The sequence below is a fragment of the Carcharodon carcharias genome, chromosome 1, assembly GCF_017639515.1.
Source record: "Carcharodon carcharias isolate sCarCar2 chromosome 1, sCarCar2.pri, whole genome shotgun sequence".
Taxonomy (NCBI): Eukaryota; Metazoa; Chordata; class Chondrichthyes; order Lamniformes; family Lamnidae; genus Carcharodon; species Carcharodon carcharias.
This window is the reverse complement of record NC_054467.1, coordinates 215,027,376-215,099,464: the sequence shown is the minus strand read 5'-3', so window position 1 is coordinate 215,099,464 and position 72,089 is coordinate 215,027,376.

Genomic DNA, 72,089 nt, shown 5'->3' with positions numbered 1-72,089 from the left:
ACTTGAGGTTTAATATAACTGCAGGCAATGGTGCTAAGTGGGCTACATCAAATTAATTGCCCATTATACAGCAGCACTGACCTTCCTCTCCATTGTCTAACTTGTCCGCCCTATACCATCGCCTAAAGTTACAATTACCCAAATGACATTCTGTTAGCGTTGCTGCCAGTAGGGCAGATATTTTGCTCACAGCAATATCCCATAAACAATCTTAAGATGAATGACCTGATAATTCTTTTTTTGGTGATATTGGTTGAGGAAAGGTTATTCGTTCAGAACAGTGGAGCTCCCTACAGTGCTTCAAATCATGCCATAGGATCTTTAGCATCTATCTGAATGGTCCAGTGTTTGTGATAATTCACCAATACTCTGGCATAGGGCTCCAATCTACAATCTCATAACTTTACGAGTTCAGTCAAGACCAGTAACTTTAAAAAAAAAAGAAATCTGAAATCCCAGTTACTTACTGAAAGAATGAAGCCACAAGATCCCACAGTTTAAAACTGAAGAATTTTTATTATATAAAAGTCAACCAAAGCAAACACTAAATACTATCTTGGGTAACTACCTATACTCTGAAACACAGAATTAACAAAAGTTAAACATGAATTAGCTGGCACATTGTGGTCAATTGTAAGTTATGAATTACACATTAAATGGCAAATGCAACTAAGACAGATGTTACGAATTGGCTCAACAGTCCATTTAGCATATGGGTCATCAATCTCAATCACAAAGTCCTTCAAAACTCTGTCTTCCTCATGAAGAATTTTAGCTCCTCTCCTTCTAGGATCTAGTCTGGTCCTCAGCCAACAACAGCACTTAACTAACCCGAGTTCCACGGGCGTGGCCTTCACCAAAAAATGCACACATAAGCAGAACCTGCTTAACTCAGTCTGATGGCGTAGATCCACCAATGTTATCTTAAAGTAACAGAAACAGCTGCAACAATTGTATTTTTTTATTTTTAGCTTCTGGCTCTAGCCTGTCTTTTTCAGGCTGCCTGTGCTGCACCAACGGACTCATCGACCTCCACTGAGCTCTGAGGGCTCTCTGTGCCCTTTTATATGGTTTAAACCAGGTTCAGTCTCCCCGGAGGTTTTGGAAACAGGGAGGGTCAGTTTCCTTTCCCAGTTTCCCTTTTTGTTTCCGTTTTTAATTAGGGTCTGTCTCAAAAAATACAAACTTTTGTATTCTTTTCTGTATTCCATTACAAGAGGCAAAAGTGCTGCTAACTGTGTCAGCTGATCTTACCTGAGGCAATAGTAGAGGCTTGACAATTAGACTCAGCATCAGTGGTCCTACAAAGGGTCAGGTTCCCAGCTCTTGATTGATACCCAAATAAGCCTGCAGCAAAATGCATGCAGGGCAAAGAAAGGATTAGACTTGAATGTGATGGCTGCTACAGTTAAATAGTCCATGAAGATAATCTGCTAAATTTCACAGATGAAAAATGGCTACTTGGACAAGGCAATAGAGGAAGGCTCGGCCATAGAGAAACCCATCAACAAGTCTTCTTAATACTATCAGGAGAGAAAATTGAGAGCAGGAAAATGAAGGAAAAGCAGATAGCTGTATCTGACTAAAATCTATCAGCGTGCAGATATTCATCTGAACTCCCTGCCAAAAAATCCATACTTTTCAAATTTTAACTTAAAAGTAGACCGTTATTAGATGGAATAACAAGAGGAGGTTGGGGGGTGTTGTGGGGGGGGGGCATGGGGGGGGTGGGGCATGGGGGGGGGTGGGGGCATAGGGTGAGGGGCAGGGATGTGCTAGCATGCATTTGTGTAATGGTTACAACAAAGAACTGCCAAAAGCAACAATGGGCAGTTTTCTATCTCCCATTTGAATAATATTTTCACTTGCAGCATGTGGCTGCAGGAGGTTTCCTATTGGGGATTAAACTTGTACTGAAGTAATTAGGGATGTCAGTCAAAACATCTGAAAACCTTATTCTAGAGAAAAGACTGGAAGGGGAAAAACTTCCATTATATTCCAGTCCCTCAAGACCCAGAAGTAGCCACTATTTCCCCCTAAATATGATGACCACAGCCCAACAAACTGCCAGTGGCTGTCCTTTACAGGGACCACAGATTTGAGGAAGGAAATTGCTCTCAATCCTCTCTTCATTTCATTTTTAACTAACAGTCTACAAAATTAATTAATAGTTGTGGCACCAGATATAACAAACAATGACTTTCTTTAGGGTTATTTAAGTGAAATATATGAGGAAATTTAGTGTTCATTATTATTGGGTTTGAATCAGATTATTTAGGTTTGAATCTAGTTTTGATTCGGATTATTTTAACATGTAGTATTTCTTCACCCTTTTCCCCCTGATATTTTTTCCACTTCACTCCAGAATATCTGGTAAATCACAGACTGTACCAGTAGCACCAGGAGGAGGACAGGGTGTGTTCAGCTGTAGAAAATCTGCAGCAGATTACTGTATAGAATGTGCTGTGAAATGATCATGTATAACCCCAGCATTTAGCTTTTCTTACTAACGAGAATTGTTTTGTGACTCTGTGCACAATTCTCATCTGGCTGATGTTTATTTCTATTGTATTAAGCGTGTTATTTTAACAAAAGGTTATGCTACACAGGGCTTTTATCTTACAGCTAGGAACTAAATTAAAAAGCAGAACCACAAAGGTAATAACCTCTGGATTACTACCTGAGCCATGAGCAAATTGGCATAGGGTATATAAGATCAGAGTGTTGAAAGCGATGGTTTGGGAGAAATGGGTTTTGATTCACAGGGCACCAGCACTAATACTGTGGAAAGAGGGAGCTGCTCCATTGGGATGTGTTTCGCTACAGCTGCGCTGGGACCACTGCCCTGGTGAATCAAATAACCAGGGCTGTAGAGAAGGCTGTAAATTAAATAATAGGGGTCGGGGGGTGGAGGGGGTGTGGTGTGGTGGGGTGGGAGACCTCAGGTGAGGGTGTTATGACATGGCAGATGATGTGTGCCAGGTGGATCAAATCCACAAGGGAAACTTGATCATGCTATCTTAATTTTGCAATTTGTATTTATTTCGAGCTGCATGCACTGAATTCAGAAGTAATAAGTCTACCAAGGCTTTTAGATATTTTTTAAAAAACTAAATTAAAATATTTATTAACGAAAGAAAATATTTCATGCACATACATAGGACTACAAATTACTACCATAATAACTCCAAAAATTCCTAATTAACCTCACTCCCAGTTACACCCCCTTTAAGGCAACAGTCCAAAAATAGATTTTAGATTTTAAACAGATCCAGCAAATTAACACAACACCCTGGATGGTGGAATTCAAAATGGCTTTCTCTAGCCTCAGTTTCTGTAGGCAACATGTTTATGCACAACTGCTAGAGATTTTGTTAAGGCTATGTCACACATTTTGTTAGATCTCACAATGCCTTCTCCTGACACACAGCCTCATTCTCTTTTATATATGTTTATTTCTTCTTAATATGCAAATTCTATTGTTTTATAAGTCTTTGAAACTATCTCCCTCATAACATAAAACTTTCATGTTGTCACTATATATTGTCAGTAACTCTTGGGAAAAATAAGGACATTCCTTAGCTTGCTTGTCTGGCTATTTGTAAACAGACTGAGATCTCTTTGAAATCCAAATCCCCCTTCATATATCTAAAAATGCAAATTACCATCACACTTTACATGCTAAGGTAGCAACCATGTTTACTCATTAGCATGTCAAGCATCTAGCTTCTTTTGATGAGTCAAAGCCTGCAGTCTATTTGACTCCAAATGTAATTAAAACATACAAAAGGGTAATGCTGCTGATGTGGTGTAGATGGACTTTTGTAAGGCATTTGACACAGTGCTGCACAACAGACTTATGAGAAAAGTTATTGTTCATGGAATAAAAGGGACAGTAGCAATGTAGATACAAAACTGGCTGAAAAATAGGAAGCAGAAAGTAATGGTCAATGGATATTTTTTGGGCTGGAGGAAGATTTGTAGTGGAGTTCCCCAGGGGTCAGTATTTGGACCCTTGCTTTCATTGTTTATATTAATCATCTAGATCTTGGTGTGCAGGGGATAAGTTCAAAGTTTACGGATGATGCAAAGCTTGGGATGCTCTTGGCTCGGATGATTAAGATGTATAATCAATTTGGGTAGCAATAAGAAATAGCAAGAGAGAGAAATGACTGATGGGATTAGTCTTTGGGGGCCACTAATAGTAGCTTTACTGTAGGACACTGTATGAATCAAAAAAAAGTGGGGGCTTATAAGGAATCTACAGCAACAAAAGTGGGCAACTTTAATCTTCAGAAGGATTGGACATATCAAATTGGCAAAAGTAGCCTTGAGGACAAATTCATAGTGTATTTGAAACTGTCTCCATGATCAATGCATTTGGAACCAAACAGAAAACAGATTAATTTAGACCTAGTAATGTGCAACGAGACAGAATTAATTAATGATCTCATAGTAAAGGATCCTTTTGGTAAGAATGATCATAATATGATAAAGTTTCACATTCAGTTTGAGGGTGAAAAACCTGAGTATAAAACTAGTGTCTTAAACTTAAATAAAGGAAATCACAAAGGTATGAAGACAGAGTTGGCTGAAGTGGACTGGGAAAATAGATTAAACTGTAAGAAGATGGATAAACAGTAGCAGATATTTAACAAAATATTTCATAATTCTCAACAATGTTGTATTTCATTGGGAAAGAAGGACTCCATGAGAGAGATGAACCATCAATGACTAAGGAATTTAAGAATAGAATCACATTGAAAGAAAAGGTGTACAATGTGGCAAAGATTAGTGGTAGGGCAGAATATTGGGAACATTTTAGAAACCAACAAAGGATGACTAAATAAAAAAGAGGGAGAAAATAGATTATGAGAGAAAAATAGCAAGAAATATAAAACAGACAGTAAGAGGTTTTACACGTATGCATAAAGGAAGGGAGTAGCTAAAGTAAATGTGAGTCCCTTAGAGGATTAGGCTGGGAAATTAAAAATGGGAAACAAGGAAATAGCAGAGACTTCAAGCAAATATTTTGCATCTGTCTTCATAATAGAAGACACTAAAAGTATTCCAGTAACAGTCAATAATCAATGGGCAAAAGAGAGGAAGGAACTTAAAACAATTACTATCATAGAGTCATAAATGGCACAGAAGGAGGTCATTTGGCCCATCGAGTCCATGCCAGCTCCATGCGGAGCAATCCAATCAGCCTCTCTCGTCCTCATAGGACCATTTTTAAAAATCATGTTAGCCAATTCATTTGAGAAGTAAGAGTCAAGGGCAGAGGGCAGGTTTATAAGCGTGAAAGGGAGTTGCTAGGCACATAACAGATAAGTTGCATCCAGGATTGTTACCTGTGGCACAGCAAAATGATTTATTTCATGTAAAGGAGAACATTACGCGAAACAAAGACTGAGCTGTCAATTTAGATCCAACTCATAAAACTCCAGTGGAAACATTGCATTTACACAGATACAAAATACCAGGCAAAATGTTGAGATTAAAGGCTGACAAGTCCGTGGACCTTATGGCCTGCATCCTTAAAAGAGTGTGTTGCCCCACCACACCCCCTCACTTCCAACCCTGAAATGGAAGACTAGTACATCAATCACTGAATTCCAGGCGAGCAAACTACCAGACGCTCACCAAATTCCACAAAGTACGATTAAGCACACCCTCACAGGATTACTGCGCACTTCCTGGCACTCCAACCCCTGCTTCTTGTGGGTCAAAAAATTTTAACTCCCCCAAACATTTCCACTTGTGGGGACACCAAAACTAAGATATTATCATTAGATCAAACAGGGAACTCAGGAGAAACATCTTTCTGTTGGCATCGTTGTGGGCCTTAGATGAGGTTGCCCTTGCTCAGGATTGATAGTGACTGCCGGAGGCAAGGCTGTTGGTAAACTTTACCTTTTATTGAACATTCTACTAACAGTGTACAGTACAGGGCTTAGCACAAAGTTTTCATAGAACTATCGCCACCAGCTCACCACTGCTGTCCAGGAGACATGGCCAGCAAAGGCAAAAAAGGCTGCAGCCCCCCCCTCCGCTTCAATGACAGGTCCCTCGAGTGACTGCTGGCTGCCATGGAGGCCCAATGGGATTTGCTCTACCCCCACTCTGGCCGCAGGATGGGTAGCATTGTCACCAAACTGGCTTGGGAGGTGGTGGCAGCGGTGGTCAGCGCGAAAGCCCTGCAGAGGAGGACAGCCACCCAGTGCTGCAAAAGGATGAATGATCTTCTCCGTTCCGCCAGGGTAAGTCACTCTTTTCATCATCACTCCCAATTCTCACACTCACAAACCCATCACATATCCACAGGGCCCTCACTCACAGCCAGTGCAAGGAACATCACACTCACCGTCATTGTCCTCATCCCATCCATGGGACCACTCACCACCCACACAGGCCAGGCATACTTATCATCTGGTATGGCAGGAGTACACTCTCCCCATCTCTATCCATGCAGGACAAACTGGCTCACAACAGGAGGGAAAGGTCGCAGGCAGGTGGAGGGATGCTGGAAATCAAAGTTCTCACAAAATTTGAAAACTGAGCCATCCAGCTGGCCGGCAATGACTGGGACCGGTTCTGTGCTGATGGTGAGGTCGGCGCTGCTCTACCAAGGGAGGATCCAGCAGTACACCATCCATCAGACAACCGTGCCATGAGTGATGTGTCCTCTTTCACAGGCCACTGCCATGCACTAATTATCTCCCCTTGTTTCTGCAGGCACATCTGCCAAACAGTCCATGACCCAGGGCCTTCAATCAAGCTCCGAAGAAACTTCAGAAGAGTAACCTGGAGGCATCCTCCTTGAAGTCCCATCACAGTGCGAACACACACCCTCCACCAGCACAGAGACACACACCTCGGTGGGACCTAGCTTTAGAGTAGCTTCGAGATCACAATCTGGTGAGCACATCACACTTTCTGATCCACAGCTGGCAGAGGCAGTGACTTTCTGGGTCACTGGCACTCAGAGGATTGCTGGAGGCTAGAACGTTGCTGAATCTGAGTCAGATGGTGAGCCTCTGGACTTGGTCATGTCACAGTTGCAAAGGCAAGCTAGGAAACAACAGGAAAGAATGTCTGCTGCACTCCTCAGATTGTAAGGCATGATGGAGGAGTCCATCTATCTTCAGGCTGAGGTGATAGTGCTGGCATTGCAATGCACTAAAGTCAACACAGGCAGGATGGTGGTCGCCATGGAGACCTTGGTCCAGGACTTTGCTCCTGCACTGCTGTGCTGGCTTAACTCCATCGCTGATACCATAGTTGGCCTGCAACAGTCTGTATGTAGGAGAGGTGCTGGGCATCTCGATCTCACTCCAGCTACCTCTTCCGCTCATGGAGATAGCCAGTGGCCCTTGGGCACCCATTGGGAGGAGGATCAGCAGGTGCACACTCAGGGGTCATCCACCCAGGTGATTCTGGGTGACCTGAGTGGATGGTGACTGACCAGCTCACCTCCGCAGCTGCACTTTCACAGGCTGAGGAGGGTGCCACTGCCAAACAGCAGGATCCCGAAAGAAGGCTGGGGCCCTCCAAGTCTCAGCCTTCCAGAGGACATCCACCAAAGTCATCACAGACAGGGTGTCACAGTCAGCAGGCTGCCTCCACCTCTGCTGTAGATGTCCGGGGAGCACCAAGACGTAGCAGCAGGGTTAGGAAAATTACGGAGAATTAGCTGCACAGCCTGGGCATGGGTGTTAACTGCTTGTACATACTGTTCAGCATTGTCAATAAACTCCTAAGAATGTTTCCCTGCCTGTGGCTCCTTGTTCTGATGAGCAGTGTTCTTGTCACTCAGATGTGAAACTTTTCTGCTCAAGATACAAGGCAGGTGTCTCAGTCCAGGGCCTTTTCCTCGTGCTCTGTGCAACCTTCAGACCAAAGTGATGGTCCAGTCTCACACTCTCTGGAAACATTACTGATGCCTGCACCTCAGTGGGGCTTGTCCTTGCTGCCAGAAAGTAGTGGGCAGATGCCACAGAGTTCTCTCATACTCTCTGTGTGCTCTCAGCACCTTTAGGGTGGGGCTGGCCCCCATCACACCAGCATCTGCGACCAGTAATGCTGCGCACTAGATCCTAAAGGGCTGAGGTGCTGAAGGCGGACACAGCATCAGATGTGTCTAAAGTTTCATGGCTGCGTCTCTGAGATGGCCACAATCAGGGAGTGTAAGCGAGCTGCCATCGGCCAAACAGGAGTCAGACATTCTCAGAGGCTATGTGAAGATCTATGGAGTGCCTTCACTGCATGTCATCATTATCCTCCATCGATCGAGCAACTATTAGGGCTTCCACTGCATCTCCATGATAGGAGCATTCTCACAGAGGATATTCGCACTGCCATAAACCAGATTGAAGTCAAACTTTCACAGCTGCGATGTGAGGATCTATGGGGTCACCACACTGCATGCCGTCATCATCCTCCACAAATCTAGCAGTTACGAGGGCCTCCCGAATGCACCTGCCTCATCTAGCCAGTGTGAGGGCCTCAACCTCATCATCGTCACCACCAAGGACCTCCTCACCTTCATCCCCATCGGTGTCTTCCTCATCGGAGGAGATATGCAGCTCTTCCATCTCCTTCCCAGCCAGGTCTTCTCCCTGTTGCAGCGCCAGGTTGTAAAGGGGGCAACAAGCGACAACGATGCTTGACACCCTCTTTGGACTGAATTGCAGGGCTCCACCAGACCGGTCCAGGCACTGGAACCGCATCTTCCGCATCCCGATGGTCCGCTCCACCAAGTTGCAAGCTGCTGCATGATACTCATCATAGCGTCGCTCTGCTGCAGTCTGAGGCCGCCACAAGAGCATCATCAGCCACAGCCTCTGTGGGTAGTCCTTGTCCCCAAGGAGCCAACCCTGCAGCCTCTCTGGACCCTGGAAGACTGCAGGGATCTGCGAGCAGCTCAGGATGTAGGTATCATGCACACTCCCTGGAAACCGTGTGCATACCTGCAGGTTGCTTTTCTAGTGGTCACATACCAGCTGCACGTTCAGTGAGTGGAAGCCCTTGTGGTTGATGAAGCCCACTGGGTGTAGTGACAGAAGCTTGAGCGCCACATGGGTGCTGTCAATCGCACCCTGCACCTGTGGGAATCCTGAGATCAGATCGAATCCAATGGCTCTTGCATCCTGGCTGTCCCGGTCCCGAATGAAATGCACAAAGTTGTGTGCCATGGAGAAGATGGCATCGGTGATCTCATGGATGTATTTGTGGGTGGCGGATTGTGAAATCCCACAGAGGTCATTTGTGGAGCCCTGAAAGGAGCCACATAGAAATTGGCATGGAAATTGAGCACCGCATTCCCTTTCACAGCCACTGGCAGTGGATGCCCTTCATGTCCCCTTGATGCCAAGTCTTGCAGTAAGTGGCAGATGTGAGCCACCAGGTCCCTAGTCATGCGTAGTCATCGGCGACACTGGTTCTCAGTCATCTGCGGGAATGGCAGGCAGCATCTATAGACCCTGGGTGTTGCTAGGCGCCAATCAGCCACGGCTCGTTGCTCCTGAATAGTGTGTGCGGGAGCCTCTACTGCCCCTTCTTCATGCGGTTGCTGCTCCTGCCTTTGTGTGGTCAGGAGCCTCAGTCACTCTCTCCTCAGTCTTCGACGGTCTCTGTAGGCCATCAGGCATACAGCTAGGTCACCAGGATCCATGTTCCTGACATGGTCCTCCTGCGGCATGAAAGAGTGAGAGAAACGTGGTTACCATGGCTGCACTTAGCACTTTTCCTGATCCTGTGTGACCACCCCTTAATGCTTCCCGGAGAGTGCTGGTCATCCCTTGGATGGCCAGGGATGAGCGCGCTGCATGGCTGCCCTGTCAACCTGCGACATGGGGCACACTGGTCCAAACCAGGATGCTGAGATTTCAAGCGGCTATGAGGGCCTCCAGCAGTGACTGCTACATGGTCAGAGTTAGCGAGGAGATTGTACACCTTGTGCAGTCCAACTGCTCCACAGTCAAAAAAGGTGGTGCTGGGGGGGTTGAGGTACATCAGAGGGGATGGAAATAAGGTGGGTGGAGGGGTGAGGTATGGAGTGCTTTGTGGCCCTTTGGTGCCTCTGCGTTGCATGCACGGGTGGGCAGGTTAGGAGCCTGACTCCAATCGTATCACTGTGGCTGCGCCTGATGTCACAGTTGCAGAGGCATGGTCAGTTTGTACAGGTGGCCCTAATGTGTGGCCACTTCCCTTGTTTACCCTGCCCCCCACCCCGATTGCCTGTGCGCAGGATGCAGTACCAGGGAAGCACTTGACTCCCCCCCGCCCGCCGACCCCAGCTCCCTTCAGCAGTCCCTTTCAAGGCTGGCCAGCACTTGCCCCTGGACACACGCCCCCCACCCCCACTCAGCAGTCACCTCTGACACGGACCAGCAATTGCCCATGGACACCTTCCCCCCTGCCTCCACTCAGCAGTCGCCTCCAGGGCCAGCCATCAGTTGCCCCAGCCCCCCAGCACCCCTGGGGCCTGTAAACAATAGGCAAGCTGTGGAGAACGCTGCTGCTCACTCACCTCATATCCCCTAAAGTGAAGGCCGCCAAGTGCACATAGTCTATGTGCTGCTGTGAAACATTGTGGCGTGCTTTCCCACCGACATGGACAGAAGATACTGCGGGGTTCCAAGAGCCTGGACGGATGGTCTGTTAATTATATGCTAATGTATTATAATTAGCTCCCTGCCGATCAACGGCGGGAAAGGCGGCCCGCTGTCAGTGCGCTGAGCGGACGATTGCGATCCTGCCTTCACGCCATTGTGAAGCAGGTCCCGCCATATTTTTTGCGCATGACACCTATCACGCCCACCACCAGTGGGCTCAGAAAATTCCGCCCTCTGACTCTGTTCGATATATTATTTACATTATCCTACATCTCCCCCGAAGTCTCTGCCTTCATCTTTCGGTTCATAGAGGTAACCATTGTGGTGGCTTCACCAGTCTCCCTGACCTTTTTTCTTGGCTCTCTGAGGATGTATAGGATTTAAGGTCTCCATGTTCTCTCTTGAACTCTATATGTGAATCATCAGAGACTACCGGCTCTCAGTTCCGGAAGTCTTCCTGGCGGTCTGGCTACTTGATCCAATCCATTGATGGTCTTCTTCTTGTAGATATAAATGTGCCACCGTTTCTTCTCACTATTCGACAAGATAAGATCACAGGTGTAGTATAATTTCCAAAATTTGGCTTTCACGATTCTGATCATGAACCTATACAGATTCATCTGGCTGGAGTTCTGATAAATCGGGCACTCTATAGCATTGATTTTAGTCTCAGGTTTGATTTGCACAATACTTATCTTTCTTCTCCCTCATTTTTTCTATATCTGCCACTTTGAGACATGGCATAAGTGTGTGTGGAAAAAGAGGAAGTTGAGTACACAGTCGTCTTCCCATTAGAAGTTCTGACGGAGTCCATCCATTCTGAAGTGGTTGGAATGGTAGCTCAACATTGCTAGTTTGAGATAAAAACAAAAAACTGCGGATGCTGGAAATCCAAAACAAAAACAGAATTACCTGGAAAAACTCAGCAGGTCTGGCAGCATCGGCGGAGAAGAAAAGAGTTGATGTTTCGAGTCCTCATGACCCTTCAACAGAACTGAGTGAATATTAGGAGAGGGGTGAAATATAAGCTAGTTTAAGGTGGGTGGCAGGGGAGGGGGGGGTGGAGGTGGGGGCGCGGTGGTGTGGTTGTAGGGAGACAGTAACTGAGAAAGGAGATATGGCTGTGAAAGCGGGTTTTAGTAAACACCTTGTCAAACACCAGGAGAGAAATGGAAAGCAATGAAGGTGAACAAGGCAAAAGAGAGATACAGAAATCTTGTCACAGAGAGGAGCAAAACTTCTTAAAGGTAGGCATTTCTTGAAGAGGAGTGGCAGTCAATTAAACACAGAGATAAAAACAAAACATTGCGGATGCTGGAAATCCAAAACAAAAACAGAATTACCTGGAAAAACTCAGCAGGTCTGGCAGCATCCCCCCTCGCACCCCCCCAACCACCACCCCCCCCCCCCCCCCCCCACCCCCCACCTTAAACCAGCTTATTTTTCACCCCTCTCCTAGTATTCACTCAGTTCTGTTGAAGGGTCATGAGGACTCGAAACGTCAACTCTTTTCTTCTCCGCCGATGCTGCCAGACCTGCTGAGTTGTTCCAGTTAATTCTGTTTTTGTATTGCTAAGTTGATATTGTCATTTTTCTTCAACAAAGTCTTTATCATGCTTCATCGTCTTTCGGCCTCTTCATTAGCTTGTGGGTGTCTGGCTGAACTAGTCATGTGGACAAATCCATAGGCTGCTGTGAACTGCTTGAAACATTCATATACAAACTGTGGGCATAAGATTGTCTGAAATTACTATATCTGGAATGCCATGCATGGCAAAAATTTACTTTCGTAATTAATGAAGGCTTCTGAGGTGGTACCATGAAAATGTTTAACCTCAATCTATCTGCAGTAATAGTCAACAACTATGAGGAATATCTTCACTTTGAGCTCAAGAAATCCATTCTGAGAAGTTCCCACAATCTGAATGGAAATGAGGATACCATCAGTGTTCTCTTTGCTCCTGATGATGGATCTCACAGGTGATGCACTTTGAAATAATTTCCTCTAATGGTTTTGAAATCCTTGACAACCACGAGACTAGCACGAGACTCTGTAATGCCCAGGTGTCTCTGATGTATTCTCTGAAAGATCTCAAGTCTGAGGACTCTAGGTATGACCAATCTCTCATCATAAATCAAAAGTCATCCACAATACTGAGATGTCTTCATTGCTCAAAGTATTGTTTCGGGATGCGATTATTTGGAACATATTCTGGCCGTCCTTTTATGCAGTATTCCCGAATTATAGGACATTCATCTGTTTTTTGTGCCTTTTGAAGTTCATTTAGCCTCTGTACTGTTGCTGGTAGAAATGTTATAGTCAATGAAATATAGGACTCCACATTTTTGACTAAAATTATGTCCTCTTGTTCACATATTGCAAGAGGAATGTGTGACAATGTGCCTGCTGTCATTTGTTGGTTTCCTTGCACATATCCAGTTGTGGCATTGAATCATATGAGTCTTAATCGAAATCTCTGGAGTTTTGGGCTGCATCTTTGCAAATTCTTTAGCATTTAATAATGCAACCAATGGCTTGTGGTCTGTCTCAATGGTAAAGTTTGGGCCTAAGGCATTGTCTTGTGGCTGCCAACACCTCTTTTTCAATTACAGCGTATCTTTATTCTGTTTCAGTCAATGATTGAGATGTATAGTATACTGGTTTGTGTTTGTCGTCTCTTTGAATTTAAAAGAGTACTGCTCCTAGTCCAATGGATGATTCATCTGCTGCAACTATCTTGAGCAGTTTTGGATCATAGTGAGCCAATATATCTGGTGAAATGAGTATCTTTTATCTTTTGGAGTGAAATTTGTTGATGTTCTTCCCAACACCATGCTTGGTCTTGCCTAAGCAATTGTCGCAGTGGTTCATTTGCATGTGCCAGATTAGGTAAGAAGTTTCCTACTTGATTGACCATTTCCATGAAGCTCTGTAATGTTGCGAGGTGGTGGAAGATCTTTGATTGCTTTGGTCTTTTGGGGGTCAGCCGTACTGCCTGATGCATGAATGATGTCTCCCAGAAATTTAATGGTTGGTTGTGAGAACACACATTTATTATTAAGAGTTAGTACTGTTTCTTGCAAGCGTTGCAACACTGCTCTCACTCTTGCATCAAGCTCCGATCAAGCAGCAGACATGTGGATCAGGATGTCATCCATGTGGCAGATGACCCCTTCTAATCCTACTAAAATACCTGTCATCATACTTTGAAAAATCTCTGGTACAATCCAGAACTAATTTGTTTTTCAGGGCTCCATATTTGCTAGTCGATATAAACCACTAATGAAGAAATCTAGGCTCTCTCCTGGTCTTTGAGTACGTCTCTCGAAATTCAGCCTTCCTATGATGGGGTTTCTTCTAAGGCTGAAATATGTACCAAAGACTTTTATAATCTCTTTATATATCACCATCTCTTTGTTTACTTTTTTCTATCTGACCATAATGTTGTCTGCACTGCTGCCTATGGCATAGAGAAGGGTATTGACCTGTTCCTTGCTAGGCTTCTCTGCTGGTCCTGTACCTGGTAAACTTACAACACCAGTTCTGCCACTTCTTGGCTTGATCTGGGCCTTCCACATGATCAAAGCACTCTGGTGAGGGTAAGATTTTCTCCATAGTTTTTTTTCACTCTACCCTTTCTTTGAGTTCTGTTGGTGTTTTCCTGCACTGTCCTTATCCTGCTGTCATTTCTCTTGCTGCTTTTTCCAGTCACTGGGCTCTTTACTTCGTGCTTTTTCCACCCTGTTTTCCACTGTCACCATCTATCATCATCGTTGTGGGTTTTAGATGAGGTTGTCCTTGCTCAGGATTGATAGAAACTGCAGGAGGCAAGGCTTTTGGTAAACTTTACCTTTTAATTAACATTCTACTAACTATGTACAGTACAGGGCTTAGCACAAGGTTTTCATAGAGCTATCCCTCAGCAGGATCTGTCGTCATGTCATCTTACATCAGTGTAGACTGTCTATTTACAAATTTAACATTAACTCTTTACACTACAACCTTTACTTAGAGTGGTTAGAAGATGGAAATTGTTATCACAAGGAATATTTGAGGCAACTATCATAGATATATTTAAGGAGAAGCTAGATAAACACATGTGGGGGAAAGGAATAAATGGATATGTTGATGGGGTTAGATGAAGTAAGGTAGGAGGTGGAGCATAAATATTGTTGTGGACTTGAGCTGAATGGCTTGTCTCTGTGTTATAAATACTTTGTAATGATATAATATGTAAAATGAATACATTGCCAGTTTGCATGCAATGTCTGGATAGAAACAAGTTAGTGGAAAACAGAAATTGGCATGCTGGGGACTGCTAAAAAGAGACCAAGAGGGAGTGATATTTTAGAGACCTAAAATGGACTCACTCGGGACTATTTTAATTTTTATGTGGGGTATATAGGTCGGCTATCAATTCCAGCGGTGAAGAATCTCCCTGTAATTTTAAGGCCCTGACCTCGTTTAATTTTGGCAGGTGAGTAGTTGGATACCAAATAGACGTTCTGAGCATCTCACCAGATTGAAGCCTCAAAACTGGACTGGAGTGGCTGCTAACAAGGTAAAATTGCTGGAGGGTGGAGATTACAATCACAGAGAATGGGGCTCTCAGAACAACAGTTGCCTGAATTATTTTTGCGCCCCATGAAGGAGTATTCCTGCTCCTTCATGGCACAGGCTTAATTAAACAATTACCTAAAGTGGATCTCTTTCACCCATAATCCATGAAACTGGCTTGAAACTGCACTGTGCAGGGCTGATCAATTCCAACCAAAAATAACAATTGGGGTCACATTTTCTCTTTTATGGGATGTGGGTGTCACTGGAAAGGCCAGCATTTGTTGCCCATCCCTAAATGCCCTTGAACTGAGTGGCTTGCTAGGCCATTTCAAGGGGCAGTTAAGAGCCAACCACATTGCTGTAAGCCTGGAGTAACATGTAGGCCAGACCAGGTAAGGATGGCAGATTCCCCTCCCCAAGGGACATTAGTGAAGCTGGTGGGTTTTTACAGTGTAATTGTTGCTAGTTGTCATGGTCACCATTACTGAGGCTACCTTTCAATTCCAGATTTTATTAATTGAATTGACTTTAACCCATGGTCCCAGAGGATTAGCCTGGGCCTCTGGATTACTAGTCCAGTGATAGTACCACTACACCATTCTAGTGGTGTAATCAGAGCACCAGTTAGAACACTGATTTCCATAATTAAAAAGTGCCTATCGCTTGAAACAGGTAAGTGGCTTGGATACTTGACAGAGGCCCGGATTCAAAATGGAGTATGTCGCATTGTTGGTTTTAACACAGACTAAGTCTACCCTTGCCATTACTGCCCCCTTATCAAAAGACAAAGATGGCTAAAATTAATGCAACTTCCATAAATTCTCGGGCGGGATATTAAAACCCCCTCTGCAAGAAACAGAGAAGTTAAACAAAAATGCACAATAAACTAATTGGCGGTAAATCTGTTATCACATAACCATATCAGATAAATCATACCATAAAGGCACTAAATCCGTCTACCATTAAAGATTGCAGTATAATCAGTGTATATATATTTCTCTTTAAATGGTACAGGCCACAATGCATTAAGCTCTATATTGCTCTTTGAGAATTTCTTTAAATTTAATCTATGTTCTAATCGGTGTCATACATTTCCATTGAAGTATTTTTTCTCTTTTGGTTCCCCTTAAAGCTGTGCAGGAATAAAAGATATTCCTTTGAGCCCACACACTGTTCTGGCATTTTAGAGAGCATCAAAGAACAGATAAATATTAACAGTGGGAGAGCAGCACAATGATGACTTTTTCCTGCAGAAATGGAATTAGATGTCACTTCTTTTGATGATAATTAATTACCGTTCTTTTTTTTCTTTTTGACTTAGACTCCTGAGTGCCTATCAAGCTGATGATACCCCGGGGAGTCTTTGTTCTGAATGGGCACAACCTAACATGGGGAAAGAAGAAAAAGAGAAAGAGGATTCCGGTCCAATCAATTCATCCTAACAACTCTATTGATTAGCAGCAGAAACATTTTTCATTTATTAATTATGAGGAAATTTTTCACAGTTTCCCCTCCCCCCTCACCTTGAAACCTCAGCTGCAGTCAACCTTTGTGTGACAGTATGTACGTGAGTCTACGTACGTTTGTGAATGAATCATGCAATGATGCAAGGCATATTAGGATTGAGGACTGCATTTATTTCAACAGTTTATCAATATACAAATATACATTTTTAAATTATTCCAGTCAAAGGGAAAGGGTTCTCACATTGGATAATCCCCAGAAAAGAAAATAATTTGCAAGGCTAAGGAAAAAAGGGCAGGGGATTGGGACTAGCTGAGTTGGTCTTGCAGAGACAGCATGGACACGGTGCCTCCTTCAGTGCTATGGCCTTTCTGTGACTCTATGGGCAGGATTTTTCAGTCGGCATGCAAGGATGGGCCTGACACGCCGGCGTGTAAAATGACGTGCGATGACATTGGTCATGTGTCCCGATGTCATCGCATCTCGCAATGTTTCCTTTGGTGGACGCGCTCCGGAATCAGCTGCGCACCCGCTGTTAATTGAAAGGCCTACTAAGGCCATTAACTTGGTAATTAGTTTCAAGTTTACACTGCTCATCCAACCTTACGGTTGGTGGGCAGGTGAAAAGGCCAAGCAGCCTTTACATTTTTTAGGAAACCTCATCCACAAGAGGGATGAGGTTTCCTAAAGCTTTTACGAAAGAAATAAAAAGTTTTTCAGGAAAAATAAAAACATGTCCCATCTCATGTGAGGTTATTTGGGGTTATTTTCCTTTGAACAAAGAGGGCTGAGAGGTGACTTGATTAAGGTGTACAAAATTATAAGGGGAATAGATAGAGTGGACAGGATAAAATTGTTTCCCTTGGTGGAGAATTTTAGAACCAGGGGACCTAGATTCAAGATAAGTGGCAGAAGGTGTAGGGGGGACATGTTTCAATAAATTTTTATTACATTTATTTATGTTTTTAAAATGCGCTTAAACCTCCCTGAGGGAGCTCCCTGCCGCAGGAAGATTGAAGCAATCTTTTGCGCACATGTGCAAAAGAGCACTGGCCCCGAATCACCCTCCTCCCCCCCGCCCACACTCGCTTCTTACACTGGGTGGGCCTTAATTGGCCCGCCCGTGTAAAATGGTGGCACGGAGCTGATCACGGCCCCCACCCACTCCCGCGGATCCCGACCGACGCAGGAAAAATTCTGGCTAATGAGCCCTTGGATTTGGGGTAGAGTGGCGTACATCATTAGATTAGTAATCCAGAGGTTTGAACTAATAATCCAAAGGATATGAGTTAAAATCTTACATGGATGTTGAGGATTTTAACTCAGTTTTTCTTTAAATCTGGAAATAAAAATCTGATATCAGTAATAGTGACGACAAAGTGGCTGATTGACATTAAAACTTAACTGGCTCATTATTGACCTTTAGGGAAGCAAGCCTGCCATCTGTACCCCCAGACTGGTCATAAGTGACTCCAGTCCCATAGATAGAACCATAGAAAGGTTACAGCACAGAAGGAAGCCATTCAGCCCATCTTGTCCATGACAGCCCGAGGACACCCTTACGGTTGGTGGGCAGGTGAAAAGGCCAAGCAGCCTTTACATTTTTTAGGAAACCTAATCCCACCTTCCTGCACCTGGCCCATAGCCCTGCAGTTTACAGCACTTAAGGTGCAGATCCATGTACTTTTTAAAAGTGTTTAGAGTTTCTGCCTCTACCACCAACTTGGGCAGCGAATTCCAGACACCCACTACCCTCTTCCTCATGTCCCCCCTATACCTTCTGCCACTTATATTGAATCAATGTCCCCGGTTCTAGAATTCTCCACCAAGGTAAACAATTTTATCCTGTCCACTCTATTCCCCTCATAATTTTGTACACCTCAATCAAGTCACCTCTCAGCCCTCTTTGTTCTAAGGAAAATAACCCCAACCTATCCAATCTCTCCTCGTAGCTACCCTTTTCTAACCCTGGCAACATTCTTGTAAGCCTCCTCTGCACTGTCTCCAGAGCTATTACATCCTTCTTGTAATGTGGCAACCAGAACTGCACACAATACTCCAGTTGTGGTCTCGCCAGTGTTTTATACAATTCTAGCATTATATCCTTACTTTTATATTCTATACATCTACTAATGAAGGAGAGCATTCCAAATGCCTTCTTTACAACCATGTCTACTTGAACTGCTGCCTTCAGGGACTTGTGTACTTGTATGCCAAGATCTCTCACTTCATCTACCCCTCTTAGTATATTCCCATTTATTGTGTAATCCCTGTAACTGTTTGACCTCCCTAAATATATGACCTCACACTTCTCTATGTTAAAATCCATCTGCCACTTTACCGCCCACTCCACCAACCCATCTATATCATTTTGGATATAGATGATTCCTACCTGCTCTCTGAAGTGACTTAATGGGCAACTTGGTCGAAGAATGCCCACCTCTCTCTTCCCATGGCAAGTAGGAATGGGCAATAAATGCAAACAATGCCAGCCTGAGAATGGATTTTAAAATATCTGACTGCTAATTTCTGTCAGAAAACGCTTTGGTGCGGTCACTGGATAAGGACAGTATCATGGTTTAATTTGATTTCACAACCAAATAATTTGTCAACATGCACTGTCTAGATTCACACTTGAGAGGACCCTGGTCTCAAATTCACTTCCCAAATCTTTCTACTTCCCTGACTTCTTTTACAAATAATCTCAAATAACCTAGATTTCAGTCGCCTTTTAAAAATCTTTCCCCCTTGGCTCAGCATCCATTTCAATGTTTCTCTTTAGAGCACCTTGAGCTGCCTTGAAGGTTAAAGGTGCGACACACTTGTGGGGTGGAATTTTACTGCCCTGTTGTGGCGGAAGTGGGGCCAGAAAATGCAGCGAGCCATTCAAAACTCCCATTGCCTTCAGTAGGTCAAGTGAGGAGAAAATTACAAAAAAACATACATTTAAATATAAGATTGGGACGTGCTAAGGACCTGCAGCATCTGTGCACAAGGCTACTAAAGTCTAGAAGGACAAGGGCAGCAGATAAATGGGGAACACCACCATCTGAAAGTTACCTTCCAAGTCACTCACCATCTTGACTTGGAAATCTTGGAAACTGTCACTAGGTCAAAACCCTGGCACTCCCTTCCTAACAGCACTGTGGGTGTACCTACACCACATGGACTGCAACGGTTCAAGAGGGCAGCTCACCACCACCTTCTCAAGGGAAAATTAGACATGGGCAATACATGCTGGCCTAGCCAGCGAAGCCCACATCCCGTGAATGAATTTTTAAAAAAAATTTGATTTTAGGATTCTCTCCATGATGCAACTGGAGCATCTGAGCAATGTTTCAGAAACTAAGGGCATATTCAAGTATGGCCTGTGGGAATGCCTACATACAACGATACGAATTAGGAGCAGGAGCAGACTACTTGGCCCATCGAGCCTGCTCCGCCATTAAATAAATTCATGGCTAATCTGATTGTAACCTCAACCGCACATTCCCACCCATCCCGATAACCCGTTCACCCCCTTGTTTATCAAGAATCTATCCAGCTCTGCCTTAAAAATATTCAAAGACTCTGCTTCCACCACCTTTAAGAGAATTCCAAAGACTCACTACCCTCTGAGAGAAAATATTCTCCTCATCTCTCTTAAATGGGTGACCCTTTTTTGCATCTGGGTTACATGCTGCTAGGCCCACCATTGCTTTGCTTATCATTCAAATGGTCAAATCTGCTATGGGGCCCCAGCCTCCACCACATTTAAAAAAAAAAGTTCTGAAACTTCATAGTCAGCTAGCAGACTTCCATTGGCAATTGTCAAACAATGTGATGCACCCAATACATGAGACGTTATACAGCAGGCGTGCCCTTATTAAAATATAATAATGGCCGAACTAAACAATATTCTGTGAGTTCAGCCCATTTTAGCAAGCTGTGATCAGCAACAATGGGCACTGACCCCAGCAGTTCTGTACTAGAACCACATTATCAGCTCATGTAAGTCTCCAGGATATTAAAATGGATTATTATAGATATAAATATATTCCAATGACATCAATGAATGTTTAACACAAATAATGGAGAGAGGAATGTCACATCAAGAATTTGTTTGCTGTCGGTGCCAAACATTAATTTCTAAACAAACATTACAAAAGGTTCCTTGTAATCTAGAGAAAGAGAAAATTATATTTGGGCTTATTAATACTAATGTAGTACCACCAAGAATGGTAGGGCATGGGTTTTGTGCCTTTGATCACCAGTCTTCTTTATCACAGAGTTGTAAGGTATGAATTCCCTTCTGGTATTAACCATAAGGCAGATTTTCCCTCCAGCCAAAAAGGAAAATCTCTCTTTTCTTACAATGGAATTTCAACTGTGCAATGGGGAGAAGGCGGGAGAATGGGGTTGAGAAACTTATCAGCCATGATTGAATGACGGAGAAGACTCGATGGGCCAATTGGCCTAATTTCTGCTCCTATGTCTTATGGTCTTATGGAAAGTAAAGAGAGCTTAGAACTCTGGTCTGGTAACAACATAAAGGATCAGGTATAATACACTATAGGGACTAATTTTACATTTTACCATAAATCATATATGCTTGTTTCCTAAAAGGTAATCACATTAAGAGAATTAACCATGAAAAATTGATGCATTTTATGTCTTTTATAAGACTTGTCAGCTATCAATGAAGTTAGCCTTTTTTACAATGCATGTTCACCATGTGCCAGTTTACGTTTGGTAATTTATGCCACCACTCGCCTGCAGTGGAATCTTCCTTTTTTAAACTATGAAGAGCAGCGGTCATGCATTTTTTAATGTCATTTAGGTAGCCTTGGCTGAGTGGTTGCATTCTCACCTCTGAGCAAGAAAGTTGACGGTTGAAGTTCCAAAAACAAAATTTTGTGCTGCACTGTCAGAGGCACCGGGCTGGGCTTAACGCAGCCCATTGCAGCAGGAAACATGACTTAATTGCAAGTGAAGCCCCACGTCAGTCTCCCACCAGCGGTAAAACATCCCCCGATGAAGCCACAGGATGGAAGGGGCTGACGTGCAGGATTCCTCGTCACCAGTGGTGGGATGCCAGTTAGAATCATTCATGACACCCATTATCCTTGAGCCCACAGCAATTCAGTGGTGACTCAGTGATTAAGTGGAGGTCGCACAGCTTTCCCACACTCTTGGAAAGCCGCCCAGCAAAACCTGTCAGCGCTGTCGGCAGCCTTGCGGGGTGTGGTCCCTCCGTGATGATCCTGGGCTCTGGTGGGTGCAGGGAGTAAATGTTAAAGGTGTGGAACTATATCACTGTTCCTTCACTGTCGCAGAGGGGCCTTGTGTCAGTTTTCAGAGCAAAAGAATGAGTGGGCCGCCAGAATTATTTTGCAGTGAATGCATACCCATGGAAATGTGTTGTATTTACTTTCCTCCTCCTGTTGCTTCCTCACCTTCACCCTGTCTTCCTCATCCAATGTTTCTGTTATTGCCCCCTCCTCCAGATGTCTGGACGCATGTGCAGAATGCAGCACATCACAATGATACAGAAGACAATTTGTGGGCTACATTGTATGAAGCTGTCAAGTCACCTGAATCTTAGTTTGAGGAGGCCCGTACTGCTCTCAGATATGATCCTTGTGGTTCTGCAGTTTTCGTTATACCTGTGTTGTTCAGGAGTGGTAGAGTTGTGGAGGGGTGTCACAAGACCCATGTTCCTTGGCTTCCAGCAGCAGTCCTGCCATGTTCCTGGACAGGTCAAAAATTGAGAGGGCTGTTAAGTGTAGCAGTATAAAAGCGTTGTGTCAGGAAACCTTGCACAAATGTGCATTATCCTGTTTCTGTGGTCAAAGATGCACATTTATAGCATGGTACTCCTTCCTATTTACGAAGGCTGCTGGCTAGTCTTGTGTTGCCCTGATGACAACATGCGTACAGTTTATGAATTCCTGGGCATAAGGAAAGGCACTGCTGCAATTTCTGAGTTGTCTGTGGATGATTGGTGATGTCAATGGCGAAACTGATTAACTCGATAGTCCTGATAAACTTAAGAAATAGGAAGGCCATATGGACCCTTGAGCCTGCTCCACCATTAAGTAAGCTCATGACTGGGCTTTTAGCTCAACTTAACTTTCCCACCCATTCCTCATATCCTTTGGTTCCCTACAGAGCCCAAACATCCATCAGTCTCTCAGTCTCAAATTGAGTACTCATGAATCCTCTGGCTAAGAGAATTTCAAAGATTCATTGCTCGCTGGATGAAGAAATTTCTCCTCATCTCTGCCTTTAATTCATGGCACCTTGTCCTAAATCTATAACCCCTTGTTCCAGAACAGGACACCAATGCAGGTGGATACATAGATTGGGAAATGCAAGGGATTTCCCCTACTGGAATGAATCAATGACAAAGTAAGCAAAGGTTTAGGTGACTTTTGCTACCACTGGCAAAGGCCTGTAACAGCCTGGAAAAGCACATCCTCCAAATGCACTGCTCTTCAGATAGATCCAAGAAACTGGCTCTTGGCCCTTACATCAGTTGTGCTGCATATGGTCTCACAAGCAGCCCCCTCATCTGTTATCTTCTAAAGTGGCTATCAGCTGCTTGTGCTGGTTGCTGAGGCTACAGCCGTGGATGACTCTTATTTCTACCTTGCCTCTATTTAAATGAAGCTAGCAATAATGACACTCATGGTAAGCAGTCAGAGTTTACTGAGGATTTTTTAAAAAAATCATTCTTGGAATGTAGTCAATGCTGTCAAAGCTGGCATTTATTGCACAACCCTAACTTATCAGTGACAAGTTGGTGTTGTGTCTTCTTGAACCATAATGGTCTGTGTGGTGGAGGCACTCCCACAATACTGCTGAATTACAGGATTTTGAGCCAGTGATGATGATGAAGGAATAAGTAAGGCAAAAATTGTTTGAAAGAAGTGATACAATAGTTGAAAATGTTCTGGTGGTCCAAACAACACAATGGCACACAGAACTTAAAATCCATTACCTGCACACGAACACCTTTTCAAATAGTGCTTCTAGGGCTCTGAAAGACCAATCCCATTCAATTGTGCTGACGAGTTGAGTTTCATGTGGAAACTCCATGATTTCATGTTAACATCATACTAGGGTTCTAATGCCAATTACAACACCAATTTATCTGTCATTGTGGGTGCCTTGGCTGTTTAAAAATGGCAGTCAGTGGGAGCAGTGTGGCAAGTACAATGCAATGATTTTAAATGTCTGCCTGTTTCCACCTTAAGGTTGTGGGTTAAAATTGCCCCTATAGTTGAATTTTCTCAGCCCATTGCCATCGGGCTGTGAGACAGGAAAGCTGGAAAAAATGGCGAGGGGAGGCACCAAGAGGGCGGCCCACCGTCTTCCTGCTGCCAAGCATTATTGCCAGTGGCAAGCAAGTTGGTGACTCGGCCACTCACGAGGCAGCCAATTGAACCAAATGCCACTTACTGTCCCTGCTGGCATTTTGGGCCAGTATTGGGCCCACTGCCACATAGGGAACCGCCCAGTAAACCCTTGACCTCCCAGCAGTTCTGAGATGGCCACTCCTTGAAGTGCACTCCATGGCCCATAGCGAGGGCCCCTAGTGGCAATGGTTGCCCTCTCGGCAATGGCACCACCAATGCTCAACAATTATCCCCACTGTAATGCCCCACACCCTACAAATTGCCCAGTGTCTGCCTGTCTGGCCCCGGATTCCCCCAGCCATACTTGCCCTTTGTCCAGGGCGCCTGGTCATTGAGGTGCCCTCTCCCTTGAGATGCAGCCTCAGCTATGGTCACCTCTGGGCCAGCGGCTCACTGTCCCTAATTGGATGGCAACGTCAGCAGCGAGCTCTTAGTTAGCCGTCACCTGCAAGATGCCACCCCCATGTCCCATTACCAGCCGAAGCAGGGTGAGCTCCAACTTACGTCCCTAGTGGCGGGACTTCCAAGTAGGCAACAATATTCATTCCTGTGTTAATGTTACAATATTACTATATTACATGGGAACACCGCTGCCTGGAAGTTCCCCCCTGCAAGCCACTCACCATCCTGACTTGGAAGTATATTGTTGTTCCTTCACTGTTGCGGGGTCAAAATCCTGGAACTCCCTCCCGAACAGCACTGTGGGTGTACCTACACCATATGGACTGCAGCTGTTCAGGAAGGCAGCTCACCACCACCTTCTCAAGGGCAACTAGGGATGCTGGCCTAGCCAGTGAAGCCCACATCCATTGAATGAATAAAAACAAAATTGTATTCATCAGAAAGCACATTAAAAATTACTGAAAAATGAAAAATTATTAGGCACTGAATTTCACCAATTGTATTGCACAAAAAGAAGTTTGACACTAAATTGGTTCCAGTGGCTGACTGAATACTGTGTGGTTGCTGCAGTCTGAATGTTTATTGCCCAAATAAATAACTTATTCTGGCTTTCTTATTTTTTGTGTGCCCTCTATCTATGAAAATGCGAGAACTGTATCTGAACCTGCCTCCTCCAGCTGAGGTTAACATCAAGCAACGCCTACAAGCTGTCTGTAGCCCACGCTTCCCAGTCTATCAGGGTATTATTTCCAACTCTAGTGCTGAAAGTATCTATTTTATATCCTGGTGGCAGTGTTACTGGTCTGCGGTATGCATAGCCTTTCTTATCTAGAGAGACTGCAGTCTAACTCTGGCAATTACTTCAAGCTGGTTTATTAACACTCTATATATATATATATATATATATATATATATAATATAGGTGAAAGGTAGGTTATGGATAGGTGATAGAGTAGGTACAGACTGAATACAGACTGTTCCATCCTCTTTCCAAAGTGTCTCAGCACATGACTATTGATGTCACTGTTACATCATGATCTACAGCATTCATTGCCAAACTATTCTATTAATCCGTCACACTACAGTATCACCCATGTCAAACAACTGAACATCTATAACCACCACTTCCTCTTTCTTTCTCTACCTTGTCATATATTTTAATAATTTATCATACTTAATTATCTACATTTCCACTTATGTAACCCATTAATTCTGTAGTTGTAAGCATGTTTTGAAAACTTTGCAGTTGGAAGGTAATAAACAAAGGCCTCTTATTTCTGCCCTCCTTGGTTGCAATTCTTCAAGTAAGAGCATGGACAGCAGACTACTGTGTAAAGGGGGACATCAAAACCAAATCTGATCCTGCCCTCACATGTGTTTCACCTTTCTCAGCAGCAATGAATTAAAGGTAGCCAAGAATGCAAAACTTGGTTGTTTTCAACCAAAGTTGCTTTGCCTGATAATCAATCCATTTTTAAATGCATTCTTGAAGCCTTAATCTGAGTGTTGGACAAAGGAATGTCAGGAAATTAGGTGTCTTTTATTCATCAGCCCAATGTGGATCTCAGGGGCAAAAAAAGGGCATAAATGGCACTAGGTAAAAGTTCATGGTGTAGAAATTCCAAGGGGAGAATTACACCCCTGTTGGGGGGTTGTGCAGGTGTGGGCGTAGATCCAAGTAAGACCCGCCCAGTATAATGTGCACCCGGAAGCACTCAGCGATCCCGTGCGGGTGGGTGGGGGGGTGGTTCCCTGAGTCGGGGCTTGTGCTTTAAAAGAGTGGAAATCTCCCTGAGGCACAGAGCTGCTTCAGGGACATTAGTTTAAGTTCCTAAAATTTTAATAAAGAGAAGGAAAAATTTTAAGACGTCCCCTCATGTGACAGTGTCACATGAGCTGGAACATGTCAATTAATTTTTATAAAAATTTTTGTTCACTTTATAAACACTTCATGAAGTTTCATCACGCCCGTGGATGAGGTTCCATGAAAAATGCGAAGACTGCCTGGGCTCTTCGCCTGTCCACCAACCTTAAGCTTGGATGGGCAGCTCAGTTTATTAGTTTAATTGATATTTAAATGGCCTTAATAGGCCTTTGACAGTTCGGCGGGTGTGCAGCCGAGTCAACTGTGTGCCCGCTGAACTGAAAATCTAAATGAGGCGCGGTGATGTCGGGACGCACACCCGATGTCACCCCGTGTCATCTTACGCCTCGGCGAGCGGGCCCTGCCCCTGCTCGCCGAGCAGAAGATTCAGGCCCATGGCACTTTTACACCCTCAGAATTGCAATGGGGTGGAGCTCTGCCCTCCTCCCCTCCCCACCCCCTCACCCCACTGCCCACTTTGATCTGCTACTGACCCTGTCCTAAACAAGAAACTTGATCCATGCAGGCGACTGTGGAGTGATACTCTTCCAAGAGAAAGAGTCCAAGGGCTGGATTGGGCCAAAGAAAGATACTGAAAGTCCCACTGGAGAACCTGAATGTTTCAGGCAAATTTCCTGAGAAAATCCTGGGAATGTCCTCAGAAATGTTTCCAAACTGTAGGTGAAGTATAATAGGAATGGCTGGAAATGTATACTTCCTTTTACATTTATCAGTGCACTGGAAACCTGGCAGGCCCAGGTTCCATCACAAGTTACATCCTGTTGCCCCCCAACCCTGCTGCACCCCACCTGCCCAATTCATACAATTTCTGGGCTTGGTTGACTTAAGTGTTTTTGTATTTTTTGGACTGATCTGTCCAAAAGAAAAACAAATTAATACATAACTCAATAAATAATAATAAGTAATAGAGATAGGATTTTATATTCATTAAAACGTGATGCGGAGGCCGTTTAGCTCCGTTGGCTAAACAGCATTCTGTTCCGAATAGTGCCAACAGCACAGGGTTCAATCTTCGTTCCAGCTGGTGTAGACTTGATGTCACCCTGCCCTGTAGTAAAATCATGTCATAAAGCTGTGGTTTAGAGACCCTCAAATAATCGAGGATGCTACCTGGAGAGAAAAGTGTAGCACAAGTATCTAGGTAATGCTGTTGGATATAAAGGTTGATGGTGTTTAGTTTTGAAGTGTAATACTACTGTGGAAGGGGTTAAAAAAAAGCACAGTCACACTAATCTCAGAATGGAATTTTCACTACGTTAGGTAAAAATCTTCTGAACAGATTTGCAGGTGATGGTAGCACTGTAAATTGATATGATGATAAAATATAATGCTTTTACTGTAATTTTTCACTCTAAATTCCAGGGGCAACATCTTCCGATTGGTGAACAGGGGCAGGGCCCACTCACCGACGTGTAAATGACTCAGGGATATGTCGGGTAAAAACTAATTAACCTGATTGATGGATCTTCCTGTCCAACCTTAAGGGTAGGCCAGGAGCCCAGGCAGGTCCCGGAAAAAGCATGAAGCCTCATCCATGGGCGTGATGAGGTTTCATGAGGGTATTTAAATTTTTATTAAAGGCTTCAATAAAAGCTATGGACAAGTCCCAACTCATGTGACAGTGTCACATGAGGGGACATGGCAGGGAATTTTTTTATGTACCTTTATTTAAAGTTTCAAATCGGAGACCATCTCCTGAGGCAGCACTTTGCCTCAGGGAGATCTGTGCATTCCTTAGCATGCATGGCGGTGTCCCTCCAACCAGGGGCGCCAATCAGAAGGCTGCCTGCCCGCGGCCGCTCCCGCACATCCCCCCCCGACAGGGGGAATATGTTGCCCCAGGTCGAAACAAGTTGGCAGTGTTAAATCATCAAATCCAGGAACTGTCCACTGTTGAAAAGACCTAAGCCACTCACTCACACTCACAACGTTTACATGTTGTTTAATCCCCCTCAATTCTAAGATTAGTTCTGTTATCATTATCACTGAAAATCAGCCACTATTGGGATTATAGTTGCACTATTCAGACTCAGTGAACAACTCCAATTAAATTTCTTATGCTACTAAACCAAATGTGACACAGGGTGACTCACGCAGGTAATAAACAAAGAACGTCAGTAAGTGTTGTAGTGTTTTCCAGCAGGAATTACTGTCTAGCAAACAGGAGCAGGAAGCGTGTCTGATTTGCGTTCTTCCCCATCCAAAAGATGGGGAAACCAATTGTAGTCACGCAACTGCTGACCCAGCTCACACCAGCTGACTCAGGAATTAAAACTGGAATTTAATATGACTCCGTAACCCAAAGAATGGGAAAGTTTTAAGCAGCTTTGATTTCATACATATTTTAAATACGGCCAAATAGCTCAATAAAAAGGAAATATCGCTGCACTGGTTCTGAAGCAGTTAAATAATTTTGCTTAATTTTTTTCCTTTTAAAACTTAAATGTTCTAACCTTGCCGAACATCTGAAAGCACTTTAGGTTGAAGAGGGTTAGCAGAAGCACCCTGAAACAATATGATTGCTCCTGCTACTTTTAAAGCCAGTGGGTTGCTGAATTGAAATATTGATGAAAACAACTGAAGCTTGGGGCCATATCAAGTCAGTAAAACAACGAGGGGATGGAAGCCTTCATAAACCTATCGATCAGGGCCTCGGTCTGTTTGCATTACTGCGCAGTGCATTGAGCCCTGAGCTGCTGAGTTCGAGATATAACCTTCCCTGAACAACCAATCCATTATTTCTGTATCCTTAAAACACCGTGCAACTGTGAGGTTGAACTCACACATCTACTTGTTTCTATTGAAATGAAATAAAAATGCTACGGCGAGCCTCAAAACTAAAATTGCCTCAACAAACATATTTTGGTCACTTCATCCTGCTTTCAGCTCAAAGCATGAATGCCTTTAGTAAATCATTAGCCACTTAGTGTGACATATGGATGTGCTTGGAGTGCAAGTGATCCATACCACTGGCACGACTAGAAGCATTCCTGCTCATTGCAAAAAAAAGTTTGAGCAAGTGAATAACAGTGCTCTTTGACTTGGTTGCAATAACCTCTTTTCTACATCAGTGCTAGTAGATTACTAGGACATCTTCCATGGCATTGCTTTTGTGTGGCCTGAGGTCTGGAAGAAAGTTGTGGTGTTTAGCTGCAAATCAGGACTGTCCCTTTGAGATGATTTTTTTCTCAATAGGAAAATCTAAGCAAACATACAGCTACTTATATACAAACAGCACAGGGTGATTGTAACTATGGGCAGAATGTTACATTCATCGGGTGGGCACGTGCCCGACCAGAACGAGTGTAAAATGACGCGTGATGACGTTAGGCAAGCGTCCCGACATCATTGCGCACTAGCACGATATTTCAGTCGGCGGGTGTGCGTGGGAGTCGGCAGCGTGCACGCCGACAATTAACCAGCCTATTAAAGCCATTAAAGTAATAATTGAATTAAATTTTTTGCTGCCCGCCCACAGGCGGGATAAGATTTCCTTAGCAGCTATTAAAAATTAAAGAAAAATTCTAACATTTCATTAATAACATGTCCCTGCTCATTTGACAGAGTCACATGAGGGGACATGTTTTGCAACATTTTAGAGTTCTTTATTTTTCATTTTTTAAAATCTTCAGCTTTTCCAGCGTAATACCGTGTGCATGTGTGAAGTTCCCCGCTCGCCCTCCTCCCCCCGCCACACAGGCAGCGCTGAGCACTGATGCGTGCATTTCACACTCGATGGGCCTTAATTGGCCTGCCAGAGTGAAATTGCAGTCAGGCCCCGATTGCGGGCGACGGTCAGCTTCCTGGCCACTCCCGATCACCCCCGCTAAGCACGTCCGATGAGGGCAAAGTTCTACCCAAGTTTTGGATCCAAGAAAATGATCAATTTCCTTAGTCTCATTCTAAGATTGCTTTTCATCGGCAGCAGTTACAGGTGTTGTTGGCTTGGAGCATGACTGAATGGACTATATGCAAGATTTTTATCTTGGATTAGGTAGGGTTTGAGTCAAGACAAGGCTTTGTGGCATTGACGCTGCCCATTGTCATTACTTAAACTGCAATCAAACTAAAAGTCGGTCTGTTTTGAAAGCAGGATTGCGTGCTTTATTCAAAATATCAGAACTTGGAGCAAAATGCAGGTGCCCTTGATGACAGTTGCTTAACTGTACCTTTTATATCAACTTTAATTTAAATATTGTAATTTAAATGCCCTTCCTTCTGTTTAAGGATCGGGCATTTGTAGTTATTGGGTAGTCAGATAGCCTTCTATGTTGTGCGTGAACTGAACTGCTTGTTGTAAATTAAAGTTTACATATTACAGCGAACTTTTCATATGAGGAGGGATTAGTATTGCTTGATTTCTCAGTAATGTTGCCCAGGCCTTGCCTTTTGAGCCATGTTCTGTTTGGGACCCAGGTGAGCAATAATACCATAGAATGTAGCAAAACAATTTGTAAAGGAACACAACAAGGTTATCATCTAGGTTAAACAAACTTATCTCTTTATGATAGATTAACCCCACCTATCCCTTCTCATCATACCTCACAGTCTTTCCTCTCTGCAGAAATGTACCTTAAAGCTTAAAATCTGTGTTATTTTGGATCGTGTTATATTAAATAGCATTCCATGGTTTATTTTTGTTTATGCAAAATTATTCGGCCTGATTTCCTTTCCTAATCCTTTTTTAACCAATGCTCTCTAGTATACAGACCCTGAACATAATAAACAATTTGTCTAGGACAGTTTTGATGATTCTTTCAGTTAGGTCACCTCAAAGCTTCCTCATTTCCAAAGAAATTAAATCTGACCATTTAACCTTTCCTTATAATTTAAATTCCTGACACCAGGAGTTAATCTTTATTCTTGTCCTCTGTATCCTCTCAAGGGAATTATATCCTTCCTCTAGTTAAATAACAAAATGAGACTAACACTGACCTTGCGTGTTTTGTACTTTATCCCTCTGCTAATGTAACCATGTACCTTATTTGCCTTTTTCATTGTGAGGAGCACTGGCTGACAGTTTACCCAGAATAATAAGAATACTGTACATGAGAATATGCGTAGTGAGGTATTTTTTATTCTTTCATGCGATGTGGGCATCGCTGGCAAGGTCAGCATTTGTTGCCCATTCCTAATTGCCGCCTTTGAACTGAGTGGCATGCTAGGCCATTTCAGAGGGCAGTGAAGAGTCAACCACATTGCTGTGGGTCTGGAGTCACATGTAGGCCAGACCAGGTAAAGATGGCATTATTGGGTTTTTAACAAAAATCAATGATAGTTTAATGGTCACCATTACTTTCAATTACAGATTTTGGGCAGGATTTTGCCCTTGGCAGGGGTGGGCGGAGGCGATAAGGAAGCCGACTGCTGCCTGCGATCGGCTTTGCATTTGATTTCATGCAGGAGGGCCAAATAAGGCCCGCCCTGCGTGGAATGCAAGCAGCAGTGCTGAGCGCTGCCTGTGTGGGCAGGTGGAGGAGTGAGAGCCAGGCCTAGCGTGCAGTTCGCGCATGAGTGAGAAAGAGCTGCCTTAGGGAGATTGAAGCGCTGTGTAAAAAGAAAAATGAAGGGAATAAAAATTTAACAATACATGTCCCCTCATGTGACTCTGTCACATGAGAGCTAATAAAGCTTTTATTTAATCGTTATTGGCTTTCGGAAACCTCATCCCGCTCGTTGACGAGGTTTCCTAAAAAATGTAAAGGCCACTTGGCTTTTTTGCCTGCCCGCCAACCGTAAGGCTGGACGGGCAGCATAAATTTGAATTTAATTAGATTGTTTATGGCCTTAATAGGTCTTTTAATTATCGGCTGGCGCGCAGCCGACTCTGCCGCGTGCCTGCCAAATGAAATATCATGAGACTGCGCGATGACGTTGGGATGCACGCCCAACATCATTGCACATCATTTTATACTCGGGCGTGTTGGGTGTGCACCCGCATGCTGAGCGTAACATTAAATTCATTGAATTTAAATTCCACCAGCTGCTGTGGTGGGATTTGGACACATGTCTCCAGAGCATTAGCCTGGGCCTCTGGATTTAGTGGTCCAGTGACATTACAATTATGCCACTGTATTTCCCTCAATGAGGTAATTATGTTACTGCACTAATAATTCAGAGGCCTAGACTAATAATCCAGAGAACACTAATCCCAATCCCACAATGACACTTTGAGAATTTCAATTCAGTTTTATAAAATGCTGGAAATTTAAAGTAAATTGTGAATGAGAAAAAGTGGCCACAAAGCTGCTGGATTTTCTTAAAAAGTTCAACTAGTTCATTAATCTGCCATTTTTGCCAGTTAAACATCAATCTGGTTGACTCATAACTGTAGAAGCCTAACAAGCTGCTCAGCTGTATCAAACTACTACAAAGAACACCACATGGACCACAGGAGTTCGAGAAGAAAGCCCATTACCACCTTCTCAGGACAACTAGGGATGGACAATAGCAGCTAGTCAGTGACCATGTTCTGAGAAAAATGTTTGTGCTAAGAAAAGTTTCATATTCTAGTATAAACTTTTTTCTGAAGGGTTACAGGGAACAGGACAACTGTAAATACAATTAACAATAAACTAAAATGGGAAAAATTATTTAGCATTTTCTGGAGTTGAATGGATAGGTACCCTTTAGTGATGTTACTTACCCCTGCAGTTACATTCTTAACACAAGAGTTGATTCAAACGTAGGAACATAGGACTTAGGAGCAGCAGTAGGCCATTCAGCCCTTCAAGCCTGCTCCATCATTCAATAAGATCATGGCTGACCTGGTTGTGGTCTCAACTTCACCTTGCCATCTGCCTGCATAACCACTGGCTCCCTTATCTATCAAAAATCTGTCTAACTTTGCATTGAATAAATTCAATGATCCAGCCTCCACTGCTCTCTGAGGAAGAGAGTTCCACACACAAACGACCCTCTGGGAGAAAAATATTCTCCTCATCCCCATCTTAAATAGTAGACCTCATTATTAAACAATATCTCCTCGTTCTAACTTTACAACTGAAAGGGCAGAATTGTCCCAGATTTGCACTAAGTGTGGTAGCAGGTAAAACAAATAACATTATACCCGCCAGCCACAATGGCTGATTTTCACACCATGTAGCCCCTTCCCAGCGCGTCTTGCCTCATTAATAATATATTCACGGGAAACACGCTGGATCTCTGGCGGGCGCCTGCACCTCCACCCACACACTGATCGCACTCACATGCAGCACCTGTACCCATCCAACACGAGGCTCTGCTCACTTTCAATTTCTCCGAAATGGTCATTGTCAAGCTTGAGCTAAGCTCCTGCTTATTCCTTTTCCCTCCCCCAATCACAGTCCAGCCCCCCATCCCCCCGCCCTGGCATCACCTTTGACATCTCCACTGTTACCCTACAGCCTTCAGGAATGTCCAGGTGAATATGCACGTTCCCTACCTTCCTGTGAATCTCAGTAACCGTGTTTGCCTCCGAGGCCCCACCAACCACCGTTGCCACTCCTTCTACTGGTACTGAAGCATCCTCACCCTCCCTCCCTACTGGCTCCCTCTGCTCCCTTTCACACTCGCCATTCCATCCTACCACACCCACCCTGAGTTCTCTCCCCAGGGAAACAGTCATTGATTCACAACCCCCTTCCCAGCACATTCACCTGGACATTCCACACCTCCATTTACTCCTCCCTCCACCCTTATTCTTTCCTCCAGACTTACTCCTTCCGCCCCCATACTCCCTCCTCAACCCCCACTCCCTTCTTGCCCCTGCACACCTTACCCTCTCTTTAATTTCTCTCCTCCACCCCCCCCAGACACCTATTACCCCTCCGAACTCCTTCCTTCCCCAGACAACCCCCATCTCCAAACTCCCTCCCGTATACCGTTCTCCCCTCTTGCATCGTCCTCCCCACTTGCACCATTCTCCCCCAATACACCCCTCTTCCTCTATACTCTCCCCTTCCCCCGGGTACCCCCCCTTCCCCCATACTCCTTTCTGCACCACCCCTCCCCACCCTCCGCCAGACACCATCCTTCCCCCTCACAATCTCACTCTCTCCTGACATCTTCATCCCCCAAACCTCACCGCCACCACCACCCCCCAACACCCTTGTCTCCCCACCTTCTAAGGGATCATCAACAGTGCTATCTAGCAGTACTTGCTTAACAATAACCTGCTCACTGACGCTCAGTTTGGGTTCTGCCAGGGCCACTCTGCTCCAGACCTCATTACAGCCTTCATTCAAACATGGACAAAAGAACTGAACTCGAGAAGTGAGGTGAGAGTGACAACCCTTGACATCAAGGCAGCATTTGACCAAGTGTGGCATCAAAGAGCCCTGGCAAAACTGGGGTCAATGGAAATCAGGGGGAAAACTCTCTGCTGGTTGGATTCATACCTAGCACAGAGGAAGATGGCTGTGATTGTTCGAAGTCAGTCATCTCAACTCCAGGACATCACTGCAGGAGTTCCTCAGAATAGTATCCTAGGCCTAACCATTTTCAGCTGCTTCATCAATGACCTTCCTTCCATCGTCAGAAGTGGGGATGGTCGTTGATGATTGCACAATGTTTAGCACCATTTGCAACTCCTCAGATACTGAAGCCGTCCATGTCCAAATGCAGCAAGACCTGGACAATATCCAGGCTTGGACTAACAAGTAACATTTGCACCACACAAGAGCCAGGCAATGACTGTTTCCAACAAAAGAGAGTCTAACCATCGCCCCTTGACATTCAATGGCTTACCATTGCTAAATCCCTACTATCAGCATCCTGGGATCAACATTGACCAGAAACTGAACTGGACTAGCCATATAAATACTGTGGCTATAAGAGCAGGTCAGAGGCTAAGAATCCTGTGGTGAGTGACTCATATCATGACTCCCCAAAGCCTGTCCACCATCTACAACGCACAAGTCAGGAGCGTGATGGAATACTCTCCACTTGCCTTGATGAGTGCTACTCCAGCAACACTCAAGAAGCTTGACACCATCCAGGACGAAGCAGATCGCTTGATTGGCACCACATCCACAAACATTCACTCCCTCCACCACTGAAGAACAGTAGCAGCAGTGTGTACCATCTATAAGATGCACTGCAGAAACCCACCAAGCTTCCTTAGACAGAAGCCTTCCAAACCCACAACCATTACCATCTAGAAGGACAAGGGCAGCAGATAGATGGGGACACCACCACCTGGAAGTTCCCCCCCAAGCCACTCACCATCCTGACTTGAAAATATTCGCCATTCCTTAATTGTCCCTGCGTCAAAATCCTGGAACTCCCTTCCTAACAGCACATATACCTACACCACATGGACTGCAGTGGTTCAAGAGGGCAGCTTACCACTACTTTAGATTATGGATGGGCAATAAAATACAGGCTGAGCCAGTGATGCCCACATCCCATAGATGAATTTAAAAAAAACTCACACCTGCACCCCCTCACCCCCCCAACCCCGGTACACCTTCCCCTCCCACTCACACTTGGACTTTTCCCTCTTCCTCAGCACCACCAACTCCCACCCCTGAGTTATGGGTTAGTCCGAAACATCAGTGGAGACCATGGATGATGATGCCAGCCCATGGAGAAGTCCATGAAGTTCCAAAGCCTCAGTGAAGTCGAAGATGCTGCATGGAGACCTCCCAAATGCTGCTTTGAGGTGTGGCCATTCCATGAGAATCCACTTGGCATGCGATGCACAAGTTCCTCCAGAGTCCGGTTGCTGTTGGGCTCCAGCATCATCTCCTTGGATGTCCACGATCTGAGTAAGGCCCTCATGGTAAATCTGGACTTCTACACATCACGCTCATCCAGATGTGTTAGGTGGATGCAAATTGGATTCACGCCGGCTCCAGCAGGATTAGTGATCCATCATGGCGGACACCACCGCCGGTGTGAAACCAATTTCTGCCCCTCCCCCTGTCCCCCCACCTGTCATGATGCCTACCGCCGATGCAAGTGGATGATTCAAGCCAAAATGTTGAAATTCCTGATCTGACTCATTCTTGGGAAAGTGCCAATGTGAGTATATCACCAACAATAATGATCTATAACTAATTAATTATCATTACGTATTCCTTGTTATTTCTGTTGTTTTTGGATGACGGGTATTTTACATTTTTTTATATTCGTTCATGGAAGGTGGGCATTGCTGGCTAAGCCAGCATTTGTTGCTCATCCCTAATTGCCCTTGAGAGGATGCTGGTGTGATGCCTTCTTGAACTGCTGCAGCCCATGCAGTGTAGGAATACACACTGTTGTTAGGAAGGGAGCTCCAGGATTTTGACCCTGTGACAGTGAGGGAACTGTGATACAGTTCCAAGTCAGGATGGCGAGTGACTTAGACAGGAACTTACAGGTGGTGGTGTTCCCATGCATCTGCTGCCTGACGTGGTAGAGGTTGGAGGTGCTGTCGAAGGAGCCTTGGTGCATCTTGTAGATGGTGCACACTGCTGTCACTGTGCATTGGTGCTGGAAGGAACCTTTGGACACATGCTATATTGGATTCAGTGCTAACCAGTAACTCAAAAGTCGGTGAATGCTTAGCTTCTTATGATCATGCTGTAGTTAATGTTGATACGTTTATAAATATACCAGATGTACAAGAGCAAATTTGGGGCTTTGAGTGGAGTTCTAGGAAGCACTAAGCAGACAGTGCTCTATGAAGTAAAACAAGAAGAAAAAATTATTTTTTAAAGGAGTTATTTTGTTTTAAAAGATGTAACAATATATTTTCTTTTTATGAGAAAAGAATGTAGCAGGGCCAAAACTGGACTGACTGACTAAGGAGATTGAAAATAGCCTAAAGGTAAAGAAAGAATATTTTAAAAATATAAATAATCAAATAGTTGTTTGGTTGCACAGAATTTGAGTATTGCTGAAAAAAGATATTTTTTGTCAAAACTTTTCATCTTACACTCATCGGGACAATTCGCAAGAATACCAAATGTAAAGGGAACAACAATTTATGTTGACTGAGAAGAGAATGCTGATTGGTTGGTAAGTAGACTCGAGACTGATAGAGGCATTGCCATGGAAAATGCACCACTCGATGGTGACTGACAGTTAACTGTGAAGCGTTGTTTGAAAATTTAAACCAGGCATTTTAGCTCTGATTGGTCAAGGCATTGCCCTGAGAAATGAACCAGCGAGTGGTTGTCACTTATTTTGTTTAGCTGAAACAGGCACAATGTGTGTGCATGTTCTTTCTTTCTGCAAAGAACGGTGCCCTGTCTATATAGCTTCCACTACATGCAAATGTGCCACATATTTGGTATTTGGTATTCTTATGAATTATCCTGACATATGCAAGATGAAAAGCTTCAACAAAAAATGTCTCTTTTTTCTGAAATATAATTAATCGTAGGGTAATGAGGAAGACGAATCAGTTGAGGATTACAAGGAATAAGGAAAAGATTAAAAAGATAGATTATTAATAGTAGAGAAAGCAATTAAACTCATGCTTTAATAAGTAGAGTTCTAAGTAGATGCTTTTTGGTATAATCCTGAATCATAGAATGGTTTCAGCACAGAAGGAGGCAATTTGACCCATCGTGTTCATGTCAATTTTCTACAACAGCAAATCAGCTAGTGCCACTCCTCTGCCCTTTCCCCATAGTCCTACACTATTTTTCTCTTCAGGTGCTTATCCAATTCCTTTTTGGAAGCCACAATTGTATTTGCCTCCACCACACCCTCAGGCAGTGTATTCCAGATCTCCAATCGCAGCATGAAGAAGTTTTCTCTGATGTCAATATTTTTTTTGACAATGACTTAAATTTTCTGGTTCCCAACCTTTATGCAAATAGTTTCCCTCTATCAGCTCTGTCCAGGTCCCTCATGATTTTGAACACCTCTATCCTTCCAAGCTCCTCTTTTTTAAGGAGAACAAAATCTCAAACTGAAGTCAAACTGTGCAACTGAAGTCCCTCATCCCTGAAACCATTCTTATAAATCTCTTTCAAAGTGCTACCGCTGGAATGCGCAGCCTGGGAGGGTGGTGGAGGCGGATTGCCTCACATCCTTCAAAAAGTACCTGGATGAGCACTTGGCATGTCATAACATTCTATGGGCCATGTGCTGGTAGACGGAATTACGTAGGTATGTCAGGTGTTTCTCACGTGTCGGTGCACTCGATGGGCCAAAGAGCCTCTTCTGCATTGTGAGATTCTGTGGTTCTGTGAATACACACATGGGACATGTCAATGAATTTTATTTAAAAATTTTTAAAATTTAAAAACCTTCATGAAACCTCATCCCACTCGTGGATGAGGTTTCATGATAAATGCATAGACTGCCTGGGCTCTTTGTCTGCCCGCCAACCTTAAGGTTGGATGGGCAGCACCATTAATTATTTTAATTGATATTTAAATTGCCTTAATTGGCCTTTGACAGTTCGGCGGGCGCACAGCCGACTCCAGTGCGCGCTCGCCGAACCGAGGATCTGAATGACGCACGGTGACATCGGGACACAAGCCTGACGTCATCGCGCATCATTTTAGGCAACGGTGAGCTGGGTGGGCCCTGCTCGCCAAACCAAAGATTCTGGCCAGAGAGTCGGGATAAGGGGGGCATTTTCAGGATGGCACCTTGTAACTAGTGGAGTGCCACAGGGATCAGTACAGGGGCCTCAATTAGTTACAATATATATTCATGACTTAGATGAAGTAAGTGAACATACTATCGCCAAATTTGCGGATGGCACAAAAATAGGTGGGAAGGCAAGTGGTGAGGATGACACAAAGAGTATGCAGAGGGATATAGACAGGTTGAGTAAGTGGGCAAAAACTTGGCAGGTGGAATGTAATGTGGGAAAATGTGAGGCTCTGCACTTTGGCAGGAAGAATAGAGGAAGAATAGAGGAGCTGAATATTATTTAAAGACTGCAGAAAGCTGCAGCACAGCGGGATTTGTGAGTCCTTGTGCATGAATCCTAAAAAGCTAACATACAAGTTCAACAGGTGATAGGGAAGGCAAATAGAATGTTGGCCTTTATTTCAAAGAGAATGGAATATAAAAATAGGGAAGTCTTGCTAAAACTATACAAGGCACTAATTAGACTACCCCTAGAATACTGTGAACAGTTTTGGTCCCCTTATCTAAGGAAAGATATATTGGCATTGGAGACAGTCCAGAGAAGATTCACTCAGTTGATTCTGAGTCTAGAGGGATTTTCTTATGAGGAGAGATTGAGTAGGTTGGGCCTGTACTCATTGGAGTTTAGAAGAATAAGAGGCAACTTTATTGAAACATATAAGATTCTTAGGGGACTTGACACAGTAGATGCTGCAAGGTTGTTTCTCCTTGTGGGAGAGTCTAGGACCAGAGGGCATAATCTCAGAGTAAGGGGTCACCCATTTAAAACAGAGGCAAGGAGAAATTTCTTCTCTCAGAGGGGAGTCAACTTGTAGAATTCTTTACCGCAGAGGGCTGAAGAGGTTGGGTCATTAAGTATATTTAAGGCTGAGATAGACAGATTTTTAATCAGTAAGAGAATCAAGGGTTATGGAGAAAAGGCAGGAAAGTGGAACTGAGGATTATCAGATCAGCCATGATCTCATTGAATGGCAGAGCAGACTTTTTGGGCCAAATGGCCTACTTCTGCTCCTACATCTTATGGTCTTATCCTTACAACCTTTTTGAACAAGGATGTAACACTTGCAATTCTCCAGTCCACTGGCACAACCCCTGGATGGAATTTTCTGTTTTTGAAACTGTGTGGTGGCGAGTGGGTTCTATTTCCAGTGTTTCCCACTGGTTGAAATGGCAGGAAATCATACCCGATTCAGTGCTTGGAAGCTCATTAATTATGCACTGTCGAGTATCTTGCTGAATCACCTGGCGAGTTGAGAACTGACTTGTGTGCCCCGCAGTTACCTGACGGGGTTGAAGGTCCAGGCACCATATTTAAATGCCATCCAAGCACACACATCTCATTCTCTCCAGCCCAGCTATCTCCAGGGCATCCACAGAGATGTTGGTAACCAGAGGAAGAGGGCTGCAACCCACAAGAAGAAGGCTGCGCTCCGCTCCTATCCCGGCGCCCTCAAGGCCTTGATCCGAGGAGGGTGGGAGCATTGGGATGTTGTGTATCCAAGGGATGGCTCCAGAAAGAACACCAGCCTCACCTCTCTGGCCTGGGAGGCCATTGCAAAGGAGGTCAGTGCACCCTCAATGCCATCCAGTGCAGGAAGAGGATGAATGATCTCATCTGCACTGCCAGGGTAAGTCAACCTTCAACTCCCTCCAATATCAAACTCTCATCATGGCATCATGCACTCAAAGGGCTATTCTCTTCAGGGATCTCTCACAACTATTATCCGGGGACACATATCACCACTGATTGTCTCATGGAAACTTTCACATCACCACCATCTCATCTATCATTTTGCTCATGCTCCATCCTCAGCCCTTTCTGGGGAGGGCTCACCACGCACACGGGACATGCATGTTTCCCAATCTCTGCTCCATTCCTTCTCAACACATGCCTTTCTTTCACCTTCATCCAGGGCAAGCTGACTCACAACAGAAGTGAAAGATCCCAAACTGGGGCAGGGACAGCCGACATCATAACCGTCACCCAGTTCGAGGAGGATGCCGCCTGGCTGGCTGGGGAAGACAGGGATCACTCAGGTGTAGAAGGGGAGATTGGCTTGTCCCAGTAACCCAGTATGGATGGCACCTCCAAGAGATCATCATATCCAGACATTTACAGTGAGTGACATGCAATCTTGTCTGCTACCTGCTCATGACCTAAAACTCTCTTCTCTCTCTGATAGGCATCAGCAGATCTGGGGAGACATGGATGGCCAACATAAGCCCCAGACACCAGGCCATGGACAAGGAAGCTGAGGAAACCACCCAGGAAGAACTGTCACTGTGCTCACCCGCACCCTCCACCAGTGCAGAAACACATACCTCGGTGGGTCATAGCTCTAGATTAGGCTTAGGGTCACCTAATGGAGAACACTTCACTGACACGTTCCCACAGCAGTTGGAGGCAGGGACAACCCAGTTCTCTGGTACTCGAAGGGCTGCTGGAGACCAGCCACCTGTGGAGTCTGAGTCAGATGATGAGCCTCTCCGAGCAGCCGCCAGCACAGTACTGGAGATGTAAAGACTAGCGGTGGAACATCAGGCAGAGATGCCACAGTTTCTTAGCAGACTGGAGCGAATGATAGAGGAGTCCGTCCACTTTCTGTCTGATGTCGTGTCTTCAACATGCGAGCATCACGAGGTCACCATGGGATGGTTGGAAACCACCGTGGAGACCTTATTCCAGCAAGTTTTGCTGGGTTTGCGCTTGGCCCTGGATTCCATAGCCACACACACATCCACTCCAAGGGTATCCAGCCACTAACAATCCCGTCTGCCTGTGACCCTCATCCATTCCAGTTGCTCAGGCCGAGGCGGGCGCATCTGTCCCTGAGCACAAGACCTTTATCAGGCTGAGGCCCTCCAAACCTCAGGCCACCAGAGAATGTCTGCCAAGGTCATCACAGACATCAGGACATAACGGTCAGCAGGCCGCCTCCACCTCTGCTGTGGATGGCATAGTGGTAGTGTTAGGAAAATTAAGAAATATTGAAATAATTTTGGGTCATGGTGTGCTACCACTGTAAAAATATTGCGCTTTTGTTAATACATTTGATATTTATGTGAATGGCTTGGTCAGTTGAAGGCGTGGTGATTATATACGTCAGATTCCTCTTATTTGGAGCTTTAGCCATCCTTCTACTCAGTGATAGTCTCCCCTTGTGAGATTCACATTCATGTGATGTCAACCTGACTGAAGATAGTTTCTGCTTGTGTGATGTCACGGGGATCATCTACCATGGATCCCTTAAAGCCACATGGGTACAGCTGATTGCAGCTTGCCCTCTTGGAAAGCCTGAGATAGCTGCAAACCTGTTGAATCTCGTAGCCTGGTTACCTTCACCTCACACTGTGACGTAGAGAGCATCCGTGACCTCCTTGATGCATCTATGTGTTGCGGACTGTGATATGCCGCACAGATCCCCTGTGGATCTGTAGCCAAAGAAATTGAGCATGGCAGTCACCTTCAAGACCACTGGCAGGGGATAGCCTTCGACTCCAAGGAGTGTTAGTTCCTCATGGAGAATGTGGCAGATGTGACCTACCAGAGCTCGGGAAAAGTGCAGATGTGCATGACATTATTAGAGAGTGCAAGATGGTTACTTTGCTGTTACTTTGAGACCAGCTTCGATGCTCCCTCCCTCACTGTCTGCGTCCCAGAAATTTACCTGGAACCTCAAGATGTGTAGGTAGAACTCTCTCCTGTTATTCTCCAGCCCCCCTGCAGTAATACTGGATCCCATTGTTGTTGTGGTCGACACTCCTACCCTCTCCCCTGAGCCCATCACTGTTGATGTACCCATGCCACATGTGGGCCTTCTGCGGGCCATCATTCCCCCTCCTCCGCTATCCTCTTGCAAAGACTTCCTGCCCCTTTGCCCTCGGATCTTTCCCTCCTCCCCTTCCCCCCACCCCATGTGTCTGTTATCCTTCTTCCCCCAACCATAGCCCACCCCAGCCCACCATTCCCTGGTCAAAATGCTGGTCTTTGTCTTTATGTTCAGCCTTGCTTGAGTACTGCTGCACAGTTGTATCCTTCATGACTACACAGGCACCCCAGGTTGCACTGGGTGCAACCCAACCCTACACCCCCGGCAGTGTGGCGTTCCACTGGCATTGTAACAAGACCGGAGCAGCACTGTGGCAGGTAGGCTGTGAATGTTGCACTCACCTTGAAGTTGTGGTAGAAGTGAGGTCCAACCGCTTTTTCAAATCTGATTTTCCGCTCGTGTGACGCAAGATTGGAATGTGGCACATGATTCTGGCAACCAGCTAATTTAAGGAACTCATGAGATGGTGATGACTGCAAATGGCGTTCATGCCACTAGTCAGCGGGATATCCTATCCACCATTAACCTGCCTTTGGGAAAATTGTAAACTCTTTTCACGCCAGTGGGATTCCAAATTTTTGGTTCCCGTTAGATTCTCTGCTCCCGCCCACCACCAAACCTGCTGCGGGCAGGATGGGAAAATTCCTCCCCCTGTACTAAGGAGGATTGGAACATTATGGTTAGTACCTCTGCAATTTCTGCCTTTATTTCTCGCAGCATCTCTGGACGTATTCCATCCAGTCCTGGTGATTCATCAACTTTAAGTACGGTTTTTCTAATACCTATTCTTTATCAATTATTAGCCCATGCAGTGTCTCAACTCCTCTTTCACTATGACTGTGGGAGCCTTGGTAAAGACGGATGTAAAGTCCTAATTTAGTACCTCAGCCATTCCCTCTGCTTCCATGCGTAGATGCCCTTTTGGTCCTAATTGGCTCCACCCTTTCCCTTATAACCCTTTTACTATTTATATGCCGGTAGAGGACTTTTGGATTCCCTTTTGTGTTAGCTGCCATGTTAGGAATGGGGATATTAAAGGAGAAAGAAATAACTTTGCATTTATAGCACACCATCAGGATGTCCAAAAGTGTTTCAGTTAATTAACTACTTCCAATGTATGTTCACTGTTGTAAGGTAGGCAAACAGAGCAGCCAACTTCAATGCACCAAGTTTCCACAACTAACAATGACCACCCATTTGTTTCAGTGATGTTGACTGAGGATAAATGCTGGGCAACTTCGTGACCCCTCTTCAATGAGCACCATTGGATCTTTTATATCCACCTGACAGGGAAAACATGGTTTGTGTCTCATCAGAAAGACGCCTGACGGTGCAGCATTCGCTCAACACTGCATTGAAGTGTCTACTTTATGTGCTGATGCCTCTGATGTGGATTTTGAACCTCCTGATGTTGTGGGTTCAAGAAAGAAACTTCAAGGTGGCCTGATTAAAATTTTGAAAACCATGAAAGAAATTGCCAAAATTTGTCTATTTCATTATGGTGAAGGGTCCAAATAACAGGTGTCACAAATTAAGAAATTTGTATTAAGATGGAAAAGTGAAGTAGAACTTTTTCATGCAAAGGGCAACAGAATTGAGTAAGATGTAGGTAGTCTAGGCTCCTACTGCGTACAGTATAAATTGGTTCAAGAATGCAGAATATCTACAAAAAGATCAGCATAAATCAAGAAAGATTAACAAAATAAAAATAAGGGTGGATGTATTTTTATTTGTACCGCTAGTTTATATCTCTGCACTGCATTATGCCCTGCACAAAGGTTCCAAGGGCTATTTCATCAAATCTGCCTGTCTGTTGCTCTCTGTTTACACAGCAAAATTTGTGCAAACATTGATTAAGCAATATTCTCCTTTTTAAAGCAGTTAAATGTGCAGTTTGTTTGTTAATCAGCGATTGTACAACATTGTGGCAGTCATATTGTCATCAGTTCTGCATTTCAGCCATGATCCAAACACAGACTTGTTCACTACAATGTTCGCACTACAGCCCAAAGCAAAAACGACAATAACTTGCATAGAACATCGCAAAGCATCCCAAGGTTGTTCAATCAGATAATAAGCACTACAGTTTTCCTTCACATCTTTATCTCAAATTGCAGAAGATGTAGATCAATCTTGATAAGGTACAGTAATCCAGATTTAGTACCAGAATAAGTCTTTTTAAGTACAAATATTATAATGAGAACAAAATCCTCAAAGAATACAGTAAATCTATTAACACTTAAGAGCAAAACAAACAAGTTATTGTTTTGGGTGGGAGCCACTATCTGAATTCCAGTATTGATGAAGAATGTCTACCAGAAAAATTTACCTATCTGAGATCTGTTAGACCTGCTTTGATTTCCATATTTTCTGTTTTTATTATCAATTTTCACAATTTATATAGTCGCTACCATTACATGACATGGTTGTTACAGTCAGCAGTTTAAAGGGAGCTAATCTTAAGTTTAGTTATGTCTTTGGGAGTCCCTGTTATTTTCTTTGAAGTCTGAAAACATGTTTGTAGCCCTGGAGACATAAACAGAATTTAATAATTGATGTGTATTAGTGTAGTTTTCTGTCACTTAATGCATCGCAATATGTAATCGGTGGTTATAGTTTTTTCATTTTTTTTACAATGATTGATTTTCTTTTAAAAGCTGTAATACCCCCTTTCTGTTGCCTATCCAAACAAATTTTAAACCCATTGAAAAGGTAATCTATAAGAATATTCTTTGCATTACGACCATAAAAAGTGCTTATGAATGCACTTAGCCCATCTAAACCGATGCATTTAAGTCCAAATAGTGTATTAAAATCTCAGAATCTGAATGTTCATTCCCGTTTAATGTACTAAATAAGTTGAAACACAGGAAGTAAATGCAGCGTATTAGATCTATGATGAAGTTGCATAAAAAAATATCAATAGACCATCAATAAATGTTAAAATTTCTAAAAGTCAGGTGGCAAAGTAACTCTGGAAGTAGAGTATTGAGCTTAGAGATGGAGGCTGGTGACACTGAATTCACATCTCAGCTTCTGCTAACTTTTGAGCTTGGCAACCTTTATGAGCAACTTAAGGCAGAACCTTTGGGTTGGAAGCCTTGATGCGAGTGAATGCTCTTTGAACTGCCAAACAAGCCAAGCGCAGCTGACATGTCAGTGCAGTCCTGAAGGAATCCTGCATTGTCAGAGATGACATATTTAAGATAAAGCATTAAACAGAGGCCTGTTCATATGCATGTAAAAGATTCAAGGTAAATGTTTCAAAGTAGACCTAGTTCTCTCGCTGACCTGGTCAAGGTGTATTTTTCAATCAGCACCACCAAAGTTGATTATCTGACTGATTATCTCATTGCTGTTTGTGAGACCTGGTTGTACAAGAATTGGCTGTTGTGCTTGCTCAGAAAAGCAGTTGGTTGTCTGTGAAACATTTTAGTGCAACCTGAGGAGACGAGAAGTGCGCTAGAATAACAAGTTCTTTCTTTCTATTTCTTTCACTGATTTCTGGGCAGTTCTTTCCTCTGAATTCCCACTGAAAATTGTGCATGCATCAAATAAGAAGAGAATCAGACTTGCCTGTGATGCCTTCATAGTTAAGTAGCTGACTGGCAGGATTCGCACATAATATAATTGGTGAGGTTGATAGTAATGGTATGACTTGTACTGTACCAATTTTCAGGTTTCTTTTTAGTAAACTGCAGATTATTACAAAGTAATCCAGCTGTTTTACATTCTGCAGAGATAGTCCACTTATATTCATGATACCTGATTGCAGCCACTACAAGAGCTGAAAAGAGGCAGAACAGTCTTACACAAGACTGAGTAAAACCACCTTTATAAATTATAGTTACATTGAATATTATTTCAAGGCTGTGATTACAATGAGGAGCTCAGCTGATCGTTACAAACTTTTTGAACTAGTCTCTTAGTTTATAGTGTCACCTAAAACTTCTGTTAAAAATACTGCTTGGTAATCATCTTTTAAGTCCACTAAAGGTATGGTACCTGTAGACTCAGAGGGTTCTGTTCTTGTGGTATAGATGGTCATAACTACTTGCATGAATAACAACATTTTAACTCATGTCCACCTATTATCCTGCAGTTAGTTAAAAGTGCAATGTGAGCCCCTAAAAAGAATGGGGAGGAAGTGTTGCTAGAATAACACCTTGATAGGCTTGGGGTAGTGATATTGCTGCTGGGATAGTAATCCAGAGACCCAGAATAGTGCTTTTGGGACCCGGGTTCGAATCCCAACACAGCAGATGGTGGAATTTGAATTCAATAAAAGTCTGGAATGAAAAGTCTAATGGTGGCCATGAGATCATTGTTGATTGTTGTAAAAACCCATCTGCTTCACAAATGCCCTTTAGGGAAGGAAATTTGTGGTCCTTACCTGATCTGGCCCACATGTGACTCCAGACCCACAGCAATGTGGTAGACTCTTAAATGGATGATCCATCTAGGCCTTCTCTGGAGGTCCCCAGCATCACAATGCCAGTTTTCAGCCAATTTGATTCATTCCACATGATATCAAGAAACAGCTGAAGGCACTGGATACTGCAAAGGCTATGGGGCTTGACAATATTCTGGCAACAGTACTGGAGATTTGTGTTCCAGAACTTGCCGCACCCCTAGCCAAGCTGTTCCAGTACAGCTTCAAAATTGACATCTACCTGGATATCTGGAAAATTGCCCAGGTATGTCCTGCACACAAAAAGCAAGACAAATCCAACCCAGCCAATTACTGCCCCATCAGTCTATCTCAATCATCAGTAAAGTAATGGAAGGGGTCATCAACAGTGCTATCAAGCAGCACTTGATTAGCAATAATCTGCTCACTGATGCCCAGTTTGGGTTCCGCCAAGGCCACTCATTAAAGCCTCAGTTCAAACATGGACAAAAGAGCTGAACTCCCGAGGTAGGGTAAGAGTGACTGCCCTTGACATCAAGGCCGCATTTGACTGAATGTGGCATCAAGGAACCCTAGCAAAACTAGAGTTAATGGATATCAGGGGGAAAACTCTCCACGGGTTGGAGTCATTCCTAGCACAAAGAAAGATGGTTGTGGTTGTTGGAGGTCAGTCATCTCAGCTCCAGGACATCACTGCAGGAGTTCTTCAGGGTAGTGTCCTTGGTCCAACCATCTTCAGCTGCTTCATCAATGACTATCCTTCCATCATAAGGTCAGAAGTGGGAATGTTCACTGATGATTGCACAATGTTCAGCACCATTCGCAACTCCTCAGATACTGAAGCATTGTTGCGTGCAGCCTGTCTTGTTCAGTATGAAGTCCCTTTAAAATTTTTTGTGCCATCATGCACAAATTACTTATCACAGAACAAGACCCACACGGACCCTCAGTCCTCTGCTGTGTGGCCACATACCCTTGCAGCTTAGGGTGAACATTGCCCAGAATCAACCCTCACATAGCAATTGAGTTGTTCAATCACATGGTGGAAAAATCACAGGACCCAGGTCCTAGCACACTGCCTATGTCTGTGTCATGTGATATTGGAATACAAGTTTATGATATTTTTCACAAATATTCAAGTTATATATTTCTTTTTACTTATATATTAAGCATTAAATATATGGAAATGATAACTATTATGAAAGATAAATGCTTAAATTACTAAATTATATGATGAGAAAATAAAAATGTATTGCAACAAACTGATTAAGATTCACTTCCTAAGTCCATATAGTAAAAAAAAGTTAGTCAGATTGGAGATATTGACCAAGTGTAATCAATATAAACATGCATATTTACAACATGTGAGGCAAACTGATCCCACAATCCCAGTGAGGAAGCTGAGTTATAAAGCCCAGATTGGGATTGGTCCTACAACATTGCAGCTTTGACACTCTCTGGTCCCATCTCCCTGTAATTACAACTTCCTGTTCACTGCACAGGATTATAGAACATACCCTGTACTTTCTGTTCTGTCAAAAAAAGCTTTACAAATTTCAATCACTGTCTGAAAGTGAGTGGGAGTTTGTTGCATTCATGAACTTTTTGTAAAGGCAGCTGTAAGACAGCCTGGGTAGGTCATTAAGGAGATAGCTCTTCCTCCACTTTGGTTGGGATTTTCCAGCCCCGTCGCGAGCGGGTTCCGCCGTGGGCGTGGTGGCACCCCAACCAGAAGTCCATTGACTTGCGGTGGGACCAGAAGATCCTGGTGACGGGCAGGTGTGGAAAATCCCACCCAATGTGTTGAAAAAGAGTCACGTTTTCACTTTTATCCTTGCTTTTTTGAAACTTGGTGGCTTATACAATGGACCCCAGCACTTTACCTGGACTTTTTAAATTTAAAAAAACTGTACATCAAATTGTCACTAAAAATTCTGTTACTTTATTGTATTTTTTTAAACATCTTTTCTTCCAATGTTAACCCCATGAACATAAGTGAATAATATACATATAATTTATACATGAAATACTCTGCCCGCACTTCCTCAAAATGCTATTGTTTGAAATTGTACTTCTTTACATTAGAGTCTGCAGATTCTTTTCTTTCAGTTCTGCCCCTTTAGTATTAGCTGCCCATTATGCGGTTGTAGTGCTGATGTCAGGCTCCCATTATTCTGCTGCAGCTGGCCTTGGCTTCTTCAGCTGTGTCAGCCGGTTGGATTGCTCAGGCAGCCATCTTTTACTGAGCAAAAACAAGAAAGCAAATCAGAAATATCTTGTTTCTATTGTAGAAAAATAAAAGATGTTCAGGAGTGAATCAGAATTGTGTACGTGGTCCTTTTGTTGGTTTTGGGTTTATAAGGCGTGCTCGAGGCGAAACTAACTCAGGACTGCTTCAATGCCTATAATTCATGCCTGCATGGTCATCCATTGTACTTTTAATAAAAAGAGGCAGCAAGGAGGCACAATGCAGTGAAGAGCCTCCTATTTGCATCTCTTTCAGAAGAAGGGTGGCTAACACAAAGCTCTCCTGCAGGACAGGTCAGCAGTTTTAACACTATTCTCTCAGATGAATAGGATTGTGGGTGTGTGGAGCCGGGGATGGGGGTGGGTGGCGGGGCAGAGGTTTGTGGAGGGAGTGTGGCTGAGCATCACAGATGTGCATGACCCCCATCAAAGCCTAAATAAAGGTAGTGCTTTTGTAAGTTAGAGAAGCTGTGAGAGACTTGTGCAACCAGCAGCCACAAGGCCTGCCCTCCCATTAAGCAGAAAGCAATACATTAAAGAGCTGAGATAAGAGGAAATGTAAGGCAACGGTCACTGAACCTTTCTCACCCTGTGGTAATCAAGGTCATTACCCAACATGCACAGACTGTCAAGAGGATCACATAATATTTATTACAGTACAAATAGGGTGCGTGTAGGTGGCAATTGGCCCCTCATACTTGGTTCATCACAGTGTTACCTAGCGACAGATGTCAAGGGAAGTGAGTGAATAGTGAAATTGCTGTCATTAGCAAAAGGTCATAGGTTAAATATTTCTGCAATGCCTTTCCAAAATCTGAATGTTAGAATCCAAAAGAATTCTGAGGTTGAAATATAATGATTTTCTAGAAGTTTGCCATATAAGTGTCTAGCATGTAAACGGAAACAAACGAACAATAATATTGTTTAATCTAAACTTGCTGTAATATTGTTCATGCTGATAAATATGTTCAATATCAAACTCCTATCTTAAATGTTTCTTTGGTGAATTATAGTAAAACTTTACAGGCTAAGTTTACAGCAACTCATCAAGCCTCCTTCAACAGCACCTTCCAGACCCATCACCTCAGACAATGGCAGCAGATTCATGGGAGCACCACTGCCTGCAAGTTCCCCTCCAAAGCACACGTACACACTGGCTTGGAACTATATAGCCATCCTTCACTGTGGCTGGGACAAAATTCTGGAACTCCCTCCCTAACAGCACTGCAGATGTACCTACACCACAGGGACTGCAGTGATTTAAGAAGGCAGCTCACCACCTCCTCAACGACAATTAGGGATGGGCAACAAATGCTGACCTAGCCAATGATGCCAACATCCCATGGAAGAATAAAAAAAGTAAATCCATGTCCAGAGGCTGCATTCTGAAATCCAACTATGATCATCTTGGCTTAAAATGATAGATGCTGCTCTGTTTTTATTCTGAAAACACAAGTGAATTTGATCACTGCATCCCTCAGTTTTCCGTTCCATGTAATTCTCTCCTTTAAAATTCAACTTCAAATTAAAAGCTAATCTCTACTTCTTGAGCTATCTCTTGCACTAAGTGTAAGAGCTTGGCAGAACATAAATGCATTAACAGCAAACCATGGATAAATCATGTCAAGCTTGTCCCCTGATTTGTGATAAGCATTTCACTTTGAGCTCACGTACTGAAGAGGAAATCTGCTTCCTCCTCTCTTCAATGAAGACTCAATTCATATCCTTCTTCAACATACATGAGGCGTTGTCTATTTCAAAGATATTGTGTTGCAAAGCTTGTAAAATAGTCAATTCAGTCACCGCTCTGTGGTGAGTTAGCTAGTTCCAGTCAGGGTGATGATAGTAATGCCGCTCCTATCTCAGTACCAGGAGTCAGGGAGAAGAAATTTGGTCAAGATTTCTGAATTTTTTTATTCATGCGTGGGATATGAGCGTCGCTGGCAAGGCCAGCATTTATTGCCTATCTCTAATTGTTCTTCAGACGGTGTTAGTGGGCTGCCTTCCTGAAGCATTGTAGTCAATGTGGTGTAGGTGCACCCACATTGCTGTTAGGAAGGAAGTTCCAGGATTTTGACCCAGCCACAGTGGAGAAAGTACGATAAATTTCCATGTCAAGATGGGCTATGACTAATGATAAACACTCTTTAATTAGCATAATAATTGATTTGTAATGTTTTCTTTCACCTGCCTGTTAACAGCAACAATACTTCCTGAATACTCTATTATCATTATCTCATTGTTAACTCTTCTGGGATGCAATCATCAGGAACAATTGGGAATCTGATGTTCAATCAATTAACATATGGGCATTAATTGTAGTCTGGTGGCAGCTGAAATGAAAGAAATGTGTCTTATTCATTCAATAGTGTTTAAATTTGGCAGAGTGTAATAAATAAAAAGGGGCAGACGTTTTGGGGGGAAGCTTTACCTTCCTGCCTGTTGATCAATTAAAATTAAACTAAATGAATTACTCCCATCTGGCTAAGTGAAATTTTAAATTGCAGGTGACAAGGACATTGCTAAAGCCACTGAGGTCCTTCTTTAAATGTGCAGAGCAGGCTCTGATGACATCTGTTAAGGTCTGATTAAGTGAGCAGTGGTGGCTTTCTTATGAGACCAAAGCTGTCTGGATCTGGAACTTGAGTCAGAAAAGGGTGAGTCAAGTATAAATTTTAATATTTTCCACAAGTTTCATTGTGGACTAGGAGGAGCAGGAGTACTTTCCAGGCCCCACAAAGAATCCTGCTCTAGCCTTTATTTCTCTCCTGAGATTCCTCTCCACGCCTTCCAATATGTGCTTACCTGGTGCCGGGTCCCTTGGCAGCTACCACTGAGCTGTCTGAATTTTAACACCTAGGCGGCCACTTCCCTTCAGCTTCCAGACCACTTGGGGCAGGAAGTTGGTAAGTGGTCTGCTAATGAGCCCCAGCCATTAAAATCCGGCCGAACCTGTCTGTTTCCACACCCAGACTGGTCTGCTCCTTGCTTTGCTGCATGCCCACCTAGAAGTGGAAATCAACCTTTTTGTGTAGGGAAATTTGCCTGCTGGGATACCAGGTATTTCTATGCCAGTGATAATATGAAAGGGGAAATGCTGCCCATCTGCCAAAATTGAAAACATTTGGATGGCAAATGAGACAAGGAAGCAGTGATTAGGTGCCCCATGCTTGTGCTTTAAAAGACCGTAGATTACAAGAGGAAGGGAAAGATGGGGAGGGAGAGGCAGCAAGACAAGGACCTCCACAGTTTTGAGGGCCTGCGAAAGACTGCATTGGGGCTGGAGATGGTGCAACAAGTGTGGAAACTTCTACCCAAAACAGCCTGTCCTGTTCTACTATCAAGTTACGTGGTTAAACTGCAGTTAATGATTTGAGACTTAAAAAAAAATTCAAAATGGTTGAAGCCCAAATGCAGGGAGGCCAGCACCTCTTAAAATTTAACTTCACTCTGGTCAGTGATCTTGAGCTACTGTTAATCTAGGCTTTGTGTGTCAGTGCACAATGAACATTTGTTCACATCAGTAAAGTACATCAGGCCTGTTAAAACATAACATAAGGAGCACTAAGGGACAGTTGTAAGTGTTCAATAATATTGGTAAGAGTAGGATCCATTCTGATAAGTAGAGAGCACTTTAATAGAGAAGGAAAAATTTGCAGGGCTACAGGGAAAGAACAGGCTAATGGGAAATTCGGATGAATTAGCTAATTGGATAGATCTTTCAAAGAAACATGACAGGCATGATGGGCTGAGCGGCCTCATTCTGTGCTGCAAGATTCAATGGTAAGAAATAAACTGAAAACAAATGGCAGTGAGGTGTAAGATTATCACCCACTAGATTTTGAACTAGACAGTTCACTTTTGCAGTGAACATCCAGAAATGTGTAAATTACAGATCGGATACATAAGGCTAGCTTTTCTGATTTCAAGGCAGTGATGAAGTGCCTTTGGTATCAGAAGATTGAATCAGGATATTTATCCCACAAATCAGGTTTATAATCCAAAGTTGTTCCTCCTTCACTTCTTATGGAAATGCAGTAAATAATATTAGAAATGATTTCAATCACTTGTGTTCACCCACAAAGCACACCTCGGAAATTAGGCCATTCCTTCCAATGCTTCTAATTTCCAAATAGTAAAAAAACTATAAAAGCAGGTGCGGCATATAGGAACAAAAGCAGGAAATGCTGGAAATACTCATCAGGCCAGGCAAGTAAATTAACATTCCAGGTGCGGACACTTCATAAAATTTGCTCCTATCTATTCATCTCCCTCCTGTTAGGTAAGGTAAAAACATGGGTCAGGCAATATGGTCGGAAGTCAGGCTATGGAACATTCATTAGGCTGAAATATCTTTGGGTTCTTATATTCCCTATATATTTCTGATGTACCTCTACAAGAAGTCTCAGGCTCACTTTAATAGTATAAGGTGCTTTAAATTTTACCAATTTTTTGGCTGGAAGAGTCCTAAATCATCTTGCTTTAGATGATGGTGATATTTAAGCGAACATTGCTTCACCCCACTGATTGTCCAGAGGATCAGCACACTGTGTTTGGGGTTATTCACCTGCTTGATGTTTGTTAACCTTGGCAATTTTTGCCAGCTTCACAAAAAGTATGATTTATTTGTTCACAAGGCCTATAGTGATGAAGTAATTTGTGTTTGGATGTCGAGGTCTCGACCAGGTAAAACAAAAAAGTGCTACAAAATTTACATTTTTCCATTTTCTTTGGCTGAGCGAGCAGGTGGCGAGATCAGGATAAATATTTTTCGAGCGTAGCAATGCCAAATAATTTGTATTAGCTTTAAAATCCATCTGTTTTGAGGCTCCCTGGTGGCTTAATGGTAAAATGAACACTATAGTTAAGGAAGGTTGCAGCTTCAACCCCTGCTCAGTTAGCTGATCTTAGGCAGGGTAGTGGGGGCAGAGGGTAGTGGAGCTGGAGGCTTGGGGTGGTGCAGGGATGAGGTGGGAAGAGCTGGGTGGATGGAATGCTACATTTGGGCTTAGTACTTTAGGCTGCAGAGAGGAAAAATAGCATGGGTGCTCATTCCTGATTGCTGGCCTTTACCTTAGCATATATGGGTGGATTCACACGTAATCCCCTCCATGGTAAAATAGCCTGCAGACTTTACTTTCTGGGAATATGCATGATGAGTAACTAACCCTAACCCACGCCCCCCACAATTCCTTAACCAGTGCCATCAGGAGAGGAGATTTGTCATTTTGCGATTTTAAAAATTTCATCTTTTCTTTTTCATTTTAAAAGAAATGTTTAAAACCGAACGTCGATGCTATTGGGTGGGAGCTCACACACCCTGACTGAGAGAGCTGAAATTTCCCCGTTGAAGTGGAAGCACTGCTAAGCATTATCAAGTTAATGATTATATTTCCCCTGATATCAATCCAGCTTCCTATCAGTGTCAGGTTTCAGTAACTCCTCCAAGTCAGGGCTCTAGATAATGGCATCAGCAATCAGTGCGTAAGTAAAATGTGGGTGTATTAATGCACAGTACAAGAACAAGGCTGGGGGACTAGAACCATTGAATAAGATAGAAAATCATTGCACAATGGCAACAACTGAATTGTGACAATTTAAGACTGGGAATATAAAACTTCCAGGATTATTAATTGGAGATAGTTAACCCTGAGAATGGGGTGGTTTGAGTGAAGGTGAGTGGCTAAAATATTTGCACTGGACATTGCAACTGCAACCCGACTCCAACACACTTCTGTGATTAATGCAGGCATGCTAGGGTTTCTGTGGGCAGAATCTCTGTCCACCACAAATATGGTTTCTTTGCAGTGGGACAGGAATGGGAGGGATGGCATGTCACAGTGATGCAGTTCCCACTTGTCATACCCAGAGAGATCCTACGCAGGTGTATGCCCAGCAGGTGAAAGTATACCAGCCTCCTGAAGGACTCAAGTGGACCCACCTGGGGTGGTCCAGATCATGAAAGTCCTGAGGATAGATTTTTTTTAAAAAAAAGCTTTTTATCATCAACCTAATTTGGAAGGAGGCTGAATATGTCTAGAAATTGTTTCTTAGAGGTTGGTGGAATCATGGGGAGGCGGGGAATGGGTTAATTAGGCACTGCAGTTACTGGCATATATGGGCTGGTGGGTGCCCAGGATGTATCTGTATTGTGAGGGTGCCTGCATGGCCTGTACTAATTAGGTGGTCTCCTTCTCTGACTCCAGAAACACTTTTAAGGCCAGGGCTGGAGGATAGCAAGTTTATTCCAGCATTACTGCTAGGAGACAAGTTCCTGAACAATAACAATAGAGCATAACAATAACAATAAAGCATACAGGATGTCCAAGACGGACCGGGTTGCAGAAGACGAAATTATCCTGCTGCCAGGGTTTACAGGCGACGAAGCAGCTACCTCAATATGTCTGAGGTGCAGTGCTGAAGGATGCTTCTTCTCTCAAGGGAGACAGTGACCTCCATTTGTCAGATGATAGGCCCTGAGATCTGTGCCAAATGTGTGGGTGGGCACCCCATGCCAGTGGCATTGAAGGTCACGGCTGCCCTCAATTTCTATGTCTCCAGCTCTTTCCAGGGGTCAGTGGGTGATCATTGGAGTCTCCCAGTCAGCTGTCCACACTTGCGTCAAGCAGGTGACAGATGCTCTGTTCAGGCGTGCATTGACTGCACACATGTGGCCATCAAAGCACCAGTGGGTTAGCTGGGTGCCTTTGTCAACAGGAAGGGATTCCACTCCATGAACGTGCAGATAGTGTGTGATCACAGGATGCAGATTCTGCAAGTCTGTGCAAGGTGCCCAGGCAGCTCCCATGATGCTTACATCTTCAGACACTCCCAGGTGCCAGGGCTCTTCAATGCTCCAGCCCGGCTGGATGGACGGCTGCTGGGTTGCAAGGGATATCCCCTCAAAAGGTGGCTCATGATGCTCCTCCGCCATCCAAGGACAGAGGCTGAGCAGCAGTACAATATGAGCTACGCCTCCATAAGAGCTGTGGTAGAGAAAACCATCGGTTTTCTCAAGATATATTTCCAATGCCTGGGCCGTTCAGGGGGTGCAATGCAATACCCGCCAGATCATGTGATTGCTGATAGCGGTTGCATGCTGTGCTCTCCACAATCTGGCGCTGGAAAGGGAGGATGCAGTGGAGGAAGAAGATGTAGACGCAGATGCTCCGGCTGCACATGTTGAGTCCAGCAGTGAGTCCAAGGATGAGCACGCTCATGAAAACACTGAGGGGGTAGACGCTGACCCGGGCATCCTCCAGGGAGGCAGGGACATTGGGGAGGCTTTAATCCAACGAACTTTCAGCTAGCCCACCACAGATGGACCTCCAACACAAGCCAGGGCTGCAGACTCCATACGCGATACCTGAGAGCAACATCTGCCTGGTTAGGAACACTAACTATGTGCCTTGTCAGTGAAGCTCAAACAAACAAGTCACTCATAACATCATGGGTTCCCATCCACTTGCAGAAGTAAGAAATCACCCTGAGCCATGTTCACATATAAACATTTAATGAATTAACAAAATGAAGCAGAAAAGAAATTGAACGCAAAGGTGTTCAGCATCACACCAACTTGTCATCAACTCATAGCGAGGCAACATAAAACCACCAGTGGTGTGCCTAAGGTGCCTTAAGTTTACGTTTCCAGGTGCTACGTATAGGTGGTCCCCCTTCACTGGCACTGGCATCTGAGTCAACCTGCTCACCTGTCCTGTTGGTCTCGATGACCTTGGCGGACGTCCTCTGGCCCGTGGAGCCTTTGATGGCCCCACCTGGAAGGGAGCGGCCAGTTCCACAGCTGGCATCTCCCCAGTCGTCACAGCCTCATTGGATCCCACAGTCATTGGCAGTGGGATGGAGGAGCTGCTACCCTCATCTGGAGCGCCCTGGGAGGAGCCCGCAGAGACAACAGGCAGCTCCTGCGCCGATGTGAGGTCGCTTCGGACCTCCCTGCTCCCCATTGATGGATGGGCACCGAGCTGGGATACTTGGTGCCCAATCCAACTCCCACACTGGCACTGATCAGCTGAGGTCAATGCTGCTGTGAGGGTTTGCAGGTCTGAGCGCAACCCCAAGAAGCCCTGATTGTTCTGCTGGAGGAGCCTCTCCAAGAGAGTCGCCACTCTCTCCATGGAGGAAGCATGGCGCTCGGCCATGAGGCTCATTGCATTGGTGATGCTCCATGTGGACTCCTTCAGCAAGGAGACTATGCCACGCATTGCCTCATGTATCTCCGCCAGATCCTCCCAGGATTTCCAGCCTCATGGGCGACTCCAGATGCTTATCATCAGCCACCGACTGAGCATGTGCCTGGTCCCCTGCAGTCCTCTGACTGCCGCCGCCCATGGGCACTCTCTGTCTCTGCTTGCACCTCAAGCAAGTATGAAGTGCCCTCACCGCTGTACCCTGGGACACTGGTCGATGATCTAATTCCCACCGAGGTGCTGGTATCTGCTCTGGTGCCTGCCTGGCAGAGATAGTGTGACGCTGGTGATTCTATTTGTTCTGGGTCCTCAGGTGTCAGAGGCAGTCCCTCTGCCTCCTCCTCCCAGCCCTGCTCCGGTGATGCTGAAAGGAAGAACAAGGACATTGTTCAAGTGGAGACAATGTCAATGTGCATGCCTGTCCCTTGGATCAGTATGCGCTCATCCTTCCATAATTAATGATCAATCCATGTTGGAAGCTTAAATCACTGAACGTTCAACAGTGGCATGGCTGCTGGGACACACGTGATGACCTCAGTGTACGGCAAACTTGCCTCCCCCTGGCACCCCAGCCTCACCGCCACTGGTGGACCTGGGCGCATGGCGCCTCTCCAGCTCTATTGCCTTCTACTCGTATCTGGTGGTTATGGCCAACTGGGCCTGGCCTCCACCAGTCCGCATCCGCTCGGCGGCATTGTGTACGGTCTTCTCCTGAAAAGGAGAGAGGAGCATCGATTAGTCCACCCTGTACCTGGGTTATCATCGCATCCCTGCCACCCCAACCAGAGTGGGACATTGCAGGGCTCCAGTGCTTCGTTACTCTGCAGCTGCTGCACACTCACACCAAGAAGCCAGGGCTGACCCCCCTTGCCCACATGCTGCCTTCATCACATTTGCCACCATACGTTTAACCTTGCAAAGCAAGGACACACAAAAATGTGGAACACCAAGGGCAGCAGATGGATGGGTGCCCCGCCACTTGGAAGCTCCCCTCCCAGCATGTCAGCAGCCTGACTTTGACAGGTTTTGCAGTTCCAGCATTGCGCCTGGGTGCAGATCCTTGAGGTAGCCCCCAAAACAGCACTCTGAGTGTCAGTCTAACACATGCTGCAGGTGCAGAATCCTCTCAGGTGAACCAGGCATGGGCAATTTCTGCTGGCCCACCCAGCGAGGGACACATGCCATCAATGATTCAATGATGTAACTGCACTCAGAGTTCGGGGGGGTGGGGGGCACTGGCGGGAAAGCCTTCCTGCTGTGTTAAGTTTCCTATGCCAACATGGTACTCACCCTTCTCAAGCGCAAGAGGTCATTGAAGCGCTTGCGGCACTGGAGCCACGTACGTTGCACCATGTTGTGGGAGCTAACTATGTTTGCCACCTCCTCCCAGGCAGGTGTGGTCAGGTGGGGGAGGCCCTCCTCCTCCTTCTGTCCCTGGGAACGAGGACTTCCCGCCATGCTGCCACCTCCTCCAGGAGGACAGCCAGGCACTTGTCAGAAAAGCGAGGGTGAAGCTGCCCCGCTGCCCTACCCTCCTGCCTGGCCTGCTCACCAGCAGCGCTCTAGGGAGCCCTTCTGTGTGCCATGATTCACAGCCTTTGCAAGGCTCCCTGCACGCTATTTAAACAGGCTGCTGGGTCGTCATTGCAGTCCTGCCGCCGTCCGCCCACTCCCGCTGTCCTCGGGAGCTGCGCTTCACCTTAATTGGCCCGTCCACGTAAAATGGTAGCGCGGAGCCGATCGTGGGCCGCGATTGGCTCCGTGCCCGCCCTCGCCTGCTCCCGAGCAGCCCGCCCGACGGGGAGAAAATTCTCTCCCTGGATCAGCAATGAGAAATAATGACGAAGAGGGTACAAATTAAGTATACAAAGAATGAAAGTAGTATAACCGATGGTAATCAAACCATAGAGGAATAGGGATGTTAAATTAAATTTGAAATAGATAAAAAGCCTTTAGAGAAAATTGATGGAAATGAGGTCTGCCTGTTACTAGATCAGATTTCAACCACTCAATGTGCCACCTGCTCCAAGGCTCACGGGCATCATTCCCGACCTTTTGCACCCTGCCCACCCACCCCCCCCCACCCACCACCACCACCACCAAATTATACCATGCCTTGTGTTCACCTTGCCTTGGTGGTGTCAGTATTGCCTTTGGATAAGAAGATTATAAGTTCAAGGCCTACAATGAAGCACATAAACAAGGATGACATTTCCTTAGCCCACAACTAAGGAAGTATGACATTGTTGCTGGTTCTACCTTTTGGACATGACGTTAAACTAAAGTTACACCTGTCCCCTTAGCTGGACATAGAGGATCCCATGTCTCCATTCAAAGAAGAACAAGTATTCTCTAGCTGCCCTGGCCAACATTTATCCTTTAACCAACACCATTCGAAACAAATTATTTGGTTCACCATTTATCTCTTTATGTAATCTTGTTGCATGATTGCCTACATTACAACAGTGACTGCGCTCAAAATTGACACCTTTCCATTGCTGTCACCTTTATATTGTGTAAGGGTTCCTAATAATTCAACACTGGACGGCAATGGAGTGACTACACTATGTACGGCTGATAATTGTATTGATATATATTCCCTCAGTAACAGGCAGAAGTAGAGTTCATTGTTGCGAATTAGGCTACGTTTCTACCCCTACATCCAGCACCACCTCACTGGAAGCTGGACATCATGAGTATGACGTATTGTACTATTTACTGTTCAGCAATGGCGTTAAAATAAATCATTGGAATTATGCAACTTCAATGTAAGATATTGCTTGGTGATTGCTAACTGTCCAGAAATACCCTGTAAGGTTGCAGTGGGATGCACCACAACTTTATCCTGACTTCACATACCTTCCAATAAAATTGTAAATATAATGGTTATCTCATTACTACTCAATATTGAATTATGAGGAACCGTAATACAATATGATCGTAAGAACACAATGGATGGGTGGAATTTTAAACTGATCAAACTCCTATACCCATCAGCTCACCGTTCTACATGAACACCTCATTCTCTAAAAAGGAAACTGATTGGCATCCTTTTATATTGTCCACTTATAATCTTTGTCTGATAAATTATTGAACAACCCCACCACTCTTTGTGCATTAAAAAAACTTCGAATGTCTCCCTTTCTTACTCTTAATTATCATCATGTCCTGCTTGGTATATTCAAACTCCTTACTATATGTGAACTATTCGGTTGGAACAAATCTGTGAATGCCTTTCATTACCTTGAAAACTTCAATTAGATCACATTAAAGTACCACGGATAGCAGAGGTGACATGTAAATTAGTGAGAAATGTTTGTTATGATTTATAGACATTTAAATTCCATGTTTCCTTCGCCTTCTCTCTAACTCTTTGCAAAGTTGTGGCTATCTTGCACTATGGATCCCAGTTCCTCACCCAGAGTTTCTTCATGAAAGAAAAATCAAACAATATAACGCAAGTTTGCCCTTTGATGGACTATTGGACTTTTCTCTCCTGTCATAGAACACATGTTTTAATTAATTATTTCCATATTGGGCAATATTTTAAGTCTGACTTTAAAAAAGAGATTTAGCAATGTATTATCAATAAAAATCTACAATCCATGGAAAAGTTTGCTGAGCTTTACCTTTTGAAGACTTAGTCATATTAACTGACGGATGTTGCACATCAATGAAAAAATGTCAGAAAAGAACTGCAGACTTTAGTGCAAAAAAGTCCCCATTGCCATTACATTGGAGTGTCCATACTTCCTGTCACTTCCTGAATTGTCTCTAGGGAAATATCAGCTATCCAGAGAGTACTCTGACAACCACGGAAGGAAAACAACAAATTGCCCATATATTCTACTTGAGTTCTACTTTAACAACCAGATATCTTTACTCTGTGACTTAAATGCATTTTTCTTTCTTTGATTGTCAGCACTTTTAAGAGTACAACTGTAAAACGTATAAGTCTATGGGAAAGATCAATGGAGAATTTAGCCTTTATTTCTTAGTCAAATATGCTTAATGTAGCATTCAGAAAAAAAGTACTTTCAAATAGACTTGAGTAATATTCATATTATAATCCATTTTACAGACCCATAAAATGGTGATTGCTGACTTTTGCAGAATAAATACCCTATTATGTGACTAAAATATCTTTAAAACACATTGATTGTTTCCTTTGTAGAGATTAGAATGTCCGTAAGAAGATAACATCTAAGGACACCCTATTAAGGTTCATGGAGAGGGAAACTCATCCTATTACCATGCTACATTTTTGAAAATTAAACAAGTAATATTGACTCTTATTTTACATTCCAAAATATTGATTGTTTTAGAGCTTTAACATTATTTTCTACAGTTAAATGAGGATAGCATTGAATTACATCAATATTTATTGGCTCTCTTGCTTAACTTACTTATTTGTAAGAACAGAGATCAAAGTGGCTCTCACATTGTTATTGACATTCATTTTCAATAATCTAATAATTGAAACTTTTAAAAACAAATTTTAGCTTAGCATAAGGATCTTCAGCTGTAGTTTTTTTTCTGTGACTCATACAAAACTTGGACAAGGGCCACAGCACAGAGCAATACCTAGTTGAAAATGGAGGAAAGAAGAGAAGGCAAAGCAAGAAAAAGTGATTAAGTGATGCGGAGCTTGAAATTAAAAGACTAAAGATTGCAAGAGAAGGGGAAATTTCAGGGGGTAAAGGGGATTTCATCGTTTTGAGATATTAGGAACAAATGCTAGATGAGGAAATAATTTATTGAGTCTTATTTCACTTGGAGTGAACTGAGCTTCTAAAAGCCCTCATAAATCAAAACCATGGAATTCCCTCCCTAACTGCACTGTGGATGTACCTACACTACATGGACTGCAGTGGTTCAAGAAGGCAGCTCACCACCATCTTCGCAAGGGCAATTAGGGATGGGCAATAAATGCTGGCCCAGCCAGCGAAGCCCACATCCCACGAATGAATAATGCATTTTTTTAACATTCCATGCATTCTTCAGCCAAGAAGATAGTCAAATAAATTTCTCCTGAAATTATGATTTAATCATAAATTGAGAGTAAAACTAAAAATATAAATGTAAAAATTAATTTTGCTCATTCTTTTTTTTCCTCCATTCTCTTTTCTCTCCAATTCTCTGTCCAATTTTGTTTGGGATTTAATTTAACTTTACTTAGTCCGTAATTTAATCTGGTCCTATATTATTTTCAATTTTAAAACTTCCGCATAACCGGGGTAATTCTCCAGTGGGAATGGTGACAGGGCATTCTCAGCATAAGTGCTGGAATGGTCCCAGCCAGGATCTCCTTCATGGATCATACTGAAGAACATAGGGCGGGAGAGAGATCTATTCATTTAAATGACACCAGTTGTGCCCGCCCAATCAGGAAATTCACAAATCATGGTGACTAGATCAGGAACTAAGGTACTTTCAGAAAGATGACATTTTCGTCCCCTCAGTTCCCCTATTGGAGAAGAGGGTGAGTTATTTAATAACATATATGCATAATTTGCACATTTTGCTACTTTCCACTGGCTATACGGCCACCAATGTTATGTCGGCTCTCTTTAAGGATCTAAGTCACAGGAAATCTGGCCACAGGGAGTCCTGCAACCAGCATCACCCTTTATGAGGACAGACAAAGACTGTGCAGCCACAGGCCATTCAGAAATTGAAGCACAAGGCACTAGTTTCTGGCCATTCAGAACTAGTCTCCCATCCAAGCTATGATAGGAGTACACTGGAACAGCAACAGAGGACCCAACTGGATAACTTCCTGAAAAGGGGTGCAAGAACAGTGTTGCATGATTAACCCATGCCCATTAATTGAAATGCTGGAAACACGCCAACAGCTAACCATGCTATTCACTGGCTACACACATCAGCATGAGGCCTAAAATTGTAACCTCTGGGCATAACTTAGAACAAGTGCCTGATTGGCACTTAATTCTGACAGGCCTCCCCCATGGAACTGACGGGGCTTCCCCACCAGTTCTCCAACTAGTGGGCCAGACTCCTGTGGGCCCATTGTTAAAAGGTATTGGAAGCAGTTGATATGGAGGTTAATGCCAGGAGTTAAACCCTAAGGACCTGGATGCCGTGCACAAAAAGTTCAATGACCTCATGGTCAGTGAATGCATCTTCAAACACCAGATCCTACCAACTGAAACATTAGAGTCAGACACTGATCAACGCAAAACACCTACATCACTCACCTACCAACAATCTCTATCAATCAGGATTCATACCTGACATTCATATGTTTCACCTCACCCTCACATACCTAGCACTGTTGCAAGCCTCACACATTGCATAACATTCATGATACACTTCCCTCTCCCTTGTAGGATAAGGTGCCCAAACTGTTACTGAGCCTAATTTCATGCCCAGTGAATTTCATCCCTCTTCCTTCTAGTTTCAACTGTTCAGCTTGGAGGCGGAAGCAGGATATCTCTTAAAACAGTTTTCATTAGCCAAAGAGTGAATTTAATGGCTAGTTTTGCAGGTAATTGTAAACCATCATGTAAAGACTGTAAAGATTGGTATGCACCAAATTCTGGAAAGGCAAATATCAACAGGTATATTTATTGTAAAACTTTGGAAAGTAAATTTACACCCATTTTTCCAATGTGAGGATGGAGCAAGCACCATTCCCACATTCCAATCATTGTCAGCCTCTAAAAGATCCTCTTTGGGAGCTTGGTTGCGATCAGGAATTCGTTGGGCAGTATTTAATAGAAGTGCCTACTGAGAGCCAGCAAGAACCGCTCATCACCTCTTTCAAGGAAGGCCTGCCAAATTAAGTGCCACTCAGGCACTTGAAAGGCCAACGGCAGGCTTCATTCCGGGATCAAGGACCCAGGGGCTGAAGTCCTGCCTGCCGAGAGCTGCAAGCCAATTAGAGGCCAGCAGCTCTACTGAACAGCAGTGCCAGCAGGGAGGCAGTGGCTGCTGCCAGTATTACACCCACCCAAGGCCTAAGATTTTGAAAGGACCCAGGCGCGTAGGTGAGTGATGGGGGGAGATGGATCGTGGAGTGAGGGTCATGGGGGAGGGGGAATCGACAGCAAGGTAGGGGTGTCTTTCAGCAGGCCCCCATGTTCCCAATGCCGGTCCCTTGATCAAACACTAAGTACCTTCGCAAGAGGAACCACCCCACCCCTATCCCACCACTGGGAGCCCACAAGCAACTTCGCACAGGTTTGCTTGTTGTGCCCCCCACATGGCCTTCCCACCATGGACTTAATCAGGGTGGAGGATTTTGTTGAGACTGCATCTGGAATACTATGTGCAGCTTTGGTCTCCACATTTAAGAAAGGGTATGCTTGCGTTGAAGGCGGTACAGTGAAGATTCACTGATCTGGTGCCTGGGATGAGGGGGCTGGGTAAATTGGGCTGCTATTCTTTAGAGGTTAGGAGAATTAAAGGTGATCTCTTTGAAACCTACAAAATTCTGTAGGGGCTTGATAGGGTGGATGCAGAGAGATTGTTTCCACTGGTTGGGGAATCTAAAACACAGGAGCACAATCTCATGATAAGGGGCCGATCATATAGGAATGAGATGAGGAGAAACCTCACTCAAAGGGTTGTGAATCTTTGGAATTCTCTACCCCAGAGGGTTGTGGATGCTCCATTGTTGAATACATTTAAGGATGGGATAAACAGATTTTTGGTCTCTTCGGGAATTAAGGGAAATGGGAAGCAGGTGGGAAAACGGAGTTGAAGCACAAGATCAGCAATAATCGTCTTGAATGTCGGAGCAGGCTCAATGGACTGTGTGGTCTACTCCTGCTCCTATTTCTTGTGTTCCCCACCTGCCACCCTTCCACCTGATTGAATGCCCTGCCTATCACCGAACTTGCCATGGGGGAGAGATAGCCTTCCCACCCTGCCTCCAATTGAGCCCCTTAGGTGAACAATTAAAGCCTGGTATTAGCCCAGTGGCAGGTGGGGACTCTCCGCACAACATGCAAACCCATGAGGCTTGTTTGCCGGCTCCTGGGGGTAGGGCCGGTGGGGTGTCCTGCGTTTGAGGAACACGGCATCGGGAAGGGGGGGACCTGCTGAGAGATATCCGTGCCCCTGCCCCTCCCTTGCTGATGATACCCCTCCTCCGCGACACCCACCCTGCAAGTTCTCTCCCACCATCACTCAACTTTGTGCCTGGGTCCCTCCTCAATCCTTGGCCTCAGGTGGGTGTAGTACTGGCAGCCCTCTCTGGTGGAGCTGTTGTTCATTAGAGCTTCCAGACACTAATTGGCTGGCAGCTCTCAGTAGGTGGGACTTCCACACCCTGCCCCCCACCCCCCTCGATCCCCTCGATCCCAGGGCAGGCCTGCTGCTGGCCTGTCAGATGCCTGAGTGGCACTTAATTCGGTGGGCCTTCCCTAAAAGAAGAAACATGGGGCTCTCATTGGCTCTCCAGCCCCATCAACTCCACTGAGTACTGCACATTGTGTATAGTTTGCAATTATTTACCAGCAAGTGCTTAATCACAAAGCTTTGCTGATTTGATAAAATACAATTTTCAGTTAATGTTATTTTTCTCAGCTATTTTCCCCCTGAAAATTATTACTCGAAAAAAACTGGACAAGAACTGAGAGAAATTTGTATTTTAAAAGGCCAATAATCCTTGGAAATAAGGGCATGTTACACGGTAAATCTCAGTGTCCTTTTAAAAGTTTTTTTGTCAATTTCTGAAATCATTTTGTTCAAGCAGGTTGCATTAATAATATCTTTCAGGTTAAATGTATTGCTGGTTCCAACAATGTTATGCGGTTGAATTATTCGGCACAGAGTTTACTATTTTTAAATCATAAATTTAACCAAATGAAATTATAGGATAATATTTTAGCATTGAGCTGAGGCTTGTTTAGCATACTGGTACTAAAATATAACCAGTTGGAAAATTTGCTCTTAAATTTTCACCTTTGTTTGGTGCTCTTAATTTATCAGTTTAAACTGCCCCACCACTGCCATCACCAATGACAGATCTGTAGCCATCAAAACTTTACCTTATACAATTCAAAATACTCTCTACAGACACAATCCATGTTTAAAAGGTCAAAATGTATACCTGTATTCTGGGTACTTTTCTGACATCATGTGCACATAGTACAAAAATTTCATACATCTATTGTTTCATTTTCCTGAAATAATTAGTAATCACTTTGATACTTCAAAATCTCACATCCTACAGGCATTAGTACCAACATATGCAAGTAATGTATAAATCTTCTCCATAATAAAAAAAATGCTTGAGACTGTACCTTATTTCCATTACTTACCTAGCATGAAACCTGTTTCTTCGCTCTTGGCACTGTATTGACAAGGTTAGGATTTACTCTGGTAATTCCTGGTGGTGATAAGATGCTTATATGAGTGTTTAGTGAAAGGAAAAGATTTTGATACGACTAACATCTTCATTACTATGGTAACATTCAGACTACTGGTTTCATACTAATTAAAGCTGTGGTTTTATTTATCTTGAGGTTCTGCTCCCAGAACTGTGCTTCTTTTGAAGGATAAACCCTACAAGTTTCCAAATCTATCTGGCAGCTTCTCCGATTACTTGTGCTAGCTATGCTGCCTCTCAGCTTCCAGTGTTACAGGCATAGGTCTCAGCTGCACAGCTCCATTGTCTTTTTTGCAGCAATATGTTCAGGAAGCCTGCTTGCTAAGAAGCCAAAAATCAAAAGCTGTGCCCTGGATATTCCCAGATAATACGTTATAGGTGTAAGGCCAAAGGGGACATTGCAGTTTTCTCATTGTGGAACCATTGATGTTCTCTTGTTTACTTTGGGCTGGATATTATGCTCCCCTGCCATCTGTTTTGAAGGCAGCTGGGGCTTAAATCCAGCATACAGTCTGTCTGCCACTAACGTGCCTGCCTATGCCCCCAGTGCAGTTATACCAGCGGCGGGTGATGTCGGGCAGTCCGCCCGCCAGCAGGCCAATTGAGGCCCTTAAGTGGGCAATTACTTCCTCATCTGTGTCCAGACTTACCCCTAAAACTTTCAGTTTATTTCATAACCTGCTACTTTTTAAGCTCCTTTAAATCAGCACAGCACTACCTATTTTATTGTACTGCACTGATTTTCCTAAATTGTATTTCATTTGGGGAGCCTTTCCCAGAAGGAGTGTGAATCAAGAAATCACAGGCACTGTCCCATGATTTTCCATCCATCTTTGATTTCCTGAACTGGATTTTGTGTGGGACTCCTTGCCTGAAATGTGCACATGTAAAATTGGCTTGAATGTTGTGATGGTGAACGCTGAGAGTCCTTCTGCTCCTCCTTCCGAAGAATCGTCACCAGTGATCTCCAACAGCTGCTGCTGCTGCATGCGTGGAGGCCCTATCAGGGAGGAAAGAATTGAATTAGTCCTGTCAATGTAAGAATACATCACAAGTTATCATTATGAGGATGATCATATTTCACTTGCTGTTGAAATGAAGTCAACATGATTGAGTTTCGTATGACATGTGGTTGGCTTTTATTGTGCTACCAGGTAAAACTCACATTCCCCATCACCAAGGGCCAGGGATGCTCCACTGGTTTCCTGTGCCTCCTCCTCTGCACTTGCCCGCTGCGATACGTTCAGGGCACTCCAGATCTTCTTCTTGTTCTGTTTTCTCTTCTCCTGTGAGGAGGGAAAGAAGAGATGCATGAATAAGTGCAATGTTATGAGCATGGATGGAGTGCATTTGGTGAGGGCAACTGGAGGAAGAGGCATTGAATAAGAATGAGTGGAATTATTGGATGGCTAGATGGTGGTGAGGAAGTACATAGAAAGAGAAGGTAAGTAAGTGTGAGGAGTGATGTGTTGGGCTAGGCATGAGAAGACAGAGAAAGGGGGTGTGGTGATGCACACGTCAGAACCTAGGTGAACATGCCAATGTACTCAATGTTTGCTAGGTCATTAGAGTGTTTGCTGAACTGAATCCAGGAGTTTGGTACCACCTTACAGTTGCTGATCTCCTCCTCTACCTCTAACTACACTCTGCTGCAGGCTTCTTCCTCCCAGTAGTAGGGAAGAATATCTCTCTTTGACTCCTCACTGCCTCCTGCAGCACATTCAGGGAGATGTCACTGAAATGAAGCACAGCCTTTGCCCATATGGGGCTTCCATTCTATTAGTTCTATCTCTTTTCTCTCCAATTCCAAACTCCTTCAGATCACATGTTTGGAGTTTCCTTTAAATATTGGAGTTGTGATCGCTTTATGTGGGTCCACAACACGTCCACTGCTGTTAATTGCACTGAAAACTTGGAAGTAAAATTGTAATGAAATGGTTGAGTTATAAAGTCAATGGCAGATACACAGCATTTACTTCCCACGCTATTGAATACCCACTTCTCTCAGCATGTGGCAAAATCAAAACCAGGGTCTACATCTTTGCACATATACTCAGGTGATGTTTTGGGGTAGATGGCACCTCCAAATATTAGTTCCCAATATACACCCTTGAAGATGTGGCAGACATTCAGTAAGGGATCAATGACTCCTCTTTCTTCTTAAAATTGTTGCTGAACATTACAAGAGTTCTCAAAGGGTTAAACAATAGTTGTGAGCTTAGTACACTGTTTACATGAAAAATGTGGTTAGCAGCCAAAAGGTTAATAGAGCAGTGCTCCCTTTTTAATTGAAAAACTGGCTTAGGGACCATGTAGTATACAGAGATGTAATATTATTACAGGCAGTAAGTACTATTCCAGAGAATTACAGTGCACTTGGGAGGTTGAAGATGAACATCACGCTAAGGTTCCACAAGCAGAAACCAAAGAGCTAATGGAAATGCATCGACAGTATCTACTGTAGCATTAGAATCAGGCCTTAAGGGTGCAATGACTATTCAATTAATAACTAGAAGAGCACCTAGCACAGATTTTAGTGAGCTGATTAATTGTGGCCAATAGTCAAATATTGGTCAAAACAAATCAATCTTTTTATCCTTGCCTCTCTTTGCAGTGTGTGTCTGACAAGCGAATAACCTTCCTGCCACCAAATTTTCCTCATTTGTGAGGAGTATTCACTCAATAGGAATTCGTGTTCCCAGGCATTCGACAGGAACCAATCTTGTAGATAAAGATTTATTAAATGTGAGCTATATTTTTTTATGTCAAAATTGTGATGCATGCACATTAGTGAATTATATATCCTACCAGACCAATTCAAATCACCTCCAGATTCAGTGGATTAAATCTGATATGTCTTCGATCACTATATGCTACCACTGTAGAATGGAAAACCTGCTTCATAGAATTATAGAAAAAATGCAGCACAGAAGGAGGCTATTCATCCCAGGTGTCTGAGTTGACTCTCTGAAAGAATTGGAACCACTCCCTGCTCTTTCCCCATAGCCCTGAAAATACATATTCAAGTACCTGTAAAGAAAATTCACAATGTTGTATATATTCTTCATATATATCAGATAGACATGATAGTTTAGTGGAGCGAAAGCATCCCTGACCTTCTATCTTGCTCCACCCACTCTTACACAATATAAAATCCATCACATTTCTACTTTTTAGCTCAGAAGAAGAGTCATACGTATTCAAAACATTAACTCTGTATTTTTCTCCACAGATGCTGCCAGACCTGCTGAGTTTTTGCAGCATTTTATGTTTTTACCTTACATTTGGTTTAGTGGGGTGTTAAGTTTATTTAACACCTAATGCCAAATATAGGTTTGAGTTTTTCCAGGATGAGTGATGCACTGTGAGGAGGTACTGAGTGGGAATGTCGTCTTTCACAGCACGGGAGGGAGGGAAGGCAGGGAAGGCTGGAAGGGAGGAGTGAATGGAGGGAGGGAGGGAGGGATGAAAGAATGACTTAGTATCTGATCACATCTCTCAGAAATGGCTGAAAGTGCTTCACTTAAAATAGAGTTTACTTTCCAGTCTGACCTTTGTGGGTTCTGCTTAATTATCATGTCAATGACCACCAGCATGAAGAACGCCTGCGATGATAGGACATACGGGGATGGAGAGGCCACAAAGAGAGGCCACATCCTCTTGAATTTCATCTACACAACAAAAGCAGCCAGGCTGTCTGGCAGGAGGCAGAGAATGGGGATAAGGGGGTCCTACTCAGGATGGTGGCCGGTGACTAATGAAGTTCCACAAGGGTCAGTGTTGGGACCACAACTTTTCACTTTATACATTAATGATCTAGATGAAGGAACCGAGGGCCTTCTGGCTAAGTTTGCAGATGATACAAAAATAGGCGGAGGGACAGGTTGTATTGAGGAGGCGGGGAGGCTGCAGAAGGATTTAGACAGGTTAGGAGAATGGGCAAAGAAGTGGCAGATGGAATAGAATGTGGGGAAGTGTGAGGTCATGCACTATGGTAGGAAGAATAGAGGCATAGACTATTTTCTAAATGGGGAGAGAATTCAGAAATCTGGAGTGCAAAGGGACTTGTCCAGGATTCTCTTAAGGTTAACTTGCAGGTTGAGTCAGTAGTTAGGAAGGCAAATGCAATGTTGGCATTTATTTCAAGAGGACAAGAATATAAAAACAGGGATGTGCTGCTGAGACTTTATAAGGCTCTGGTCAGACCACATTTAGAATATTGTGAGCAATTTAGGGCCCCGTATCTCAGGAAGGATGTGCTGGTCCTGGAGAGGGTCCAGAGGAGGTTCATGAGAATGATCCCAGGAATGAAAGGCTTAACATATGAGGAACGTTTGAGGACTCTGGGTCTATACTCAATGGAGTTTAGAAGGATGAGGGGGGACCTGATTGAAATTTACAGAATACTGAAAGGCCTGGATAGAGTGGAAGTGAGGAAGATGTTTCCATTAGTAGGAGAGACTAGGACCTGAAGGCACAGCCTCAGAGTAAAGAGAAGACCTTTTAGAAAAGTGATGAGGAGAAACTCCTTTAGCCAGAGAGTGGAATTCATTGCCACAGAAGACTGTGGAGGCCAGGTCATTGAGTGTATTTAAGACCGAGATAGATAGGTTCTTGATTGGTAAGGGGATCAAAGGTTATGGGGAGAAGGCGGGAGAATGGGGTTGAGAAACTTATCAGCCATGATTGAATAGCGGAGCAGACTCGATGGGCTGAATGGCCTAATTTCTGCTCCTATGTCTTATGGTCTAAAGTGTTCCAGCACCTGAACCCGAGATGGTACTGTCGAAGGCCTGTTAGAGCAGATGACAGAATATATGGTGCTGCCTCGCAACATGGGCATCATCCACACAATTAGCAATATGATGAAAGGTCATTAACCTGTTGAGCACATCTAGCATTTTCTGGTTTTAATTTCAGATGTCCAGCATGTATTTTGCTTTTGTCTTGCAGTAATTAGCTGCCAAAGTATGCATGGCATTATAAAAGGGCACTTTCATTTCAGTTCTCCAGTGTACAATTTAAAGGACATACAATTACATAATTAGAGTGCACAATTTCCAAGCAGAAGAAGAATATTTCCACAAGTAACATAATAACTTAAAAGTCATACGTGGCTCAGTAAT